General features: G+C 39.1%; 1 protein-coding gene across 1 annotated transcript; it reads right to left on the bottom strand.

Annotated features, from left to right (window-relative positions):
• Positions 1–3,523: 3,523 nt before the first annotated feature.
• Positions 3,524–57,495, bottom strand: CNR1 (cannabinoid receptor 1). Its single transcript, XM_075200625.1, has 2 exons — positions 57,425–57,495; positions 3,524–5,150 (listed from the first exon to the last, which is right to left on the bottom strand). The coding sequence occupies exon 2, from the start codon at positions 5,110–5,112 to the stop codon at positions 3,733–3,735; it is 1,380 nt and encodes a 459-aa protein (XP_075056726.1). The 5' UTR covers positions 5,113–5,150; positions 57,425–57,495; the 3' UTR covers positions 3,524–3,732.
• Positions 57,496–72,089: the final 14,594 nt, after the last annotated feature.

The raw sequence follows: 72,089 nt of genomic DNA on the forward strand, positions 1-72,089 counted from the left end.
ACCAGGAACTGGCACAATGTTTGTATCCATGGACATGTATCCCCACCACCAGCTACAATTTTTATACTGCTATCTTATGTATCAAGTGTTCTCCACACATCATACATTGAAAGTTCATTTAGGTAGGGTCCTGTTTACCTTCTGTTGCAGGCTATTGTATGTTATTTGTTTGTATCATGATCTCCACAATATACAGTGCATATTAATGTGTTGATGCTTTATAGAACAGATGATAAGGATAACAAATGCATCACTAAAGGAAGCCCATTCTCTTCTATGTGCTAGGCCTCATATATAATAACAAGCGTTACCTGGAGATAATTGCTTTCCTGAACAAAAGTACTAGCCCTTCCCTACATTTAGGTAGTTTTTGGTTTTGATACTATACTCATTGATGCTACCCTATATCACAGCTTTTGATGATATTTTTTGGATTGATGAACAATTACCTATATTGTAATAACAGGTTGCAACATTTATTTATATCAATACTGTTTTTAATGTATGCAACTAATAAAACTGCATTATTATATTGTGTCTTTAAACATATCTGTACAGCTAAATCATCCCACCTCACATTACTGCGCCAAGGGGATCACACTTTTTGCCACTCTAACCTTCTACTTGAAGGGTTGGAACTCCCCATAATTTACCTTTTGCCTCCTAAGGCAGCATTTTTGTGAAGTTACCATACACATAGGGAGTGCAGATCTCCTTTTATTTTTACCAGTTATTAGTGTATAATTGATGTCAAACACCTGCGCATTTTTGATGACTGCAACTGACGTTGCTGGTGACTTTTATTTGAATAGCTATATCAGCGTTAAAACATTTTTACTGAAATGTATTTAGCTTTTCAGTCTCACAATGCCTATTTTTGGTATTAATTAGAATACCCAACAACGTCAATTTACACTAGTAAGTTTAGGAGACAAAATGACTCAATAATTACTAATTTTGTAACGTAAACATTAGAGATAAGGGATTGTGTCATTTCAGATTTCAAATTAGTCACTTGTAAAATGATGTTTTTTATGGGATACCAGATAGGTACATTTGTATTTGGATTACCAATCAAAATGACCTTATTATAATATGATTAAAAGCTATTTGTGATTTATTAGTGTCCTTAAATTAAGTTCCTATACATAGAAAATAAAATTATTTCAATAATGCATACAAATACATTTTGCTTTGGCACAATTTATCATGATATCATGTAGATAATAAAGGGAATGTATCATGCAAATGATTCTGTATCATGCACCATTAACCTCATTGGTGCTGTCCAATGTACAATAGAACAAACTCTGCTCTGTTATACTTCAAGTCAGGAAGCAGCATAACAAGTATATGAATTCCATCCATAGTGCCAGGAAGTTACAGAAACAAATCCACCTCAACTGGGATCGAAATGATCTTGATTTTGGAAATGTTTATTCTATTTAAGTCTGGTCTTTATGAATACATGTGTAAAGATATAGACTCGTGGGTTGTGATGAATTTTCCTTGCATATGTATTTTGGGAAAAAAAACCTTGTCTGGTCCAAGGTCTAAGAATAAATCTCTCCATAGCCCTAAATGTAACAATATTTTAAACATAGGTTAGGAATTATCTACCTGGTTACTGTTTGGACCCTATCATGAGACAACTCTGGGCGGTTTCATAATGCTGATGCAAGCACAGAGTACATGAATACTAATCATGTACCTGGTGCTTGTGTTATCAAATGAGAAATCCAAAACTCCGTTCTGTGCTGAGTTGAGAAAGCAAACCAGGAAAGAAGGAGACCACCTTCTTTCCACTCTACTAGTTTATAACCAAAACTGCCTGCATTTACATATAGGACTCATGCATTTTAAATGCATTCAGCTCCAGGGAAAAATATAAAAAATATATAAAAAAAGACAACCAATATTATAAAACGAATCATTACTGCATATTATACATGATGACAGATGCTCTTTAAGCATTTTAGTCAATTTTATTAATTTTGAAGGATGCAAATATGGAACAGTATAATTGCTCTTGTATAGGATCTTATTAAAATAAGGATATCATTGCATATGGAAAATTACTTGGAGACTAGGAGGTCACAAAACCCATTATGGGTTATATTTTGTCTATTATTATCCAACGGACAGGTTTAATTTTTTGGGATTGATGAGATTGTAAAAGTGTCAGACAAATTGTACTAATTCACAATGTCAAAGTTATAAAAATAAGCACTTTGTCACAGTACAAGGGAAATTGTGCTGTCAAAGCGGATATTGTATTATTTAAAAGAACCATAAATTGCAGAGAGATTTTTGGGGGAAAACTGTTTTAGTTAACAACTTCCAATATGATCTTCAGAGTATGTATATTGAAGGTGTCTGGGTAGCACTTACATTATGAATTGGGCAGATGCCTATGGTATGTCTTCTTAAAATATATAAACTAAACTATTCTGTAATTTGGGGGCTTATTTCACTATAACTGCTGCTTATTTTTCAAAGAAATTAGTTCCTTTCTCAGAAAAAATTGTTGTTCAGAGATCTCGCATAATACTTAGTATAGAAGAATTACAATTTAATTCTCTGTCAATTAATACCTCAGTAGAACTCAATTTTAGAAACTGAATTCATGTGCAAATAGTGCAACAAGAGCTATACGTTATACTTAGTCATAGTTGTCGGTCATTTAATATGATGACCTATTCAATTATTTACAAACAGACATGCACATTACACTGACTTATACAACAAAATACGTTTAGCTCAGACATTAGATTAAACCTTATTAAAAGGCTTTTTTTTATTCTTAAATTGATTATATACGATATCCTGTATATTTAGAACATCTAGGATATCAATAGTGTATATTATTGACTAATTCTAATATAAGTACATTAAGTTCACAACATTATCATTATACACTGTATTGCTTTGCACAAACAGCTGAGAGCCTTCCCTGTCCTTGATGTAGGAGCCATCAATTTCATCCTATGTAGACACAATGTGTTCTAAGACGTGCCTGGATCTTTAGCTAGAAATGAGAAGTCACTTCTGTATAATGATAATTTCACAATACAATTAAGCAATAAAGCCCACAGATATTTTAGATGTAAAGTGTTCCTTCCTAATGCTCTGTACACAATGTCAAATTTAATTCCATCTTCCCGTAATAAATTCAAGTACATACCAAGGTCTCCATTTATGTGCAAGTAAAGAAAACCTACTTTAGTTTTTCAGTGTCTAACTTACATAGGAAATGTAATTCCTCTGTGATTAGCAAACTAGAAGATTACCTCTAATTCCTTGAAATATTCCAAATAAATTTCATGTCAATGATGTGAGGTATTAAAAAGTCTTCCAGTTTGTTTTTTTTGACAAGTACAATACATAAGAAAAGGTCCAACTGGACAACATAGAATATTTCAAACACTACAAACAATGCTTTAAAAAATGTAAATCTATATCTGAGTTGTTTATTTTGTTTTTCAAAATAAATGAAACTATATAATTAAAAAATATTCTTGTATAATAAAATTAGTGCTCTTTTTATTCTAAACTAAGGAGTGTAACAGAATATTACTTCTGACCTTGATATTCATGATAAAATCCCCATATTTTATGTGTCTTTCATTTCTTATGAATATTATATATATAGACATTGATCTTTCAATGTAGTTTACCAAGATTAAAAGGGGCAGCCACCACCATATTTTCTTTTCTATCAGTATGATTGGCTTACACTGCTTCTGCAGATGTATCTGTGGACACAGACATGGTCACTTTGGCGATCTTAACAGTGCTTTTAATGCAGCTTTCAGCTGCTCTGTGGACATTACTATTATTGACGTGTCTATTCTGACAGTCTGACTCCATGCTGTTATCAAGAGGCTGTGCAGTACCTTCACATGTGGGGAACATGCTACAAAATGCATTTCTCAAGTCCTTGCTTCGAAGGGCATAGATGATGGGGTTCACAGTTGAATTAAGCAAGCAAAGCATGCTGCAGAAGGCAAACACTGTCTTTACGGTCTTGTTCATCTTTCCAAAGACATCATATACCATAATGGCGAGAAGAGGACCCCAACAAATGATTAACACCACTAAAATAAGGACCAGGGTCTTGGCTAACCTAATATCCATACGAGTCTGGTCCGGTCTAGTAATGTGCACTTTGCCATCTTCTGATGTGTGAACTATGATGCTCTTTTGAGTGCCACGTTGCAGCATTCTCACAGCGTGGGTGTGAGCTTTCCATAATATATACATATATGCATACACTATGAATAACAAAAGAACACTGGTTACCCCAATCCAAAACATCAGATAGGTTTCATCAATGTGGGGAAAAATATCTGAACATACAGATTTTAGCTTCTTGCAATTCCATCCTAGCAGAGGAAGCACAGCAATGACAATAGCTATGGTCCACATCACACAGAATGCAATGACAGCTTTTGTCCTGGTGACTATTCGTTTATATGACAATGGTCTGTGTATGGAGATGTACCTGTCTATTGCAGTTAGGAACAGACTGCCAACTGAGGCTGTAAATGAAGCTGTGACGCCCCCTAGCTTGAACAGATAAACAGTAGGGCTGTCTTTTCGATGGAAAACATGAAAATCAACAAAACTGTAGACAAAAATGACACTGCCTAGAAGATCAGCCACTGCCAAGCTGCCAATAAAATGGTAGGAGGGTCTGCATCTCAGACTACGAGAGTGCAAGATGACACACAGCACAAGAATGTTCTCCAGGACAGTAAATGTACCCAGGGTTATGGAGAGAGCAGCAATAACTAGCTGTTGACCTGGGGTAAGAATCATAAAGCATTCCATGTCCACGAAGTTGCTCCCACACTGCTCATTGTCTTTAAACGGAGTATATGACTTGTTGTAAAACTCAGTTGCATTAAATGAATTCAGATGGTGAGTACTTTGACCATCTGTTATTTTTTCTTGAAATGAGGATAAAGCCAGTTTCTGTGGGAAATACCCCAGTTTTGATATATCACCCTTTGTGTCTTCATACTGAACTTCATTTGTTCCCATATAAAGAAGGTCGGTGGTAATTGTTCTAAACGTAGTGTCCGCCAGGCCATCCAGGATAGACTTCATGATATTACCAATGGAGACAATGGAGCCTTGGTCAGAACCTGCAGCAAAGCAAACAACATAAAACAAAGTAAGCTGCAGAAATGAAATTAATTCTCTACTATGGTAGCCACGATTTGTTTCTTACTCCAGCAGAAAAATATATATATTTGTTTACCTTGGATTGAGATAATTATTCACCAAAATACTTTGGAGTATGAACAATCAATAAAAGCAAACAATTATAGCTGAAAACAAAACAGTATAACCATGCAGAATTAATTTCTTTAAAAATGTGAAGTCAGAAAAGAAATATATATAGATGCACACATATTGAAACAAGAACAAAATGAATTATTGAGATAATTGTAAATATAATTTACTTGTGAAAATGTTTGCATATGGCATAATTACTGCATTGCGGCTGCCTTGATTGCCTTTCAGGATTACTGATTGTTGCTTTCTGATAATAATTTAACATAGATTCCTAAGGTAGCTATACAAGTGCTAATCTTGAGCAATGAAATGTGATGATTGGATTGCATTTCATCTAATAGGTTGGAAAATACTATAAGTCAACGACTGTATATGTATGTGCGACCAACAGCAACCAGTTTATTCTTGCCAAAGTTGCCACAGATCCAGTTTGTGTTAGGTAAGGGCAGAACAAATTGACTACATGTGTGGTAACTATATATGTACAGTGGTCGAATCAGTCTGTACATGGTGGTGCCTTGATTGTAAAACTATCAAATTCCACTTACTTACATTTTCCATATCACCACTTCTAAATTTCTACTTTGACCACCATATATATATATATATATATATATATATATATATATATAATATATATACACACACACAAATAGATAAAGGTGGATGCACTCAATTATCAAAGATTATTTTAGTAGAGATATAAAAAAAATACAAAAAAAATCAAAGAAAAAAATACATTACAAAATATTTCCTTTCCAACGATTGTTTCAGCTCCTTTTACTTACATCAGGGGCTGTGATATATAAATATATCACAGCTGTATACTGCAGGATGTGAACTGTCATCACTGGAAGCAAAAAAAGAGCCAAAAAGGTTCTCCCATGCCCAGTAGGATCACTAATCACCAGCAAGAGCTTATAAATGTTCCTTCCTCTATACTTTGACTAAAGAGCCTGAGGTTTGTCCAATGGGGTATGTAAACTTGGCATTTTAGGGGGATCTGTTCGATGGGGTCTGTGCAATAAGGTCTCTTCTGTGAAATGTGAGTATTTCTGTCCGTATGAAATGTGTGCAATGTACGTGACAGTGACCTCTGTCAGCAACTGGGTCCGTTTTGCTAGCATTATTATTATTATTATTATCATTTATTTGTTAGGCGCCACAAGGTTTCCGCAGCGCCGCACATAGTACAAACAGTAGACTATACAGGGTATAACAGTACAGAACAATTAACAAAAAGTACCAATACTTCAGAAACTCCAGGCAGGCAGATGCAATAGACACGGAGCAGAAGAACGGGTAAGGAGACAGGAGGGAAGAGGGCCCTGCTCATTCGAGCTTACATCCTAAGGGAGGGTTGACAGACCAGGCACAAGAGGAGCCGGTTGAGGCAATGGGAGAGAGGGGAGAATGAGCGGAGGAGATAAGGGTTAAGTGGATGGGTGGTAGGCTTTGAGAAAGAGGTGAGTATTTAGTGCACGTTTGAAGGAGCACAGAGTGGGAGAGAGGTGGATGGAGTGAGGGAAGTCATTCCAGTGAAGGGGGGCTGCACGGGAAAAGTCCTGGATTCTGGAATGGGAAGAGGTGATCAGAGTGGAGGAGAGGCGACGGTCATTGGCCGAGCGCAGGGAGCGGGCGGGAGTGTGAATGGAGAGGAGGTTGGAGATATAAGGGGCAGTAGAGTGGGAGAGAGCCTTGTAAGTGGTGGTGAGGAGTTTGAAAAGAATTCTGTAGGGAAAGGGGAGCCAGTGAAGGGCAAGGCAGAGAGGGGAGGCAGAGGAGGAGCGGCGGGAGAGGTAGATGAGTCTTGCGGCCGCGTTGAGTATAGAGCGGAGGGGGGAGAGACAAGAGTGGGGGAGGCCGGTGAGGAGGAGGTTGCAGTTATCCAGGCGGGAGATGATGAGTGCGTGTATGATGGTTTTGGTGGCCTCCTGAGAGAGAAAGGGACGGATGTGGGCGATGTTGCGTAGTTGGAAGCGACAGGCTTGGGCAAGGGAATGAATGTGGGGGGCAAAAGAGAGAGAGGAGTCAAGGGTGACACCCAAGCAGCGGAGTTGGGTGGCAGAGGAGAATGTAGTGTTGTTAACGACAATGGAGAGGTCATGGTGGGATGGGTGGTTGGGAGGAGGAAAGACAATGAGTTCAGTTTTAGAAATGTTGATTTTGAGAAAGCGCTCCGACATCCAGGAGGAGATGGCGCAGAGGCAGTCAGATACCTGAGCGAGGAGGGTGGGGGAAAGATCAGGTGAAGAGATGTAGAGTTGAATGTCGTCAGCATAAAGGTGATACTGAAGGCCAAAGGAGGAGATGAGAGCACCAAGGGAGGAAGTATAGAGGGAAAAGAGTAGAGGGCCAAGAACGGAGCCCTGCGGGACTCCTACAGCGAGAGAGTAGGGGGAGGAGGAAGAACAAGATGTGGATACGGAGAAGGAGCGGTTAGCGAGGTAAGAGGTGAACCAGGCGTGGACAGAACCAGAGAGGCCGAGAGAGAGAATAGTTTTCCGCAGGAGGGGGTGGTCCACGGTGTCGAAGGCTGCGGAGAGGTCAAGGAGGATGAGTAGGGAAAAGTGACCCATGGATTTGGCCGATAGGAGATCATTAGTAACCTTGGCCAGGGCAGTTTCGGTAGAGTGGAGGGGGCGGTAGCCGGATTGGAGAGGGTCAAGGAGGGAATTGTCCGAGAGGTGCCTGGTTAGGCGGCTACAGACAATCCGCTCAAGTAATTTAGAGGCATAGGGGAGAAGAGAGATAGGGCGATAATTGGCAAGAGATGTGGGGTCGAGATTGGGTTTCTTGAGGATAGGAGAGATGAGAGCGTGTTTAAATGCGAAGGGTACTACCCCAGAGGAGAGTGATAGGTTGAAAAGGTGTGCGAGGTAGGAGCAGGCAGTGGGAGAAAGAGAGCGAAGGAGGTGAGAGGGGATGGGATCGAGAGGGCAGGTAGAGGGTGGAGAGGACTGAATGAGAGAGTGAACTTCTTCACCTGTTGTAGGGCAGAAGGAGCACCAGAGTTGGGTGTTAATGGGAGGTGAAGCAAAGAGGGAGGCGGGAGAAGGGGAGGAGGAGATGTTCAGTCTGATGGCCTCAATTTTGGAAGAGAAAAAGGTGGCAAAGTCAGAAGCGGAGAGGGAAGACGTGACAGAAGGGGGTGGGGGGGAGAGTAGGGAGAGTAGGGAGCTATACACATTATAATGGGGGTCGGTGGTAGTCATTTTTCCGATTGACATAAATCCAATAATAGTTACACCGACCCAAAACTGATGATTACTATAAGGGTAACATGGAGGAAATAAAGAATTACCATAAAACAGACAGAAAACATAACTGACAAGCCTGATATAAATTGCGACTGTAGAAAATTCCACCAGTGGCATTCTCGTCACTTAAAATGGTCACAATGAGATTACTGGTTTTAAGGTGACAATGCCAGAGTCCGCCGCCTGTATAATATGATCTTACAGTTAGGTTTAGGGTTAGGATTAGGAGTAGGATTAGGGCTAGGGTTGGGGTCAGGGTTTCAGTTAGGGTTAGGATTAGGGGTTCCACATTATACAGATGGCGGGTCCTGGCATTGCCGCCTTAAAACCGGCAATCTTACTGTGGCCATTTTAAGTGATGAGAGTCCCACTGGCGGCATTTTCTACAGTCGCAATTTATATCAGGCGTGTCAGACATGTTGTCTGTCTGTTTTATGGTATGTCTTTATTTCCTCCATGTTGCCCTTACAGTAATCAGATTTTTTGGGTCGCTGTAACTATTGGAATTATGGCAATAGAAAAAACGTACACCACCCTTGGGGGCATGGTCTCATGGACTGGCTGCATGCTGGAAGGAAGTCTGGGTACATTGCTCATACAGACTTTCCACCCAACCCCAATTATTAAGACATATAGCTACAAATTAGGCAAAACTCAAAAGAAAAGTATCACCTCAGGAAACTCCTGGGACCATGTCCTGACACTCATAAAAAGTTATCACCCGGGAAAAGATTTATAGCACAGTCCTCAGAGCTCTTCAAGATGTGAGTCAGCTTACTCACAAGTACAACTACGCAACTACAAAACAAGAGGCATTAGCTTCAGTGAGGTCTGACTCAGAAGCTGAGAATGAAATATACAAACCATGAGAGAACAAATGGTGCATTACTGAGTTTCCTACTAAACCTCACTACCAACAGTTACATAAACAAATGTCAAGTGCTTCTAAAGATGAGCTTGCTGAGCTCTGTGAGGACATTAAACAGATCTTTAAATGTACCAATATATTAGAAAAACATACAGATAAGGTGCTCATGCCCTGCAGTATACAGTGCATTACAAAGGACATATGAGGAGATACAGAAGCTGATTTTATCATTGAATGAGCTCAGCACACCTTAAAGCTCATACTAATTAATAGAAAAGGGATTTATGATTGCCAAAAAATTTTGATTTTTTTTTTTTTTTTTCAGATTCAGATAAATATATTTAACAGGTGGGGTTAAATATTCAGCTTCATATCTCAACACAATGGCAGGAACCGGATCCTAATATCAGATGAAGATGGGCCAGCTTTCATGGATGACTTTGACCTGGACAATTTCCATATACCTGCCTTGGAAATAATGGTTGCTGCATCAGAATTTCTAGAGCAGAACTAATTGGTCCAGCCAAGGCACAGAAGGAACACACTTCTAATGCTGTAAATAAATCACTATCATGATTGTTTTGTTCTGTAGTTCAGTTTCATCTCATCTGAGGATTGTACTTTTTAGTACATATGAATTGCCATTGGGACATACCTGACATGTGACAGACTTATGTGCTAACTGTCGCTTTAGTATAATTCCTAGCTATCTGCACATGCAGACTCACTCCATTATTTAAGGGAATATTAAAAAATAGCTTCTCCATGTGGAGAAGGACTACAGAACTGTTCTGTAATAATTTTGTTCTAATATTGTGTTTTAAACTTAATTTATTTTAACTTTTCTTATGTTTCTGTTTATTTCCTTTGGCTTACAGTATTTAGTATATACCTGAAATTACCAGATTATACCAGTTTATCCTCACTATCACGATTTTAACTAGTAAGTTTATTTTTACTCATCTATAGAGTGAGCGATCAGAGTGGCATTATATAATGTGAAAATCCTCAACTCTCCAAACAGTCATAAATATTATATGATAGTCACATAGGCACAAACAAAAGGTGAATATCTTAATGATACAAGAAACCAACTTTAAAACTCGGCTTCTAACATCTATATCAAATATAACAATTTTACTCAAACAAAAGTGAGAGGTGTTGCCCTTTTGTTTAATAAAGATTTTCCTTTTGTGATGTCTGAAGTGGTTTCAGATTCCTGAAGAAGATATATTTTTTTGCTAATGGGCACAGTAGAAACTATATATTATTTCTGTAGACATTGTACAACAGAACTGACATAAGACATTAATAAGAATTTCAAAAGAGCTTAATGATTTTTAAAGTTTTGCTGAAATCAGTGGAGGCACTAAAAACATGATTTTTTAAACCATTACTAGATTATTCAATGGGTTGTTCGTGTTCCATATTCATGACTTAAAAAATCGTAAAGTTATAATTTATAGATTCTAGAGATGAGCGGACTCGGATATCTGAAATCCGAGCCCACCCAAACGTTGCCGATCCGAGCCGGATCCGAGACAGATCCGGGTATTCCCGCCAATTGCAAAACTGAAACCGAGGCTCTGAGTCATAATCCCACTGTCGGATCTCGCGATTCTCGGATCCTATAAATTCCCCGCTAGTCGCCGCCATCTTCACTCGGGCATTGATCAGGGTAGAGGGAGGTTGTGTTAGGTGGTCCTCTGTCCTGCTATATCTCGTGCTGTGCTGGGGAAATAACAATGCCCTTAGAAGGACACAGCCCAGCCCAGCCCAGCACAGCACGAAAATTTTTAAAAAAAGGTATAAAAAAAAAAAAAATTATAAAAAAAAGAAATTAAAAAAAAATATCCAAAAACCATCCTGCAGTATAAGCCCATTGGTACTGCAATATTACAAAGTTCACTGATTCTGCAGAATAGACTGGGAATTAGTGGAAATGATTGTTATTGAATGCTATTGAGGTTAATAATAGCGTAGGAGTGAAAATAAACCAAAAAACTTGATTTTAACACTTTTTATGTTTTTTTCAAAATAAATCCGAATCCAAAACCTTAAATCCGAACCAAAACCTTTCGTCAGGTGTTTTGCGAAACAAATCCAAACCCAAAACCTCAAGCAAATCCGAATCCAAAACACAAAACACGAAACACCAAAAGTGGCCGGTGCACTTCCCTAATATATTCCATTGGATAGACCTACAGAACATCCCTATATCAAAAACTACTATTTCTTCTTTTCCATATATCAATGTTTTTCATGAATTGATTATATATTTGTAGAAATAACATTTTCTAAGTAATAAAATAATTACTAGTTTTCTGTATCTCTCAAATCATGATCCATTGTTTATGTGATTTAAGCAACTTCACCTGCATAGAAAGATTTAGAACTGACATTTAAATGAAAATTTAAAGCAGACTCAACATATAGAAAGTATATTTAGGACCTGGTGCAGATTATGCACTATACCAGTTTGTTTAGCATTCCTCTGCATATGCCCAGAAAATTGGCTGCATGTATGTACAACTATGCTGATTTCCATGATTGCACACTAACGTCCACTTGCACCTGCAGAGGCAGGACTGGGGCGGTAAGGAAAGTTCCAAGATAGGCTGAGTACAGTAAGGGCATGTGGCAATTGGGAACAGATACAGACTAGGACACAGACGCATATATGCATGTCCAAGCCTTGTCAGTTGCTGGTGGCCCAGAGCAGATGCAAATAGCGGACGACAATCACCAACAACAGTGAACCGCTTGTGATTTACTGTTTTCGAATGCTTCGCTGATGCTGATAGGTGCTTTCTTTGTTGCAGTGCATATATTATGCTTTTGTGTACATGTTTAAGCAATTTTTTTTCAAGTACGTGAGACGAGTTGTTGAAGTTTTATTGATACGTTAAATCTAAAAAACTATTTTGCAAATAAAATAAATGGTTCTGGACATGTGCACAAGTGTATGGGACGTATGCCTAGCTCAAACCGGGTGCATATGCTACTGGTGCAGACCTACAAGAGTCTTGCAGCATTGAATATGCCTGAAATTGTGGCTTTATTAGTGAACTCAATTACCGACTTTGATTTTGGCTGCAATTGCGGCCAATCCATGCATCAGCCCCTTAATATTTAACATAACTCTTACAATCAAAATGCTCAACCAGACATTTCTTTTACTTTATATAAATAACATATAAATGTGTGTTGAGTGGAGAGTTAATTAAGCTGAACACTTTTAAGGACAAATACTGTCAAAAGTAGATTGAGGCCTTACATGGAAAAATTTAGCAATTGGAACTATACCATAAACAATCACTAGCACAGTGTTTCTCAACTTTAGTCCTCATGCACCCTCTGCAGCTCATGTTTTGATGATTTCTGTCTGTGGAAGCAGGTGGGGTCATTAATGACCCAGCGAAGTAGACTAAGTCACCCGTGCATGATTAACGAAATCCTGAAAACATGAACTAGCAAATTAGACACTGGAGGCCTGATCTATGTTCGGACGCAAGTCCCTATGTGTGACGTATCTTGCATTAAATAGCTCTGTGCATGCTCAGAAATAGATCATACGCCAATGACTGCAATTACATGTAAATGCCTGTCTGAACGTAAATGACACTTACGACTGTCTATGACTTGAAGAGTGGAACGGGGGAGGTATGGGGTGGATGAATGTAGGCAATGTACAGTAAGGGTGTGCCAAGGGCAAGCTGAAGAAATGTGGCCAATTCAAGTAATGTGTTTCTCTAAAGCACGTTTTTTGAGTCGTATCATTTGCACCAGCTACAGGGCAAGTGCCAACTGATAGGGATGACTATCACAACATAGTCTTTGTATTAATAACTAACCATATACGTGCTTCTTGGTCAGCAGTTGGCTGGGCTGGGGGACAGGGGGCATCTGTTCCCTGGGCCAGTCCCATAGTGGGCTAACTTGGGCTGAGTCACTGGGCTAACCGCATATTTTTCCTTTAAAATAATAATAGGCTGCTGAGCCAACTCTCCCCTCTCCAGTTAAAATTTGCCAACCCAGATAGCAAAGAAAATGTGTATGCATTACACATTAAAAGCATCATGATTTATTTTTTAATTATTTTTTTTTTAAATGTATACAGATACACAGAACTGGAAATAAGCCCTAAAGGGTCAAAATCAGCCCCAACTACAGAACCGGTGATACCGGCAAAACCCCAAGTACTGCAGAATAAGCACTAGTTAATGCAAAGTTCTTGCTGAGGTAAGCACTTAATGAATGCATAATTCTTACAGAAAGATGAGCAGTTTAGAAATGCAGGGTACTTGCAGAGAGATGATCACTAGCAATGCAGGGTATTCAGGAACAATGCTGGAAATAACTGAAGTCTGAAGCCAAGAACTATCCTCAGGAGAGAAAGTGTGTTGTTCTGGAAATGAGCAGATCTCAGGAGCAGGTTTAAATAGGGTGTGCCTAATGCTTATTGGTTGCACAGATCATTTAATCACAGGTGTTGAAATCTGACTGAATCCAAGATGGCCACACCCATGCAGCAGAACAAACAGTAGGGGGTAAATGTATCAATGTCCGGATTCTTCAACTCCGGCGAGATCGGCGTCTTCAGCGCTTAAATTTAAAGCGGCGCTGCCTTGTAAAGGGAAGTTTCCCTTTATAAGGCAGCGCCGCTTTAAATTTAAGCGCTGAAGATGCCGATCTCGCTGGAGTTGAAGAATCCGAACATTGATACATTTACCCCTAGATGTTTGTTTACGAATGAAGTAGTGGTGCTCAAGACTTCCACATGTGACCAGTAGAGACCCGGATAGCCGTGATATGACAGCGGCGGAAATGGTAAGTGTAGCTAAGATCCTGATGTATGACACTATTGAGATGGAGATTATTGGCAAAATTGTTGATGTTCTTGGTTTTTTTTTGGCTTTACAAAACATGGCGGAGGATTTGGCTAGGAAAAGGAGGGAGGAACAACAGCAGCAACTGTGTGTTGCAGATGTTCCGCAGGGTTTTTAGAGAGAGGTTGCCATTGGGATCTCAGATCAAAAGGTGATTCAGAGATTCAGGCTGAACTGCGGGACATGCTCAGTGTCTATGAACAGGCCAGTTATGAATTGGAGCTTTTCGCATTATGCTCCTATGCAATTTTAGTCTATACTCTCCCTGCAGCACAAAACACAAAACTTCCCTTTACAATGCAGCTCCGCTTTAAATTTAATCGCCGAAGACGCTAAACTCGCGGGTGTTGAAGAACCCGCATGTTAATACATTTACCCCCAGATCTCTACCTATTTCTCAGACAGATGGACAATACTTGGGATTTTAAAGGTAAATTAATTAACTATTTATTTTGGGTAAATCTGGTGCTAAGATTAGTGTTTGCAAACTAAGAACATAAGTATCAGCAAATAATGAATAACATTTATAACATCAATGTATCAATAAAATACTAGTCTATTAGCAACATATATCTCGGTAAATGAAAGGTTGATACCCTAGTTTGTACTTTGACCTGAGGGTTTAGACCTATTATAGATTCTTTAAAGATCAAGTAATATCATACCTTAAATCTGTATTTAATGCAGTTTCATCAGGTACCTTTTTTTCCTTACCTATTTTTACTTTTCTGGACAAGTGAAAGATAATTCATCATGCTATAAAATATAATATTCCTTTACTTATCTTAAAAACAGATGCTGAAAAAAGCCATTAGATAGAATTAATTGGGATCTTTGTCAAGCTACACTAGGAGAAATAAGTATATTCAATAGCTTTCGTCTCAAAATAATGTCATTATGTTCTACACTAACTTCTAAAATCTAAGTCTATGACACATTAAGCCAGGACTTTATTATAAGAAATGGAAAAAGATAGTTATGCCATTTGAGACTTTCCACGATGTAGAACATTGCAGCAGCTGCAAATAAAATGTCACCCTCCATGTCACCAACTGAAGTAAGAGGTAGTCACAAGGTGGAACTCCATACTTCAGTGAGTAGTGGAACAGCAACAAGCCATCAAGACCTTTAGAGCAAACCATGTTATCTTGAGCCAGTTTATTGGATAATCCCTACTGTTTTATGCAAGCTACTGAAACCCTTTAAAATTATAACAAATAAGGTTAGCTCAGACACTGCCAGCCTGAGTCAAGTCATACCCCCAATCAAACTAGCGGAAAAGCAGCTAAAGAAGCTGAAGGAGAAGATGAAAATTAGCGATTCAACAGCCCTTGTGGATGAAATTCTTCATTCACTTTGCCAGGACCCAAGTAAGGGTTTGCAGCATCTTGAAATTGGATCAGTACATTTTGGCAACCATCCTTTGTCCTAGGTTTAAGCCATATGTCATGTCTTTCTTTCAGAATGACACAAATCTTCACAAATATAAACAGCTCCTTGTGAGTAACCAGTCGGCTCAAGTCTCATGTGACAAGTTCCCTGCTTCAGCTTCTCCTTCAAATGCTACTGCCAGAAAAAATCTTTCCTTTTCTGATAGTCACACTGATTATGAGTCAACAATACAGAAGCACACGAAGGTGAATGTTTATGACATCCTGTCAGGCTTAAATGAATTGCTTAAATGTACTATTGACACCTCTAGCATGTCTCAATCGGATACGCCTTGTCTTAACAGAATGTTGTAGGATTACTTTAATGCTAAAATAGAAGTTAGCATCTCAGACAGTCCTTTTGAATTATGGGAGGGAAAAAAAGGAAATTTGGAGCCCCTTGTACAAACTAACTATGGTGTACTTAAGCTGCCCACCCTAAAGTGTGTTCTCGGAAAGAGTGTTTAGTGCAGCCAGGAATGTTTTGAGTGATCGTCGGAAGAGACTACTTCCCAAAAATGTAGAAAAAACAGTGTTCACAAAAATGAACTACAAATTGCCGCCAAATTGCCCCTCTCTCACCACTCACCACTAGTCTATTTAGTTTTTATCAAAGTCTAACTGTATAATTTCTACCTCTGTCCATTCAATGAACTTTGCCTATTTCTGGAGCATAAGTGTCTATGATGGATGCTCTGTACTTCTAAATTTATTGTATGTCTACTTTTTGAAGTTTTTTTTATTATGGGTGCACTCCACCTTCGTCAATCATCATTAAAATGTATCTATGTAGCGCCATCAAATTATGTAACACTTTTTTTGCAAGGCTGCCAGATCATCTAGTGTCACCTATTCTAGTGATTGAATCTTTAATGAATCTGCCATGTCTGTGTGCCATTTATTTGTGCCACTGCTCTGTCTAATTTTACCTAGTCAGATTGCTGTAGACTGTGGTCAAAATTAATGAAAATTGGGACAGATGTAAAGGGATTAGAAAATAGACTGGAAATTATTAGAAATTATTGTTAATGCTATAAATAGAAATATAGGTGCAAAAACAGCTCAAAATTACATTATTTTACCTAGTTTTTACAATTTTTAATTAAATCCAGTTCCAAAACCTTTTGCGATTTTTGGCAAAACTGAAGCATTAACTTGGTTTATCACCGACACCGGTTCCGAAACCAAAACACAACCGTCTCTATAACAATTTTTGGTCTCCTTGGATTATTACGCTGGTCAAAAATAAGATCTTTGATTTATACTTTTTTATTATTTTATTATCCTACCATTCTGTTGGTATGTCTTTCAGCACTCTGCTATACATTTGTAATTTGTATTATTAGGATGTTTGGCTATAAAAATTAGTTTTACTAACACTAAATATTACCCTGTACAATACAAGTCTTTGGTCTGCTCAGATTTTTAAATTTCTAATAATAGTCTGAATATTTTTGGAATGATATAGTTTTGCCACATGATACTGAATTTCATTACATTAAATATGTTTTTTATATACAGTGAGTCCCTCTCTATCCTTTTTCATGTGTCCATTTACCTTCCTTCATTTTAACCTCTTCACTTTCCATTTGGATTATGTTATTTGTTCTTTTGTAGCAAACTGTATTATATATTTTTGTAGCAATTTGCTTATAAAGACGATATTTAAATAATTAAATGATAATTTAAAGTGTAATGTTCCACCCACTTCTTTATACTTCAGCAGAAAATAAAGCCAGGACTTATTGTACAATGTGAAAATAAATAGCAGGGGAATTGGTAATGATCTTAGTGATCAGAAGTGTCTATTGCTAAAATATTCATAAAGTTTTATGTCATCTTTTTATCTCAACAGCCCACAAACCATTCATCAAAGGATGTTTTGCAACAAAAACCCTCTTAAATTTCTATTCAAAACAACTAACTCAGTGTAAGGCTGATTTTTGTTATCTAAAATGATTTACTATTAATCATTTTAACAGTGACTCTAAAACATTTTATAGCATGTAGAGGACATCTTTTGGTGAAGTGCATTGGTGTATTTATATTGTGCTAGTTTCAGTAAAAGGTTTTTGAGGGTATCAGAAGAGTATAATCCTCTCATGTTGCTTCCACTGAGAGGATTTAAGGATACATTTATTTTCGGTGTATAATTTACATCCGTAATATACAAGATGTTCTTAGTGAATTCAAATTGTCTTTGAATAGAAAAAGAAGTCACTTTAAGTTATTTAATAGAACTAGTTATGTTACAGGAGCCCTGTATTAAGTACTCTATAATACTCCTTCCACAGATGCAGCATGCATCAAATTGTCTTCTAATGGTCGGCGATTTTGTTCTTCTATATACTGCTGCTTTCAATGAACAAAACACAGCTCATCAGGTAATGCGCAATATTGAAATTTACAGCAATACATTTCTCTGCCACCAGATGGCACTTTGGCAGAATCGTAATACACATGTTCAATGAATGAAAAGTATGAGCGCATGTGTTCTGTGCTTTGTGATTCAAATCCTATATTTGCATCTCAGTTTAAATTAATAGACATCTGTAATCTGAGTGAATAAATCAAGTCCTTTGCAGAGTGAAACGCTGCTCATTATACTAATATCACCCCTCAAAATGAAATCTAGGTTCTGCACTTCTCTGCAAAACAAGGCACCAGTGCGGCTCTTCCATACTTCTGCAGGAATTTTTTCACTCCACCCCACTTCTCCTATCTGCCTGCACAAACCTCTAATCCTCTGTAAATGCAGTCATTTTGCTGTGTGAACCTATATGATCTGGCAGAAATCTTTGCACATTCGCGCAAATCGCACTATACAGTCAGTCCAAAGGTGTATTGGTGCTCAGGGACAGTCATTTTGCCCTTCATAAATGGCCTCTACTGTCTTCATAAAGTCTGAGCACAATACCTAAGTTCACATGCCTGTAAGTTTTGGTATGTCTGCAATATAAGCTCTAGAAACTTCTGTTCAGACCTGAAGTATAAATGAATTCCTGACCCCTCTATCAATGTTGCCTACTGTGGCATCCTGTCATTTGTTTATTGCCAGTTTTTGCACCAGCTCAGAGTTGAAGGACATCAAACTGGTCCTATACTTAAAAATCCCCTTAAACCACTCTTCTGCTCCCAGGAATAACCACCGTTAAATTGTCAAAGTTGGGATTATTCAGTACTCCCCTTCACTATAAGGCAAGCATAAGCAGCAAGGGTGATTGTGATTAGCTGGTGGTGACGGGGGCGATCTAGCGCCATTTGAGAGAAGAATACAGAAGGGGTAGGATAGAGTGTAGAGCAGTTGGGCATGCAAAGATAGAGAAGTGCAAGAGGAGGGTGGTAGCAGTGTTAAAGAAAGTAATCAGTGACATTCAGGAGAGCTCCATAGCTCCAGTGTTAAATCTCATTGCAGAAAAATACAAATACTATTGCTGCTGGCAGGGTTGGTGTAATTCTGCAGTACAATTCTACTGTGTTATATAGGTAACACACAAAAAGTAGAGCTGCGTTGGTAATTCTCATTGCATAAAAAGAAAAAAACTAGTGATGTCAGGGTTGGTGTAATTCTGCAGTAAAATTCTTCAGTGTTATATTGGTAACACAAAAAGGAGAGCTGTGTTGCTAATTGTCATTGCTGAAATACAAATACTAGTCCTTGCAGGCTTTTCTTCTGAATTTGCACCAAAACGTGTACGGTGTTATATACACCCAAAGACAAAAGCTCCATTGCTCCATTGCTAATTGTCATTGCTGAATACAAATACTAATCCTTGCAGGCTTTTCTTCTGAATTGCAGGCAAATTCAGAAGTGTTACATAGGAAACAGACAAAGAGGAGTACTCCATTGCTAAGAGTCATTGCTGAAATACAAACAGGAGGGCTATCAGGCTTGTCTTCTGAATTTGCAGGCAAAGTCTACTGCGATATATAGGTAACAGCCAAAGAGGAGTGCTCCACTACTAAGAATCATTGCTGAAATAGAAATTATAGGGCTGACTGGCTTGGTCAAAATCTGCAGTTACATTTCACTGTACCAAAGCTCACTCAGAAACAGGAGTGGTGGCAGGGGGTTCAGTGCTGAAACAGAAATTTTAATAATAGGGCTGTCAGTGTTCTTCAAAGTCTCCAGTGACATTGTATTGTGCCATAGCTCATACAGAAACAGGAGGGGTGACATTGTTGTTGTCACACTCCAGTTTCAGTCATGATGATACTAATCCCTCTACCTCAAGTGCATAGTGGTTTTAAGTCAGGGAAACAAAAATGTAAATAAAAAGCTCGTACCCTTTTAAAGAAAAAAAAAAACCTCTTTAAAAAATGGGAAAGTTTACTGTAGAAAAACATGAAATTGGCAAAATACCATTCTACCCAAAATATTACCAGGCATACCAGCATCAGGTAGCTCCCTTCTCTTAGCTGGATTTCAGCACCTGGAATCTACACTGTCATCATATTCACCCTCATCATTGTGTACATCTTCCTCAAACAATACTAATTCATCCCCACTGGAATCCACCATCACAGAAGTCTGTGTACTTTGATGCAGTTGCCGATAATGGCTTTCCTCATGGTATTTGTAGTTCATTTTACGGAAGAGCTATCACGATTTTTGGGCAATTCTTTTAGACCAGACCAAATGTCAAACTGTTGTGCTGACTCCTCTGCATCACCACTGGGTGTCTTGGGAAAGCTAAGTTTTTTCTGAGAAGCATTTGCCAGAGAAACTGAAGGAGGAGACGTCATTACAAGATGTTGATAGCTCTTGGATCCTTGCGAAGCAAATTAAGTCCTAGATCTACAATTACAATATAGTTAGCGGATTTGCTAAGTTTAATTTCATTCTTCAATTTCTCTAGCTGCTTATCAAAAAGTATAAAGGCAATCACTTCACTCAAGCTAACCGTGTCTGCACTCTCTTCACAGGTGACTACTTCGCTGGACTAAAGTACATTCCCCCTCAAATTCTAGTCTACTTGCAGCTGCTGCATTCTCCTACATGCTGTTGCAGAATCCCGAAAATGACCCTAAATTTCTCGGGACACAGACAGCATCTCCTGCATGTCATTGCCATTTTTTAAAAAGTTCTGCAACACCAAGTTGATTGTGTGAACAAAACAGGAAATGTGATGAAATTCCCCCCGCTGTAATGCTCTAACAATATTAGCCATGTCGCAATGACATCCCTTAGTTTTAGTTACAGATTGTCAGCTGTATGCCTCTTAGTGAAGCCGCTGATACACAGAGTAGCCTACTTCTGAAAAATGTGACCTACTTGGGTACATGCTGCTGCTGTTTCTGCTGGTGAAGGCGACTCACCAACCCAGTGGGCTGTCACAGTCATATAATCTTTAGTTTGCCCAGTTCCGCTTGTCCCCATATCTGTGGTTAAGTGTGCAGTGGGTAGAAATGCATTTTGTAGCCCAATAATTACATTTTTACGAACTTTTATGCCCAGGCATGACAATGGCCTTTTCCTTATCACTGGCAAGAACTGCTGCAATCTTTGCCGAAAGTGTATAAAAATAATATTGTGACCTGTGAAGTGTTCAAAATTTACTGCAAATGACTTTAAATTAATGTTAGTGAGGTTAATAATAATGTAGGATCAAAAAGAGAGCAAAATTATGTGATTTTAGTATATTTTTGCAACTTGTCTAAAAAAATTCAGATCCAAACACAAAACCACACGAGGGTGGTTTTGCCAAAACCAAAACACAAAGCTAATCCAGATGCAAAACCAAAACCAAAACCACTTCACGAGGGTCAGTGAGCATCTTTAATATTAAATAGAAAATTAGTTTTTAGATGTTAAAATCTGATTTCCAGCCACAAAATAAATTCTAAAACCAGGGTGTACACTTAGAATCACAACTTAGGACATCTGTGTAAATAAAAAATAAAAACACAGGTTTGTCCATTCCAATCAGATACCAAAAGGTCACTGACATTTACAATAGGGACCCCAAGCAATAGGGCAATTTACACATCAAAAGACAATCCCTGATGAAAACACATCCTACATTTTATGACATTTCATGTTTATGATAACATTCCTCTTTGTCACCTCGAGTCAAACTGTTTTAAGAACAGCTGGACAATCATTATATTGAACTTATTTACATTGAAGACATCCTTTATGACATTCCTCTTGCTTGCAACCTTGGAGCAGAATGATCCAGATTGTTAAGGAAGATAGTGCATTGAACACACTATGGAAAAATTCCAGTGATGTGTTGGGGAAGTATGATATAAATATGGCACAGTATGACATCAGTTCATTAAGTAAGGAAATGGAGTAAGCAATAAGTAATGAAAAAGTATTGCAGTGTAGTGGTAGAATGTAGTATTTAGTAGTAGTTTATCAACAGAAGTGTTAAACCATGTGACCTTCATCATACTTGCCAACTCTCCCGGAATGTCTGGGAGATTCCCGAAATTCGGGTAGGTCTCCTGGACTCCCGGGAGAACAGGCAAGTATCCCGCATACTGCTATTTGATGGCCAAAATGATTAGGGATGAGCGGGCTCGGATATCTGAAATCCGAGCCCACCCGAACCTTGCCGATCCGAGCTTGATCCAAGACAGATCCGGGTATTCCCGCCAATTGCAAAACTGAAAGCGAGGCTCTGAGTCATAATCCCGTTGTCGGATCTTGCGATACTCGGATTCTATAAATTCCCCGCTGGCCGCCCGCCATCTTCACTCAGGCATTGATCGGGGTAGAGGGAGGTTGTGTTAGGTGGTCCTCTGCCCTGCTATATTCTGTGCTGTGCTGTGCTCAGTCCAGTGGTGCTGTGTCCTGTGCTCTGTCCTTCTGAGTTCAGTGGTGCTGCTGGGTCCTGTGCTGTGTCCTGTTCAGTCCAGTGGTGCTGTGTCCTGTGCTCTGTCCTTCTAAGGGCATTGTTATTTCCCCATTATTCCCAAGTTATAAAAAATTTAAAAAAAAGTTATAAAAAAAAAAAATATCCAAAAACAATCCTGCAGTATAAGTCCATTGGTACTGCAATATTACAAAGTTCACTGATTCTGCAGTATAAGTCCACCAGTGGTACTGCAATATTACAAAGTTCACTGATTCTGCAGTATAAGTCCAGTGGTACTGCAATATTACAAAGTTCACTGATTCTGCAGTATAAGTCCAGTGGTACTCTCCTGTGCCGCATATAATTTTTAAAGGCTTTGCCGAGAGTGTGTGGCTTAGGGGTACGCTCTCTTGTGCTACATATAATGGAAAACAAAAATTTGGAGGATAAAGCTGCGAGGAAAAAGATCAGTTTTCCTAAAAGACCCGCTGGCGGGGATGCTGATAACATCTGGTCCGGACTGAAGGACCTGCCAATCATTGCAGACATGTCTACTGTTGCTGCATTGGATGCTGTCACAATAGAAAAAATGGTGGAGGATTATTTTGCTGACACCATCCAAATAGACATGTCAGACAGTCCATATTGTTACTGGCAGGAAAAAAGGGCAGTTTGGAAGCCCCTGTACAAACTGGCTCTTTTTTACCTGAGTTGTCCCCCCTCCAGTGTGTACTCGGAAAGAGTTTTTAGTGCAGCGGGGAACCTGGTCAGTGAGCGGCGAAGGAGGTTGCTTCCTTAGAACGTTGAAAAAATGATGTTCATAAAAATGAATTATCAATTCCTCAATCAAGTACAGCACTGCCCTCCAGATAGTACAGAGGGACCTGTGGTTGTGGAGTCCAGCGGGGACGAATTGATAATGTGTGAGGAGGAGGAAGTACACACTGTAGGGGGAGAGGAATCAGAGGTTGAGGATGAGGACGACATCTTGCCTCAGTAGAGCCTGTTTTGGACTAAAAACAATATTGTAAGGTGTGAGGTGTTCAGAATAGACTGGGAATTAGTGGAATTGATTGTTATTGAATGTTATTGAGGTTAATAATAGCGTAGGAGTGAAAATAAACCAAAAAACTTGATTTTAACACTTTTTATGTTTTTTTCAAAATAAATCCGAATCCAAAACCTTTAAATCCGAACCAAAACCTTTAGTCAGGTGTTTTGCGAAACAAATCCAAAACCAAAACCTCAAGGAAATCCGAATCCAAAACACAAAACACGAGACACCAAAAGTGGCCGGTGCACATCCCTAAAAATGATGCAATTTGCGGTGAATCGTGTTATTTTGGCCCCGCCACCCAAGACAAAATTACGCTTTTGTTGCCAGGATGGGGCCCATAATGATGTGATTGACCACGCCCCACCCCCTCCCACCCTCCAACCATGACCCTTGCCCGGGATCTCCCGAAATTCAATGTTAAAAGGTTGGCAAGTTGCCTTCATATGCATTCCAGGGTGGAACACATATTGTTTGCAACACTGTGGTGGGTGGACAGATGCTGTCACGGCTCTCAGGTGTATTCCACAATATTATTGCACAGAAACAATGATGATGGTAAACTTAAATATTTATTGTAAATACAGGCAGGGGTGGATCTCAGTGGCTGAAGGGCCAGACAAGGCATGAAACGAAATGTCCAGAAATAATATTCAAAACAAAGTCTTTTAAACTTGCCAGGCTCCAGAGATGCAGAGTGAAGTCAGAGTCCAAAATCCAGGTAAGTATAAACAGCAAAATCCAGAGCTGTAACATAAACAGAGTTCCAGAGCTGAAACACATGCAGATATCCAGAGCTGTAACACAAACAATGAACCAGCAGGGAATGATTGCCACAGGTCAGTCTTTATGGTCTGGTGATCAAGATAACACTTAGCAGCTGAGTGAAGACACAGAATCCACATAGCGCCACTAGTGGGTAAAACTCAGAACTGCACATGTAGGGACTTAGTGCAGAAAGGCATCAGGCCCTAACACATGCACTAGAATTGACAATTTCCTAAAATGAGCTACAGCTGACAACCCTTTTGCATTATATATAGTCAGGTAATTGTAATGCTGTACTGTCTATACTTGTTTTGTCTGTAGTTCAATGAAAATCTGTCTTGAAAAAGGTCTGGATGTGAGATTGAAACGTTGACTATAATATAAAGGAACTGGATTGAAAATAAACAATAATCTATCTGTTTTAAAAGGTGAGTACCCTCTATACCTTTTGAATATATATATATATATATATATATATATATATATATATATACACACATGCCAGGCTGCGAAGTTTTGGTTTTGGCCAAGCAAGTTCCAAATAGTCAATGAGCAAGATAATATACCTTTGTTTTTATTAGGTTTATTATTACATATATTTCTTGGATGGTAGTTATATATACAGTATTTTTCCTTTATATACGTTTTCACAGCAACACGTATCTATAAAGTGCACTTGGGTATGCCACACAGGTTCTAGCTCAGTCTTTACTCTCTAAGGTCCTACCACATCAGTGCTCATAGGCTGGGAGTGGCAATTTTAGGAGGGAAGAACAACGTGGGACCCTCTGAAAAAGCCGCTGTCAGCATAAGGCTATCACAGACTGGACTGGTGAGACTATAGCAATTTAAACCACAGAATGGGTTCCCCCTGTCATATTTCCAATCAGCCCTAGCCTGTTCAGCGTGGGGAAGATTTCCCTAGGGGAATTGTACTGAAAGCACTCCAGTAGGTGTGGGGTACTACATTTTAAATAGATAAATTAGTAATTTTTGCTGGTGAACTGCAGGGCCCAGAAAGCCCTGACATGCCTAAAGTGTTTGGGTGTGCTGGTAATTGCAGAATTACAAGCACCATCATTCCCTGACATCAAGGGCCCACTGTAGTTCACCTTTAAAAAAAAACTATAGCAAAATAGACATACTCACTGTGCAAAAAGTCCTTTATTAAAAATAAAAAAAACACAAGATACTTTCATTCATCAAATTACTTTTCACAAAAGTCTTGTTGGTGATCCTTTTTCTTTCAAGAAGCTTGTAAATCCATTAGAAAAAAAAGAAAGAACCATAAGGAATGCTGAAGACCTGCTCCGCAAGGAGCTACAACACTAATAACAGGCACACTACCTGTCAGACTCTAATAAAAAGCAATCAGCTCTATGTGTTGGAGCATGCGAAAGCTGCTCTGTATTGGTTAGTATTGGTACAATAGCTACATTGCATTTAAGTGGAAAAACAAGATATAATTTTGCAGGAAGTTATTATTTAAATGAGCTGGCAGAGGTGTAAAAGGTGCTTCTCTCTAGGTCAGTGTTGGCTAACCTGTGACACTCCAGGTGTTGTGAAACTACAAGTCCCAGCATACCCTTCCAGCAATAAGCTGCTATAAATTGGCAAAGCATGCTGGGACTTGTAGTTTCACAACACCTGGAGTGTCACAGGTTAGCCAACACTGCTCTAGGTGGTCAAAGGTGCTGGAACCTCATAACTATATTAAGATTGCTATAACAGAAGACAGTGAATGAAAATTGCTTTATTATTTGAATAAACGGTGATAGAAAACCAGCCCTATTGGCATGTATTAGTAAATAGATCTAGCAAGTTCTCTTAGTTAAACATAGAGATGCTCACTGACCCCCGTGATTTGGTTTTGATTTTGGTTTTGGATCCGGATTACCTTCGTGTCTTGGTTTTGGTTCTGTTTTTGCAAAACCGCCCTCGTGTGTTTTGGTTTTGGATCCCAATTTGTTTTGCTAAAATCACATAATTTGGCTCTTTTTTATCCCTACATTACTATTAACCTCAATAACATTAATTTCCAATAATTTCCAGTCAATTTTTGTTAAGTGACAAGAACACTGCTACCCCTCCTGTTTCTGTATGAGCAACAGCACTGAGCAATGTCACTGGAGAATGGAGAGTGACAAAAACACTGCTACCCCTGTTTCTGTGTGAGCAATGGTGCTGGTTCTCCTGGGGAGGGAGGTACTTATGGAATCCAAAACCTGCAAAATCTGGCAATGCAACAATGAGGTTTTGCCTCGATTCAGATTCGAGGACACACGAAAGTAACAAGCCGCTCGCAAGCCTACTTGGATCCCCTAAGTTCGGGTGGGCTCAGTTAGAAATCCGAGCCTCAGCATCTCTAGTTAAAAAAAGGTAAAGAGGCGCTCAAAAAGTAATAGAATACAGATTGTGTTGTCAGAGTGAGAGTGGATTAAGTGCAGAGATAGTCATACTCTAATCAAATTATGTATAACAATCTTAATAGAGTATTGCACACACTGTATTTGCACAGTGGGTTATATCAGTGGTTCCCAAACTCTCTCAGTTTGAGACACCCCTAATCCAAAATAATTACCAAGCAGTCCTGCTTTATAAGTAGTTGGATCAAAATTGTATAATAAGTATTTAGGTCAGAACAGAAATACTTATTAAGTTGTTTGCAAAAATAATACACATAAATTGAAGAGAAAAGAATATTTTATGTTTTCTCTTCTGTGCCCCATCCCCATCACACTGTGCCCCTTCATCACACTGTGTCCCTTCATCATCACACTGTGCTCCTTCATGATCACACTGTGCCCCTTCACCATTACACTGTGCCCCTTCATTATATGCTGCGCCCCTTCATGTTTACACCATGTACCTTTACCATTACATTGTGCCCCTTCATGATCACAATGTACCCCTTCACCATAATACTGTGTCCCTTCACCATTACACTGTGTACCTTCACCATCACACAATGCCCCTTCATCATCACACTGGGCCCCTTCATCATCACACTGTGCCCCTTCATCATCACACTGTTCTCCTTCATCATCACACTGTGCCCCTTCATCTTCACACTGTTCTCCTTCATTATCACACTGTGCCCTTTCATCATCACACTGTGCCCCTTCATCATCACACTGTGCCCCTTCATCTTCACACTGTTCTCCTCCATCATCACACTGTGCCTTTCACCATTACACTGTGCCCCTTCACTATACGCTGTGCCCCTTTATGTTTACACCGTGCACCTTTACCATTACATTGTGCCCCTTCATGATCACACTGTGCCTCTTCACCATTATACTGTGTTCTTTCAAAATATCCCATGTGCCCCATCACAATATCACATGTGCCCCTTCATCATAACACTGTGCCCCTTCATCATAACACTGTGCCCCTTAACAATATCACATATGCTCCTTCACAATCACACTTTACCCCTTCATTGTCACTTTTGACCCTCCATCATCACACTGTGCTTCTTCACAATATCACATGTGCTCTTTCATCATAACACTGTTCCCCATTCAGAATATAACATGTGCCCCCTCCTAACACTGTACCCCTTTATCATAACTCTGTGCCCCTTCACAATATCACACTGTGCCCATTAATCAGTTTGCCTTATTTTACACTGCCCCTTTTATTCTCCATTTATTTTCTTACCTTTCACTTGCCCTTCTTTCTTCTATTTTCTCTTTAGTCTTCTTTTCTTCTAGCTCCTTACTGTGCCGCTCTTTATTGAAAATGACATTCAGTGCCAATGGAGCAAGGAGGAGGAGAGGAGGGAGGAGGACGCCATAGATGTAAGTATTTTTTTTGGCGGGCCAGCAGGTAACCAAGGGATGACAGGCAGAGGGGAGCGCTTGGTGCCCCTCCCACCTTGCTTACCCTGCTCACCGTTGAACCTGGCTGCTGCACCCCTGTGGTACACAGTTTGGGAACCGCTGATATTAATTATTAGGGATAACTATGGGTAATCATAAGCAACTATAATGCACTGCGGTTTGTATATGCAGTCCAATGTAAGTGTGCCAATTCTGAAGGCACCTGGATATAAACAAATAGTCTTAGGTGTGTATCAAAAATAGTTAATAGAGTCAAATGAGATTCCCAATGTTAGCAAACTCCTATTGAGGGTCTGAATGTTAGTGTCCACTGTGTCTTAGTGTCCACTGTGTCTTAACCGTGGTTGTTAATCCAGTGTTGGTTGGTAAACAGGAAAAAATTGTAACAGGGAATTGGAGCGCAAATAGTAAAATACCTTCTATAACACAGGTAATATGTTATTATCACAAAGTGCATTCACACAATGTCGCTCAAATTCTACACACTATGTGCTGGGCTTTGTGGAGAACAGTTCCGTTGGGGGTAAGAGACTTCAACAATGTTTTATGCAGCCCCATGTGTGGATCTCTGCTAGATAGGGGTTAATCACTTACAGTATATCTTCTATACTGTCCTTCAATTATTACGCTGATTAATGTTCAAACAGGCACAAAACTGCTCTGCAAGTATACTACAATCTATATATGGAGATAACGGTATGAATATTTGAATATACCACAAACTACACTTTTGGAGAACTGACTTGTTGGTTGATAAAAGATCTAACAATCCTATACATAGATTCATATGTGGAGCTGGCTCTTCTAGATTGGGGTGTACCATCAATATTTTCCAAATCCAATATTATTATATTTAAATTATCATGCTATTTAGCATTTTACTGTACAATGTAATAATTTCAATTTATATAATGTCAAACATTTATCGATATGGTTTGACAAGACAGCATACTAAGTCATATGTTGCAGTTGTATGGTATATAATACAAAAGTTATAGTTATATGTGTGCACATTTGATACATTTTATGAATTAAACTTAATTTATTTTTATGTGTTTTAGTAAATAAAATAGTCCAGTTTTTGGTTTCGCACAAAATGGTCTGTCTGGTTCACAAGGTATACTGTTCACTCTCGGAAGATGCCTCCACAAACTGGAAGTGTGCCTAGGTGAGCAGGTAGGTGCTAGAAAATGAAGAGGTGCACTGTGTAAAAAAGTAGAATCACTACTTTCATTACATTACACCTTTAGGGGTTTATCTACTAAACTGTAGCAACCAATCAGATTCTAGCTGTCATTTTGTAGAATGCACTAAATAAATGATAGCTAGAATCTGATTAGTTGCTATAGGTAACATCTCCACTTTTTAAAACCCGCCGTTTAGTAAATATACCCCTTACTCTTTTATTCTAAAATACTGCTCTGTTTAGCCTCTTTAATGGGTAAAATGAATCATGAATGTGAAAGTATTTTAAAACTGCCTTTAATACAGGTAAAACTTTTATGTGTTTACAATGTGTTTTTCTGCTAAAACATAACCGGAAGGGGCAAAATCCCCTTCATTAAAAGTATGGGGTGATACTCAATCTTTGCCATCTCAGATCTGATACAAAATGCAAGAGTTTTTACTAAGTGAAAATGGCAATGCATCATTTTGTGGAACAACTGTAAAAATGCACCCTGTACACCTCTTTATCTCGTTTTAATAAACTTGCTCCAAAAAATGGAATCTTGCTTTTTTCACTGCTATGCAGAACTAGGTGCACTGGTACACCTGCATCCAACTTATCAAAGAACACACTCATTCCATCCGACACTTCAGATTGGAGCAGTGCAAATGTATGCTCGTCTGTATACACAATCACTTTGCTTCAACAACCCATGCGATTTGGCAAAAATCTCGGTGCACCAGCAGAAATTAAGACAAGTGATGTCATCAAAGAGCCAATTTGCTTTTTGTAAATGGCGTCCTGTGTCAGCAAAAGACAGATCATTCACTGCCTTACTGCGGTAATATCCGATTTCACAAGTAGGATAATGTTAATTACACACTAGCTTCCCCAAAGCTACCTGCGGGGAGAAGCAGTGAATGCTGATTAGAATCTGGAAACATTATTCTAGTCCCCTCTATGCACTTTCACATTGTTCTGTACATGGAAAATAAAATAACCTCCTAGCTGATCATGATATAATTTAGTCGGGGTTGCTTGCTCTTGCTTAGATCACCTAGTGCCACTGAGTTTAAAGGACATATCTAAAAGATAAAAGCCTTTACAGGTTTGTAATGAGAAACATTGAACTTTGCTCCTATAACTGGATCAGTTTCCCTTAACGACATTGAGGTGCTAACCTCCATTACATACAAAAATAGAAGTACAATGTATAGTATTATCACTTCTATGCACGGATGCTGAATAAACCATCCACCAGCTTATACAAGTATAGCCATATTGTTATTCTAGAGTAATATTTCTGACATCCCAGATAGTTATTCCTAAAGCCATTTGCTAAACAGGTTACAATAAGATGGTTCAGGATTAGACACATTCTTTTATGATTAACAATGGCTGCATCTGTATCTGTAAGGAAATACATAGTATGGAACAGATGGTAGGAAAATACATTTCGGTACTTTCTAATTAATCTGTCTGCCTATACACTCACTTAATCAGCAAGTGTTTTTAGTACTTGTCAGTTTTATTTAATATTTTACATGATTGCATGGATATTTCAACCATGTTGTCTATACTTCTGCTCAGTGCTGTCCTTTGCCATAGATGTATTTCCCTGGAATCTCTTTGTACACAATTCATCTTGAGAAGTGAAACATTACCTGAATAAGCAATTTGGTACCGATAGTGCTGTGAAATGCATTCTAACAGTCACCCATTGCTTGCATCTTCCTGTTTCCTTATTGTTACCCCCCAAGATACATGTGACACCAATAAATAAATATATCTGACTCAATGTAATTTCCTATCGAATTATAATATTTTCCATAAGGGTTATTATGTAAAGAAAAAAAATGCGTTCCCACTACAAAGTTCAACCTTAGGACCATCTCTTTCATTAGATTACGCTTTTCATTGTTTCTCCTAAAACACTCCATGAATTGGCCTCCTTTGCTTGATTAATCATGAATTAATGGTACAACAAGACTGCCTTTATTACATTTGTCATTTTAAAAGTTTTTATTACATTTTATTACCGCAAATGTGCAACTGGATGGTGCAAAATGCATGCCATTTAAGATATAGGGATGAGGCCACCTCTGCCAGCTCATTGAAAAAATAACATCTGGCAAAATAAACTCCTGTTTTTCCACTTAAGAGCAAAAGTATGTGCAGTTATGTGCCTAGCCTACACTTAGCAAGGCATGCCCACCCACCTCCTCCCATCGGGCAGTGCTTATTTGTACACTTTCGTTTACAAGAAAAGGTATATTTGCACATATTGTCACAAAACAGCTTTTACACTTTTATTAATAACCCTTACAGATTATTTTGGATTAATTTCCCTCATAACTATATCAAGTTAATAATAGTTAAATATTTACAAGTAAAAAAGTAAAGTTAAGTACAATAATTGGGGCTGTTGTGCCCCAATGGAGATTGATAGCTCTCAAATTAAGGTTAGCACATGCTGTTATGTCCGACTCAGAGTATATCTATTTATGTATTCAGATATCTATAATATTATCCAACTTTTAATCACACTAATACATTAGATAAAAAAACAGAACAAAACTACACTTGCATAAGTTGATACCTAGTAGTCCATCAGCCTTGGTTATTTAGTTAAAGCGTAAAGCATAAGACTATTAATGAGATATGCAAAAAAAATAAAAGCAAAATATTGAACACTGAAGCCATAATCATAAACACAAAGGAAAACCAGGAGATATTGTATTTGAAAAAGAATGGATCCAACTAACTGAAGATATGCAAATATGCATCATAAACAGTAGTAAAGTGCTAAAGTGAGCAATATCAGGGCTGCTTTAAGACATTGGTGGGGGCCCAGGACAGAGATTACAACAATGAACCCTCCTGCAACTTTCCAAACGTGAGAAGCCCAAAATTAGAGTGCATCAAGTTGTCACAAGAGGGTTCTGCAAAATAAAAGCAAAAATATGGCAATGGTACAAATGATGGTGTTTGAGGGCTTGGGGTAAATCTTAGGGGTAAGGTTATCAAACTACAAGTTTCCAGCGGGTTTGAAAAGTGGAGATGTTGCCTATAGCAACCAATCAGATTCTAGTTATCATTTATTTAGTATATTCTACAAAGTGATAGCTAGAATCTGATTGGTTGATATAGGCAACATCTTCACTTTTCAAACCCGATGGAAACTCGCAGCCTGATAAATTTACCCTTTAGTTTTTTGTTAGACCAAACATTACAATTTGGGATATATTTACATTTAGAAATAGTGTTAATGTTATGATAATGTAGATGATAGTTAATATGGCAAGGTACATCTTAGCATCCCCGTGGTTAAGCAGATCACTTCAAGTAGAAGGTTGTTTTCCTAGGACATCAATGGACTTAGATGTAAGGCCTCTGCTATTCAGGTTCTATTACTACTGAGTCTAATGGTGGGTCTTCTGTCCTGGTTGGACCAGGGTAAAAGCTTCTTTTACGCAATTATTTAAAAAGTCCAAACTTATATAATGGTAATGGAAGTACAATAAAATAAGCTTTGGCGCAAAATGTAAATTTAGGCAGTGGTTAGTGTCTATTGTGCAAGTCCGTCCAAAGTGCAATACCAGTAAAAGCAAACATGAATAACTGCTGTTAAGTGAAAATATATGCTATGCTGCAATGGAAATAGCAAAGGTTCATTTGGCTGACACTTTAAATATACAAAATGTGCCTTATAGAATAATGTCCAGCATCAGACACCACAAGAATATCATAAAAAAATATGGTCCCTGGGTATCTAGACGTTTAGCACATAATTTACAGTAAGTCTTAGAGGTTTAGGGCTAGATAATATACTGATTGTTGAAAATGTAATTTATTTCTTGAAGAACAAGCATCTAAAGGTACAGTAAAAAGTGACAAGCTGGTGACAGGCATCTTGTGTTGATATAGTGTAGTCGTAGACTAACTAGCAAGTACTTGACAGATGTGCCTTGTAACAGGAAGTTACATATTTTCTCCCTAGTACTTGTCTAAGATATATCTCTCTTGTGGTGATCATGGGTTCTGAATTTTGGCTCTAGATGCTCTAGGTATAGAAAATGTAGTTTTACATGCAAATGTAAGATAGAGGTGGATCTCTTTTCCTGTGGGGTCCCTTGATGACTGTAACCAGTCACTGACATTTTACGTATACTATATAATAAGTAGGTATGCAATGAATATTAATGTATTCCTGCCCACCCATTGTGCTTGGACATGTTGTCAGAAGTGTACCTATTCTCTCCAGAACAATAGTGCTCTGAACAACTAGCAGTATTACCCATTATGACATTATCGCTAATGCAGCATGGTAAGCTTGCAATAGGGCAAGAGGGCAGGGGGAGATGTTTTTAGGAAGTATAATTTTAAGACAGATATGGATCTAAGTAAAAAAAATCACAGCAGCAGTATAAATGTTATGCTAGAAAGTTGCAAAGCACTTATGGGCAGATGTGAGTTCAACAGATATATAAAACTTATTGATGGGAAGCAAATTTATATAGGATAGGATTGATCCCTGCCTGAAAATCTCTTAAGACCTTTGAAATTGAGTGCATCTGCAGTGATATATAAACTTTTGGCCTGATTTATTAAGGAACTTAAATTAAGAAGTTTCTTATTTAAGTCTCCTGGACAAAACTATGTTACAATGCAAGGGGTGAAAATTAGTTTCCTGTTTTGCACATAAGTTAAGTACTGACTGTTTTTTCATGTAGCACACAAATATCAACTTTAAATTTCAGTGTACAAATAAGCTATCAAGTATTTGTGTGTTACATGAAAAAAACAGTCAGAATTTAACTTATGTGAATAACAGAAAACTAATTTTCACCCCTTGCATTGTAACATGGTTTTGTCCAGGAGACTTAAATAAGAAACTTCTTAATTTAAGTTCCTTAATGAGTCAGGCCCCTTATGTGTAAATGTTGTTTAATATAGAGGTATGTTTAACAGCACAAAGAGTGTGACTATGATTCTCACATCTTAACACTGCCCCTGTCCCTGTTATCTGCAGGTTTGTCCTCACTAACATAATCACACAACTGTAAAGGTCACTGTCTCTCACAAGATCAGCACACTTATATTCAGTGCTGCTGTGAGCATTCTAATTGTATGATTGACCATGATTGTTCTATCCCCATCTGCTTCAAAATTGGGGACACATGGAAAAGCAAGAGATGATGAATGATAATAAAAATGTCATCTGATCCTAGAAAAATGCATCTTAATAAAAGTAATTTTCCTGTAACATATGATTCAACATGCTCCCTGGCCAGATTTCACTATGCAATATCAGAGCTAGTAGAATAGGAGGAGTCAAAGATATAGTGGCTCAATATCTACCGACTGATAACATAGCCTTAAATGTCAATTTATGATACAACAGATTACTGCTTCTTTGCCATCTAATTTTGCATTAAAAGTGTCCATTGGTAACCACAATGTTTTATTTACTTTTATGTTGTTGCTATTGGGCAATTCATTGTTGACTTGCTGTCAGCAGCATCACAGATTTCTTTAAAGCAGTGGAAATGGATTACAGAGCAGTGGCAAACGCAGGATTTGTTGAGCGGGGTTTCCCCGCCATGCCGCCAGTGGGCGTGGCCAGCATGCATGGGGCAAGTCTATAATTTTAGACGGTGCTTGGCTGCACTCCAACGCTTCCTATTCTTATCATATACACGGGCAATGCTACATGCACTACTGTTAGGTGCACGCAGCTCCCTTCATGAGAAGAGCAGTGTGAAGTGGGACATACCTCCAAACTGTCCCTACAGTCGAAACAAAGTCTTGACTGAGTGGGTCTGTTCCCAAACTTAGGACTGACCCACCAGAATCAGGACAGTTGGCAAACTGTCCTGCTTTCTCCTACCTGTTCTTGCTGCTTTCAATACTTGTTGCTGGTGCTCGTCCTAAGCCCAGTTGCTGCTTGTCTGAATCCTGGGAGGTTGGGTTCCTGTTTGGAAAAAGGACAGGTACATGATATAGAAATCCAAGCAATGAGTGAACACAGTATTCCTCTCTCCACCAAAGCAGGCCAATATTACATGAAAAGCACCCAGGTTTAATAATTAGTGCTCCCTGCAACCAGCCAGGAGAGTAAATTAATGGCATTAACCTTTAATAAAAAGAACCCCAAAACAACCAGTACATTAAATTAATAGTATTTACATTTATTAAATAAACTTATTTTTCCCAAACATTAAATAATTAGCATTCACTTTTAGGAAATAGCTCTCCTTCTCCCCAAACTCAGCCACAAATTCAATTAATAGCACCCAAACCACCCTAATTAAATGATTAGTCCCATCATCCCACCCTTAATAGGTCCAGCATAACCCCACAATTAAATTGAATATCGCCCACTATCACCCCACTGATAAATTAAAAGCTCCCACTCTCACCTGAAACAAATATTTCACAATCCACCAACATCATATAAAATACACGCCCTACACCTACATTAAAATCCCTTTCTCCCCCTCCGACACACTAATATTAAAAATTCCTCCAAGCCAGCCTCCATTTTTAACACCAGTTCACTGACATAAGAACACTTTTACCACAGGTTCACCACACTGGCATGAGAACACTTTTACCACAGGTTCACCACACTGACATGAGAACAATTTTACCACAGGTTCACCACACTGACATGAGAACATTTTTAGCACAGGTTCACCACACTGACATGAGAACACCTTTAGCACAGGTTCACCACACTGACATGAGAACACCTTTAGCACAGGTTCACCACACTGGCATGAGAACATTTTTAGCATAGGTTCACCACACTGAGATGAGAACACTTTTAGAACAGGTTCACCACACTTACATGAGAACACTTTTAGAACAGGTTCACCACACTTAAATGAGAACGCACACACACTCACTTACTTAAGCTGGGTACACACTACAGAAATTTCAATCAACTTTTTATGCCGAGCGATTTTACATGCGATCGATGTTCCGATCGCTCGGTCCATGGACTGCATACACACTAGCCTTGTTTAGGACGATAAAGAGAAGAGCAGCTGTCCCTTTAGCGACTGTTTACAGCCATGTTGTCGTGAGCAATGACTGTAATTTCCTACTCACTGTTGTGGATCGGTCGGAAGTTTATACACACTACACGAGATTGGAACAAAAATATTAAACGGTACGACCAACCAAATGAGGCGGCAATTGTCCATTTGGGCAGACTTTCGACCATCGGGTAACTATACACACTGACCCAACTTTTGAACGAGCAGTCGTATGTCGGCTGATTTAGCCGATTATTGGATGAAAACTGTGTAGTGTGTACCTAGCTTTACTCACCTTCTTCATTCAGTGCTGTTACTCTGGCATGCTGCAGCTGCATACAGGAGACACACACGCTGTCAGTGGAAGAGGTGGAGACACAAGCAGAGCAGAGAGCGGTGCAGATAGTAACAATCTGCACACAAGCTGCAGATAGGAGCTGTAAAGTGGCTGTTTCCGTGGACAGGGTCAGCCACTTCAAGCATACAGTGCCCCAGGCTGGGATAGGGGGTTTCCAGACACTAAGAACCCCCCCCTCCCCCCGGGTGCGCCCCTGCAGAGGGTGATAAACTGACACAAATGCAACTATTTTAGATTAAAATATGAAGCAATAACAGTTATAGCGGTGAATGAAAAAGGCTTGTGTACTACTGAGTGTACTATCTTAGATGAAATAATACCAGAGCATCTGATGGATATTCATTCTCTCTCTCCCTTTCTCTAGATGGGTAAGGAGATGAGCGGCTGTGCACTGAAGCAAACATTTTCATATTTCTAAGACACTGAGTCTGCAACATAAATCGCAGATGACTTGTGATGTCAAAAGTTTCAAGGTACCTGAACTCCTTTTCTATTTTTGACCTAACTCAGTAGCCACATAGCCACTGACTTAAGATTGTAGGGATTCGTTTTTATGTATTTGGTGATAGTGGTGATGCAGAATTATGTGTATATATTTTAACACACATTTTAACATAGGTGTACAGTAATACATTTAAATACTGCATATTTAGGTAATGGAAAAACTATGTATATATATATATATATATAAATATATATATATATATATATATATATATATATATTAGGGATGTGCACCGGCGACTTTTGAGGTCTCGTGTTTTGTGTTTTGGATCCGGATTTTCGTTATTTTTGAGGTTCGGATTTGTCTCGCAAAACACTTGACGAAAGGTCTCGGTTCGGATTTAAGGTATTGGATTCGGATTTTTTTTGAAAAAAACATAAAAAGTTTAAAAATCAAGTTTTTGGGCTTATTTTCACTCCTAGGCTATTATTAACCTCAATAACATTCAATAACAAGCATTTCCACTAATTTACAGTGTATTGTGAACACCTCACAATATAGTTATTAGTCCAAAACGTTGCAACAAGGTATCTTTCTGGACTGCGTAGAGGAGTGGGTCACCACAATATATATTAAAAACCCTGAACTTTTATGAATCGCACCAATAAATGTACCTGGACTGCGTAGAGGAGTGGGTCACCACAATATCTTAAAAACCCTGAACTTTTATGATTCGCACCAATAAATGTACCTGGACTGCGTAGAGGAGTGGGTCACCACAATATCTTAAAAACCCTGAACTTTTATGATTCGCACCAATAATTGTACCTGGACTGCGTAGAGGAGTGGGTCACCACAATATCTTAAAAACCCTGAACTTTTATGATTCGCACCAATAATTGTACCTGGACTGCATAGAGGAGTGGGTCACCACAATATATTAAAAACCCTGAACTTTTATGATTCGCACCAATAATTGTACCTGGACTGCGTAGAGGAGTGGGTCACCACAATATATTAAAAACCCTGAACTTTTATGACTCGCACCAATAATTGTACCTGGACTGCGTAGAGGAGTGGGTCACCACAATATCTTAAAAACCCTGAACTTTTATGATTCGCACCAATAATTGTACCTGGACTGCGTAGAGGAGTGGGTCACCACAATATCTTAAAAACCCTGAACTTTTATGATTCGCACCAATAATTGTACCTGGACTGCATAGAGGAGTGGGTCACCACAATATCTTAAAAACCCTGAACTTTTATGATTCGCACCAATAATTGTACCTGGACTGCGTAGAGGAGTGGGTCACCACAATATCTTAAAAACCCTGAACTTTTATGATTCGCACCAATAATTGTACCTGGACTGCGTAGAGGAGTGGGTCACCACAATATATTAAAAACCCTGAACTTTTATGATTCGCACCAATAATTGTACCTGGACTGCGTAGAGGAGTGGGTCACCACAATATCTTAAAAACCCTGAACTTTTATGATTCGCACCAATAATTGTACCTGGACTGCGTAGAGGAGTGGGTCACCACAATATCTTAAAAACCCTGAACTTTTATGATTCGCACCAATAATTGTACCTGGACTGCGTAGAGGAGTGGGTCACCACAATATCTTAAAAACCCTGAACTTTTATGATTCGCACCAATAATTGTACCTGGACTGCGTAGAAGAGTGGGTCACCACAATATCTTAAAAACCCTGAACTTTTATGATTCGCACCAATAATTGTACCTGGACTGCGTAGAGGAGTGGGTCACCACAATATCTTAAAAACCCTGAACTTTTATGATTCGCACCAATAAATGTAACTGGACTGCGTAGAGGAGTGGGTCACCACAAGATATATTAAAAACCCTGAACTTTTATGATTCGCACCAATAAATGTACCTGGACTGCGTAGAGGAGTGGGTCACCACAATATCTTAAAAACCCTGAACTTTTATGATTCGCACCAATAAATGTACCTGGACTGCGTAGAGGAGTGGGTCACCACAAGATATATTAAAAACCCTGAACTTTTATGATTCGCACCAATAAATGTACCTGGACTGCATAGAGGAGTGGGTCACCACAATATCTATTAAAAACCCTGAACTTTTATGAATCGCACCAATAAATGTACCTGGACTGCGTATAGGAGTGGGTCACCACAAGATATCTTAAAAACCCTGAACTTTTATGAATCGCACCAATAAATGTACCTGGACTGCGTAGAGGAGTGGGTCACCACAATATATATTAAAAACCCTGAACTTTTATGATTCGCACCAATAAATGTATCTGGACTGCGTAGAGGAGTGGGCACTGGGCACCACAATAAAATATATAAAAAACCTTCAACAGATCTGCATTACACTACACATACGGCTGCTCCTCCATCCTCTCCATCATATACATGTTGGAGTTTTAGCGTGTGACAACCTCTTGTTTTTGATAATGTCAGTGCATTTGGAATATTTTTCAATTTGCCCCACACCACTGAATGTACTTTATCTATGATACGCAATACGCATCTATCTATCTTGACTGCGTAGTGTGGTGGCCCCGGTACACAATTTGGTACAGAGGCCACAATATAATTAAAAAACCCTCCACGTGTCGGAATTCCACCAAACAAGTATCTGGACTGCATAGTGGGGTGGCCCCGGTACCCAATTTGATACCGGGGCCACAATACCTCCTCCAAACATGCTACAGACAATTCGTCATTGAGAGACCCCAGACAGACAGGGTCGAAGTGCTATTGTTTGACTTTGTAAACCCAAAAAAATGTCCCTGTTGCACATAGTCGTGCAATGAAGACTGACTTTTTCATTTAAAGGCACGATCTTTAAAGTGTAGTGTTTGTAAGTCTAAGTCATATTATACTTTTGGTAAAATTGGTTTTTTTTGTTCCTCTTTATGGTAATTAATTAGTAATAGAATTAAAGTAGGAAATAGAATTAAATAGAATTAAAGTAGGAAATAGAGTGGTATAGAGTTGTAGTGTGGTATAGATAGAGTGGTCCACACAATATAATAATAAAACCCTCAACTGGTCTGAATTCCACCAAACAAGTATCTTGACTGCGTAGTGTGGTGGCCCCGGTACACAATTTGGTACCGAGGCCACAATATAATTAAAAAACCCTCCACGTGTCGGAATTCCACCAAACAAGTATCTGGACTGCATAGTGGGGTGGCCCCGGTACCCAATTTGATACCGGGGCCACAATACCTCCTCCAAACATGCTACAGACAATTCGTCATTGAGAGACCCCAGACAGACAGGGTCGAAGTGTTATTGTTTGACTTTGTAAACCCAAAAAAATGTCCCTGTTGCACTTGCACATAGTCGTGCAATGAAGACTGACTTTTTCATTTAAAGGCACGATCTTTAAAGTGTCAGAAAGAGAGAGAAGACACAGGAGAGGAGAGTTGTAGCTGGGGACCTGGGGTGGAAGCTCCCAGGCTCCCCCAGCATTGCCTGGAAGTCTGAGCGTGGTGACTGAGCCAGGGCAAGGAATGTGTGCCCTGGATGAGGGGGAGAACTCCATGCCACTATAGTGAACCCAAGAGAGAGGGGGACACTGCACATGGAAGAGGCCCTGGAGTGAGGGCTGCTACAAGAGGCATGGTAGCTGTAGTGTCAGATCCTGAGGCTGAGAGTACACAGAGTGACGTGTCAGAGCACAGGAGACATTATCCCCGCAGAGGAGGGATGAGCTGCAGTTGAGAGGTATGTTGTTGAAATAGGACATGCACACTTTAACAAACCAATCATTTCAGCGACAGGGCCTACCAAACAACTTTGACTGAAATGATTGGTTTGTTTGGGCCCCCACACCAAAAAAGCTATTCATCTCTCCCTGTACAGACTAAACAGGCTCTACTGAGGCAAGATGTCGTCCTCATCCTCAACCTCTGATTCCTCTCCCCCTACAGTGTCTACTTCCTCCTCATCACACATTATCAATTCGTCCCCGCTGGACTCCACAACCACAGGTCCCTCTGTAGTATCTGGAGGGCAGTGCTGTACTTCATTGAGGAATTGATTATTCATTTTTATAAACATCATTTTTTCAACGTTGTGAGGAAGCAACCTCCTTCGCCGCTCACTGACCAGGTTCCCCGCTGCACTAAAAACTCTTTCCGAGTACACACTGGAGGGGGGACAACTCAGGTAAAATAGAGCCAGTTTGTACAGGGGCTTCCAAACTGCCTTTTTTTCCTGCCAGTAACAATATGGACTGTCTGACATGTCTACTTGGATGGTGTCAGCAAAGTAATCATCCACAATTTTTTCTATTGTCACAGCATCCAATGCAGCGAGAGTAGACATGTCTGCAATGGTTGGCAGGTCCTTCAGTCCGGACCAGATGTTATCAGCATCCCCGCCAGTGCCTCTTTTGGGAAAACTGAGCTTTTTCCTCGCAGCCATAGATGTGGAAGAAAATGAGGGTGGAGCTGTTGGCATGTCACGGTCCTCTTCAGAGGACAATCTCCTGACCAGCAGGTCTTTGCACCGCTGTAGACTTGTGTCCGCCGGAAACAGAGACACAACATACGCTTTAAACCGAGGATCGAGCACGGTGGCCAGAATGTATTCCTCTGACTTTAAAAGAGTGACCACCCTCGGATCCTGGCAAAGCGTACGAAGGGCTACATCCACAAGAGCTACATGCTTGCTGTAATCGCAATGGCTTACCAGCTCCTCCCTCACTTTCTCCAGCTGCTTCTGCAACAGCCTGATCAGGGGAATGACCTGACTCAAGCTGGCAGTGTCGGAACTGACTTCTCGTGTGGCAAGTTCAAATGGCTGCAGAACCTTGCACAACACGGAAATCAGTCTCCACTGCGCTTGACTCAGGCGCATCCCCACTCCTTTGCCTATGTCGTAGGTGGCTGTGTAGGCCTGAATGGCCTTTTGCTGCTCCTCCATCCTCTGCAGCATATAGAGGGTGGAGTTCCAGCGCGTCACAACCTCTTGTTTGAGGTGATGGCAGGGCAGGTTAAAGCTTTTTTGATGTGCCTCTAGTCTGCGGTAGGCACTGGCTGAATGCCGAAAGTGTCCAGCAATTTTGCGGGCCACCGCAAGCATCTCCTGCACACCCCTGTCACTCTTGAGGTAATGCTGCACCACCAAATTAATGGTGTGGGCAAAACATGGGACGTGCTGGAAATTGCCCATATTTAATGCCCGCACAATGTTACTGGCATTGTCTGACACCACAAATCCCCATGAGAGTCTAAGTGGGGTAAGCCACTGGGAGATAATTTCCCTCATTTTCTCTAATATGTTGTCAGCGTTGTGCCTCTTATTAAAGCCTGTAATGCACAATGTTGCCTGCCTTTGCATGAGCAGCCATTTTGTAGATGCTGCTACTGATGCAGCTGTTGCTGTTGCTGCGGAAGGGGATGCATCTACCCAGTGGGCTGTCACAGTCATATAGTCCTTCGTTTGCCCAGAACCACTTGTCCACATGTCCGTGGTTAAGTGGACAGTGGGTACAACCGCATTTTTAAGAGCACTGAGGACACTTGATCGTACTTCTCTGTACATTTTTGGTATCGCCTGCCTAGTGAAGTGGAATCTCGAGGGGATTTGGTACCGGGGACACAATACCTCCATCAACCCTCTAAATCCCACTCCACTGATGGCGGACACCGGGCGCACGTCTAACACCAACATTGCAGTTACAGCCGCAGTTATACGCTTTGCAATAGGGTGACTACTATCGTATTTGGTGGTCATGGCAAACGACTGTTGGACGGTCAATTGTTTGGTGAAAGACTTAGCGGTCTTACGACTTCCCCTCTGGGAAGATGACCGACTAACAGCAGCAACAGCAGCAGTGGCAGTAGTAGGCGTACCGCTGCAGGATTCCTCGGATGAATCCCGTATTGAGGAGGACTCAGTCTGGCTGCTGACTTGGGCTGCAGGACTGAATCTGATGGAGATTGTGGAGGAAGTTGACGAGGAGGGTGTTGCTGGTGTGTATCCAACTGGACCACGGGATTTAGGTGTCCCTGTACCGATGAGGGTCCTAGCCCCAGTTCCTGAACTAACCACTGAACTATGAAGGTTATTCAGGTGACGTATAAGGGAGGATGTTCCTAGGTGGGCAAGATCCTTACCCCTGCTTATTTGAGCTTTACATAAGCTACATATTGCCATACATTGGTTGTCTGGATTTGGATAAAAATAACTCCAGACCGAAGAGGTGCATTTTTTGGTCTTCTGACCAGGCATGACGATGGGCTTTTTCATCCCATGGACATCAGCTGTTTCCCCCCCTGGTGCCTCATTTACAATAACCACATCACCATCCTCATCATCAAGTTCCTCCACAGCGCCAGCTACATCATCAATAGCCTCCTCCCGAGCCACCTCTTCCCGTACAGTGATGGGAAGGTCAGGCTTGACAACCACCAACACCCTTGGACTCGCCTTGGGGATTTGTGATAATTTCTCTTTAGAAGGCAGAGTTGTTTGCTGTTTTGTTGCTGACAGCATAACTCTCTTCAATTTTTTGTAGGGGGGGGGAGGAGGAGGAGGGCTAAGATCCGTGGGTGAAGCTGAACCACTAGTCATGAACACGGGCCAGGGCCTAAGCCGTTCCTTGCCACTCCGTGTCGTAAATGGCATATTGGCAACTTTACGTTTCTCCTCAGATGATTTTAAGTTTCTCTTTTTGCTACTTTTTCTTAACTTGGGCTTTTTGGATTTTACATGCCCGGTACTACGAGATTGGGCATCGGGCTTGGAAGACGACGTTGATGGCATTTCATCGTCTATGTCATGACTAGTGGCAGCAGCTTCAGCATTAGGAGGAAGTGGGTCTTGATCTTTCCCTACTTTATCCTCCAAATTTTTGGTCTCCATTATATGTAGCACAAGATACTGCAGAATGTGTGAACTTGGTAATATTGCAGTACCAATGGACTTATACTGCTGGATTGGTTTTGCAAATTTGGTTATAATTATTATTTTTTATTTTTTTTTTAAATTTTTTATTTTTTTTTACTTTTTTCTTATTTTTAAAAAACTTGGGAATAGTGGGGAAATAACTATGCCCTTAGAAGCACAGAGCACAGGACAGAGCACCACTGGACTGAACAGGACACGGCACAGGACCCAGCAGCACTACGGAACTCAGCAGGACAGAGCACAGGACACAGCACCACTGGACTGATACTGCAGAATGTGTGAACTTGGTAATATTGCAGTACCAATGGACTTATAATGCTGGATTGGTTTTGCAAATTTGGTTATAATTATTATATATTTTTTTTTTTTTTTAATTTTTTTTTTTTTTTTACTTTTTTTTTATTTTTTAAAAACTTGGGAATAATGGGGAAATAACTATGCCCTTAGAAGCACAGAGCACAGGACACAGCACCACTGGACTGAACAGGACACGGCACAGGACCCAGCAGCACTACGGAACTCAGCAGGACAGAGCACAGGACACAGCACCACTGGACTGATACTGCAGAATGTGTAAACTTTGTAATATTGCAGTACCACTGGACTTTTACTGCTGAATGTGTGAACTTGGTAATATTGCAGTACCAATGGGCTTATACTGCAGGATTGGTTGTGAAAATTTTGTGGTAATTAAAAAATATTAAAGTAGTTTTTAAAAAAAACTTTTTTTTATTTTTTTAAACACAGGGGAATATTGGGGAAATAACTATGCCCTTAGAAGCACAGAGCACAGGACACAGCACCACTGGACTGAACAGGACACAGCACAGGACCCAGCAGCACCACTGACCTCAGAAGGACAGAGCACAGCACACAGCACCACTGGACTGATACTGCAGAACACAGCACAGCACAGCACAGCACAGCACAGCACTAAACAGCACAGCACAGCACAGCACTAAACAGCACAGAACTAAACAGCACAGAACTAAACAGCACAGAACTAAACAGCACAGAACTAAACAGCACAGAGGACCACCTAACACACCCTCCCTCTACCCTGATCAATGCCCGAGTGAAGATGGCGGCGACTAGCGGGGAATTTATAGGATCCGAGTATCGCGAGATCCGACAACGGGATTATGAGTCAGAGCCTCAGTTTCACTTTTGAATTTGGCGCCAATACCCGGATCTGTCTCGGATCCGACTCGGATCCGCAACGTTCGGGTGGGCTCGGATTTCAGAAATCCGAGTGCGCTCATCCCTAATATATATATATATATATATATATATATATATTGTATATATTATACATTTTTGAAGCATTGTAAAATTGCCATAAAATATAACACTAATTCTGCAAGCTATTCTAAAGTCATATTCTTTAGAATATTTGCATCAAATGGTTTTAATACCTCCAAGCTGGTACTAATCTCAAAAATCACCATTGCAAGACTCATGAATCTTAAAAAAGGGCAAGTATCCCCAGGAGGCCTGTAAGGATTTTACAGCTTTCAAAGCAGATTTTAAAAATCCCTTTAGGGAGGTTCTCATGTTTTGAATGCAGGCATATCACGTGTAAGCCCACCACACTGTTTCAGTAAACTAACATGCCTTTGTATTCTCCAAAATATAAGCCACATGTCACAGAAACTGTAAATGAAGGTGTGTAAGGTATATTGGATGTGAACTCCGATAGGTCAAAAGTGCATGTTAAATTTGTTATTTCTTTATTACTGCAGAAGTCTCAAGAACAGCTCATAACACTTATTTACTAGTGAACAGTCATAATTTAGTGCTACTATCACAATATTACTATATTTAGTGCACCTTTAATTACTTTGCTGCTTATTATTATGGCTATTTATAGTGCAAGGGATTGTATAGTGTACATTACTTTTAAATGTCCATAAATAGATTGATAGATAGATAGACAGATAGAGTAAAGTACATTTTTAGCAGCACTGAGGGTCATTTAAGTGGATCAGGGAGTATCCACAGATTTGGATGCAGTCCAAATTTTGCACCTGTTAAAACACCTAAATCTCTAAATCAAGATTTTATTTTGAATAAGAGGTGCTAAAAGTAGCAGATTTTTTACTCCCTTACTTTCAATGATATGCTGTTTCATCAGTTTACAAACATACTGTAAAGCAAGTGCAAAATTAATAATGCATAATGGATATATTTTAAATCTGTAAATACAGAAATCTGACACTTGAAATAAAGACAGCTCATATGCCTCTTAATATATTATAATATAGTGCAGCTATATGAGTGTCAATGGAGCAGTACATTAAAACCTCAAAGGTGGAGAAGTTAAAATTAGTAAATTGGGAGTGTGGTTCAAATGTAATAGCAGACACTACAGTATTTTGGCCTGATTACACTTTTGTACCCATATAAAAAAACATAGAACATAGTATTGCTCTTTGGGACATGAATATATTTGTATAACTGCCAACACTACCAATAGAGGGGGAAATTGTTTCTCACCAAATTGGTTTGATTTATGTAGATCCTGGGTGAACAGTGGCAGATTATAATAACACTGAACAGGATGAAGGCAGACTGCCCTAGGGATTTGCAGACCTGGATTATAGGCAACACTAGCCTGAGGCACCCAGTATACTAATTGGCATATTAGTTGGCCGGAAATTATGAGTAACCTCCTTCTGGTCTGTATGATTACACCTTTGATAGGTTGCATGTGACCAAGAAGATGTTTTAGTGGGCCCAAATTCCCTCTCGGCAATCCTGATCCTACACTACTCCATAAAGTCTGATAGCAGGTTTAATGATCACCTCATTAAGCTGACACTGGTAGAAATGCTATGCTGGAAGTCACAGAGAACTAATAAAAGGACACTCAAAAACGAAGGAAATAGAAGAATGAAATAGATTCAAGGAGACAAATTCAGCTGAAATCCGGGATTTCTACACCCCAAGATATTTAAAACAAAGGGTCTATTTTAAAAGATAACACTCAGAAACATCAGTGGGTATCACTCCATGCAACGAAAAAACATATGACTTGTCCCAGTTTACCAATATACCAGAAAAAATATCCCAAACTCTTTAATGTACAGAGAAGATGATCCATGAAGGCATTTGAGTCTGAGAGATAAAGAAGCATATCATCAACATAAAGAGCTATAGAATCTCGTGACTTCCCCACAGGAAGACCAACAATATATGGATTGGCTCGGATTAAACACAAGCCAGAGGTTCTATTGCTAAGGCAAACAGAGTCGGGGATAGAGGACACCCCTGCCTAGTACCCTGAACCAAACTAAATGGGGGAAGTATGTCCATTTACCAAAACTATCTCAGAAATCACTGAATTGAGTCTAGTAGAAAGCATCTTAGCCAGAATTTTAATATCTGTACATAGAAAAGATATTGGTCTATAGGATTCTGGATATACCATTATTTTAAACTAAAAGCGCATATTTGGAAAAAACTTTCGTTAACTGTGACGGGCAGGATCAACTTATCCAAAATAGTTGTTCTTCTTAAATATTTATATATCCTTCAGCACTCCCCTGTGTATCTTGCTAAGTCGGTGTTTTAGATTATCGATAGGCTCATCTCCTTATTTGTGTGGGTCACGGAGGGGCGCAAATATGTTTATCTATCCTAACTAGGTCTAAGACGGATGGGGACTTGGCCCTCCCGAATCTTATTACTATATTACTATGCTGCCCAGCTTACACATTTAACTAGTTGGTAAAGGTCTCCGACCCGTTATCCTTGTTGAATTTCCTTGCAGAACAGGCAGGCCCACTAGGTCTATGTTTATTACCTTTAGAGATATTGCTTGTGGGTAAGTGTTCATGTCAGGTTGCTTTAGGATTTGGTGTCTTGCTCATTATATGCTTGGAGGCCAAGGACATGACCCCTCAATTTCTCTTTGGTATAATCCCTCCTTCTTTGAACTTGAAAAATGAAAACGGTATAATATATGGTGTAGATATGGTATTAATTTGTTAGGGCAATTATATGAAACCAGATGTGCAAAGACTTTTGCACAGTTATCCTTAGAAAGTGGAATTCCTAATTCTGCTTTTTATTGTTATCTTCAATTGAGATATGTCCTTGATTCACAATTACCCTTGTCCCCTCCTTTGATCCAGCCATCCCCCCTTAAATGTTTTCTACATGAAGTGGGCGCACGCAAAATTATATCTAAATTATATTCTAAGCTTAGTATTTCGTTGGCCCCTGCTGACTTAGATAAACTTAAATCAAAATGGGAGGTGGATCTGGGGCCCCTTTTTGGTCCCATATTCTCAAGAGTCTTTCGGATGGTGCTCTTGGAAGAAAAGAAAAGTGTACCCAGGTTATCTCCTTTCTTCGGTATCAACAAATTAATTTGTATATATTACATAAGGCCTGTCATACACCGATAGGTGTGTTTCGGATGGGCCGAAGAAGTAGTCCAGCATGTCCAAAATGTCATTCTTTTATGGGTGACTTTTGGCATTTATTGTGGGACTATCCTATAGAAAAGGGTTTTTGGACAGAGGCTTGGAAATGTGTTTTGAATACTGTTCCCAGAACTCCGTCAATGAGTGCTAAACAGTGTCTATATGGCATCTCTCTAGGAGATATTACTAATAAATATACAATTACATATATATTTAATCTTATAGCCCTGGCTAAAGTGGTGATTGCTTAGGCTTGACTTGCTTCTGGCCCAAGTGGAAGGCATTAGTGAATGCAAGTATGCAGCATTACAAATGATATGTGTATTTGCAGGAAGGCAAAGGGGAAATATCATGAAATATGGTCCGGATGGTACACCTCTAGATACACAGCAAGTTCAGATGACTTGATGAGCTTGGAATAATTTGTATCTACTTTAATGATCCTAGCTTGTTTCCTAGAGGCAGGGAGGGAGGGAAGGGGTCTTTTGGTTGGCCTGTGCTTTGTATAATTAATTCTTATTTATTTATTATTATTTATTTATTTTTATTTTTTCTTATATTCTCAACTAATTGTTTTAATAAGTATTATTTGTAATATGATACTTTGGTGAAAGTTCTAATACATTACTGTCTGTTAATGTTGTTACTTGCAAGTTAGATAATTTGATACATATTTATGTTTTGTTGTATCTTTTGTAAAAATAATAAAAATAAATAAGTAAAAAAAAATAGAAGAATGAAATAGAAAGATACAGAAAGATAGATGTCCCAAATGCAAGGACAGAGATGACCAGAGAAAAGTACTGAATTACCCCCATAACCCCAGGTTAAGCCTTACAATTTAAACCTTTGGCACACAAAAGAGGAAAAGAATCCCAGTGGGAGTAAATCTGTGATGGGCCATGGCATTTAGTGTTCTCTTCTTCTGGGATTTATTGAGCTCGATCAGTCATTCCAAGACCCAAAATTATATGAGATAATTGTATAAATGTATGGAAGTAGTAAGGTTACTTATATTCAAGAAAACAGTGAGGAATTTAAAAAATACATATACTCCTCCATTTGAAAAGAGACCCGTAAGATGCTAGTGAGGTGAATAGATAAATGGAACAATACCTCTCTGACAACTCCCTCCTTGTTTCTCTCCAATCTGGCTTCCACCCCATCCACTCCACAGAAACTGCCTTGATAAAAGTCATCAATGATCTTCTCTCAACCAAATCCTGAGGCCACTTCTCCCTGCTTATCCCACTTCACCTCTGTGCGGCCTTGACACTGTGGATCACCCTCTCCTGCCGCACATCCTTCACACCATTGGTCTTTCTAACACCGTCTTTCCGTGGCTCACCTCCTTCCTTGCCAACCGCTCCCTCTCTGTTTCTACCACTGGTTCTCCTTCCCCCTTTCCATCATTCCCGTAGGAGTTCTACAAGGTTCGGTCCTTGGCCCTATGGTCTTTTTTCTGTAGACATCCTCTCTGGGTGAACTCAACAGTTCCTTTGGCCTCCAGTATCACCTCTATGCCGGGGACTCTCAACTCCACCTCTCATTAACTTATCTCTCCCCTTCCCTCATCTCTTGGATGTCCAATTGCCTCTCCATTAACTCCTCCTGAATGTCCTTACACTTTCTCAAACTTATCATGTGCAAAACTTAACTCATTGTTTTCCCTCCATCAAGAGTCTCCTCCCCTCCCTACCTCCCTATCACTGTCAACAACACTGCTATCTCCTCTGTTCCCCAACTCCACTACCTGGGGGTCATTCTTGATTCTTCTTTTTCCTTAACCCCCACATTCAATTTCCTGCCCAATTCTGTGCCTTCCAGCTCCGCACCATTGCTCATATCAGACCCTTCCCCTCCCAGGATGCTACCAAAACTTTTGTCCACACACTGATCCTTTTTTGTCTCAACTACTGCAAACTTCTCCTTACTGGCCTCCCTTACCCTCATCTCGCTCCTCTTTTGTTCTATACATAATGCTGCAGCTTGATTTATATTTTTTCCTCACTGCTCCACATCTGCCTCAACCTGCCAAGCCTTACAGTGGGTCCCATTCTCAAACAGAATTCTTTTCAAACTCCTCATCCTTATGTCCAAGGCCCTCTTTAACTCCAGTGCTCCCTACAAATCCAACCTCATCTCCATACCCAATCCCTCTGAACCTCTCCAATCAGCCATTTAGAAGGGGGAACATTTTTAAAGAAATAATAATAAAAAGGGACTAACAACAACAGCGCAATACCTATATGCCTCTAAGAGAACTGTCAAGGCAGTTATTACTATTATTTGCAATTAATTATAAAGCACCAACATATTATACAAAGCAGCATATTGATGGTATCATGCTACAAAGGAATGAAATACAATGATATGAAACAGAATGTAAAGATGGCACTGTCCAAATGAACTATCCAAGAAGTGTGGGGTACAGTTAATACTTAAGGTAAAGGAAAAACAATTGCATCTGTTGGTGGAGATACATGTTGATGGATATGACTTGAAAAAAAGGACTTGGAAGACAGGTATATAAAATTAATTGTGTGACTGCTAAACTAATCAAATAAACAAATAGTACATTTCAAAGTAAAGACTTGAGGAAGAAGGTATATGAATGTCCAGTGAGATGGGTGTATGGGTTTGTGTTATGAATAATAGACTGGTGAGAGAGACAAATTAATTGAATAATGGACTGGAGTGACAAGTAATAAATGAAATAAGGTTTGTGAAGAAGTGGGAAATGAATCAAATAAAGTACTGGAGAGGTAGATGAGAATTGGAAAATGATTGGTGAAATGGATATATCAATCCAATAAAGCCTTGTTAAAACAGTATATAATGAAATTAAGGATTGGTGAGATGGGTATATGAATTAAATACGGACCATTGAGATGTATGTATGGATCAAAAAAGGACTGTCAAGGTGGTTATCTAATTTTAATACAAGACTGGCAATATAAGAATATGCATCAAATCAGAACTGCAGAATGTGCATATAACTATATAGAGGACTATACTGAAAGAAGAACATGCACAACTAGGGAAACTGGTATACAGATATATTGAAAAACTTGGGAAATGGGTAAATGAATGTAATAAAGTATTAGACACATTGATATATTCAGTGAATGAAGATGTGGAGAAATGAGTATTACTTAAATAAGAATGGGGATATTGGTATATGAATCAAAGTAAGGAGTGAGGTAATGGGTATATGTATCTAATGTGGACTGGGAAACAGATCATAGAACAGACAAGATGAAACAACCTTTGAGAACAAGTATATTATTTGAATAAATGACTAGGGAAATGGTTATATGTAGCGACTAAAGGACAATGGAAACTGCTACACAAATTGAATTAGGGACCAATAGAAATTTGGCCTAGAATACATGTGTATGTATTAAATTAACAATAGGAAAAAAGAAGTATGCAAATAGAATGAAGGACTAGGGAAATGGGTATATGTATAAGTTGGAACATATGAACTGATATATGAATTGAGTTAGGGAACTGTGGAAATTGGGGAAAATACAAGTGTTTAAATGAAAGATTAGGCATTAGGCATTTGACTTCAAATTTATATATGACCAAACAGGAGGCAATGCATTGGAGGATTGCAGGTAAAGGGAATATTACAGCACTATTCTATTAACTAGGCTCCAGTGAAAGGCATAATATCAGATTTAGAATGCCACTTTCTGATGTTCACACTTCAATATCTTAGAGTAAAATGTGTGGTCCTTCTTATGGTATCCACATGAAGCAGCATTTAGTGAGTAAACTTAGCACCACTGGCTCGTATTGAGCTCAAAAAGTTGGATAGTTGTGAACAAGCCCTCAGTGTAGAATAAAAAAGAGTAATATTTCTACATCCAGTGGGACTGATGTATCAGTCCAATTGTATTATTCACCTGGATTTGCACATCAATCCTGCTCTGAAATCATACATGGGGCTAAAGGTGGCGTTAGATATAAAACAGTGTTAATAACCCTGCCTTTTAATAAAAGGGCAGAGTCGAAATAACAAAGGTGATGTTAAAACTGGAAATGCATAAACATCTAGCACCTAATTCATAAAAGTTGTTTGCAGTGTTTATAAAACAGTAATTTTTTTAAGCCAAATTTTAATGGACAATTTCACTGAAAACTGAACGTTCAATGTTCAGTGGAATATCATAAGTTAAATCCGATAACAAAAGATGACTTACCTGGGGTCTGTCAATCACACAATCTGGTATGTCCCCAGTGTCTTGCAAATGCCTGCTGCAGCTCACCCTGCTTTTGCCTACTCCCACTGTCAGTGTGCTGTTGGTGGTCAACATTGTGCCACAATTAAATAAAATATCTGCCACATCTGGGACAAAACGTAAATGTTTTTACGGAGTGGAAATGACCATGTTCTCTTACGAAATATAAGGAACACCCTTTAAAATGCACCCCTTCCACTCTTTTATCTAATTTTATTGACCATGCAAAACTAAATCTCCCTTTTTCATGGGTTTGCAAAACCAGGAGCACTCATGCACTTTTTCATCACTTAGCCAAATTCTCCCCATCAAATGTTTGCAAATGCTGGCCTCTTCTTTTCAATCTCATGCACTTTAGCAGAAATCTTGGCACACCAGTGCAAACTGAATGCGTTTCATCACTGATGATGATTTTGCAATGTGCCTGTCATTTTTCACATTATAAATGATGTCCGGTATGTTATATCTAGCAACATTATTATCACTTTTTTTATTACTTTGAGCTTTACACCTTTTCTTTAAAAAGAGTATTCCTCATTGAATTTCTGATTGGAAGCAACTAACTTTTCTTCACTTGTTCACAAGATTTAATGGCACGTCTAAATGAGAAAATATTGCAGGCATACGTAATTCAATTACATTTTATATTGGGATTAAGATTTACAGGTCTCTGTCACTTATTCTTGCATATGTTTTGATGTATGGTTTATTTGTATTGCATGGCTATCAGAGAATTTTATGTTATGAATGTTCCAATACATAATTAGATGAAGTTAATTTGCAGTTTGAATAAGACAAATGCTGTTCAGCTGCGTGTTGGATTCAATTATACTCCAAGTTGTTAAGCATAAAACTAATATGTTTCAAGGAAGTATTAATATAATTAATGTTATGAGAATCTCAGTGTAAAAATTTAACCCTGCTACTTTGGAGTCTCCTATGTGGAATAATATTAGACTGTATACATTTCACCATCCTGAGTTTGAAGATTTAGAACAGCATCAACTTAGATAACATGCAATGCACAGAATACCAATACATATGGACCTCAATTGTGGCAACTTTAATAGAAAACACAAACAAAGACATGACATTGTTCAGATAGTTAATGGATTTTAGTTAGGTGCTGTATTGTATTTATGCAATATCTTTAGAATGCAAAGAACTGGACCATTTATGTTAAGTATACAATAAATCAGGGGAATATTGAACAGGGATTCTTTATATCCTGCACATCTTTTTAGCTGTTGTTATTGGCAACTTTACAAGAACAAAAAGTATCCTAGGCCTCCTGTCCCTAGATGCTGTAATTGGAAACTCACTGCCAACAGCATGTTAACATCAGGCAGACATAATACTGATGCCTATGTTAAACTAAGCAATGCTTATATGCAGTGCCCACCATCTTCCCCACACTCCTCCATCCCCACCCAACCCCTGGTTGTGTGCGTACACCCTCTCTCTCTCCCAACACCCTTACCCACCATAGTTCCAACCAATTTTGTATCTATCACTACTATTTTTCATTTAATTTGCCATACATATTATTCATCTTTATTCATCCATATAAATGTAGTCACAATAACCTAGAAAACAGTCATATTTGATACATCTCTAAATGCACATATTCTAGATCAATAGTAATAAACTAGAGAGCCATAGATTGTCTGGTGTTTCTAAAATGCTAGACATGCCCCTGGGGACGTGACACATCATGAAACTGTGTGGCTACATCTTCTTTTTGTGTGAGGGGGGGGGGTGCACAAACTACCTACTGGCCATAACTATGTATAGATAGGTATGGCCTAACATATTTGTTATGGCATGCCATATTTTTCGGCAGCCTTTGTGTTTATGAAAACTCTTGCAAAGAAATTAAAATATGCATATATTTTTTTTAAAAAAAAGCAGAGTTGAATTTAGTCTCTGTTCTTTTATATAAGAGCAAAGTAATATTCTATAAAAAAAAAAAACAAGGAAAATGCACCTCAATCAGATAAAGAAAAGGTTCTCAAGTAGAAGTCATTTTACATTAAAAAACAGACAAAGTGTACAATTTTTCAATTGTACACTTTTCTGGCTATTTTGGAATAAAGCTACCCCACCAGTAGAACCTGCTTCTTCATCTGACTAAGTTGTGGCCTCTTAATTCTTTTTGCATAATTGTTGACATTGGAACCACGGGAGGAGGATCTGAAATAAGCCAACGCCAGTCATCATATGAGTGAAGCTGATTGAATTGTTGGGCTGTGCTTTGCACTCTGCTTGCTGGCTTATGATTTCAAAGTAAGATTTTGCCATTGGATGATAAAAGTGTAACTAATGCATCCACACAGTGGAGAATTTTTGTGAGTGAATAATACTCATGAAAATGCAAATAGTTACCATAATTCGATATAAAATTTTAGTTTAGCTCACAAAATAGATTTTTTAGTTTTTGCATGAAAGGATATTGTTTTAATAAATAGGCAAATTGTTGTTTATTGCTACCAGTTGAAAATGTACTGCAGAAAAATCAGCTAGTGATTTTAACAATAAGATGATATGTGCCACAGTTCAAACTCAAACAATGCTAAAGTGTGCAGATATTATTAATTTTTTCACAATCCTAATGTCAAATATGTATTTTTTGCGCTGTTGTTTATTAAAAATTGTGGAATTTGGAAATAAGTGGAAAAATCACAGCAGAATACTGCCTCACCGGTGAGGAGGGTCATGGTTGGAAGCTGTCAAACACGAGGTCTACTCTAAGGTAAAGAAACATATATATTGCAGTGCTCTCTATACTTCCTGACCTATGTATCTGCTTCTTCTTCCTTAATGTGCTTTCTAATGAGATAGCACTAAAAGCCTCTGCCTTAAGGGTACTGTGAAATCTCAAACCCCATCCTCCAGCCAAAGCTGGTATTTCCTATGGCGGGTCAAGACTTCGTTAACCAATAGAAAACCCCTCTCTGCTATTGGTCTGTGCAGCTTCCCATTTTGAGGCTAATAGTAGAGAAGTGGCTTCCTATTGGCCTGCACAGTTACAACTCCAACACTACTCCAGTTCTGAGCGGTCACCTCCCAGTGATGAGGCTTGCGAAAGCTGTGAGTATGTAAATTTGAAATTATTAATTTAATTGCAAGCAAATTATTTGTTTTGAACTTCCCAACATTATTAAAATAAATTCCTGTTGAAAAGCATTTGAATAGATGCCCATTTTAGGCATGTCTTGGGAGCATAGTTGAAGTGCTTAAGAGTTCCAAATTTGAATAAATAAAAGGGTTTAATACATTCACGTAGTAATACTTTATGTTATGGTTCTAATTAAAGACCAATTACATGCAACTGTTAGAAATAATTTAGATGAATCCTGCATATTATTGAGTTAAATGAAATACCTGAACAGATGTGCTTATAAGCATCTGAATATGGTCAGTGTGCTTTCTGCTCTGTCTTTCAGTGAAAACTACATTACTTAGGTCAGGTGATACATTCTATATCAAATTGATCTTAAACAAGTAGCCATCTATGTTTCAAGGTAACAAAAATGCTCTTTGGAGGCTGCCCATGTAAATAAATTCAGCTATCTGCTGCCTCCAAAAAGCATTTTTGTTATTGGTGGCACAGCAATAATATCTTGTATGCTATGGTCTACATTGTAACTGTTTTGTCATCATAGATCAGTACTAGATCAGCTTGGAACATTTTCTCGATCCAACTGTTTGTTTTAACACAGCTATTAAGTCAAAATAAGAATAAATAATGCATTTAACTTCATGCTTTATCAATGAACAGTTCAATCATGGGTTGTCTTTTAAGCAAAGTGAACCTATAAATAAATGTCTGTTACAGTATAGATAAGAGTTTCTTAACTCCAGTCCTCACGCGCTCCCAACTGCTCATGTTTTCAGGATTTCTTTAATCATGTACAGAAGACTTATAGTCTACTTGGCTAGGTCAGTAATCATCCTACCTGTTTCACAGACAGAAATCCTCAAAACATGATCTGTTACAGGGCGCATGCAGGATTTTTAGGGGGGGGAGTCTCCCCCCACCCAAAAAAAAAAAGCGAGAGAGCTGCTGCTCCGTTTCGGCAGCACTGTACTATACAGCAGCCGCAGCGCTGTCAAAGAAGTGTCCGCGTCGGTGTTATATACGCTTCTTTGACAGCGCCGTGGCTGCTATATAGTACAGTGCCGTTATGTGTGGCACTTTGTTAGTGGAGGCCCCCCTGCGTGCGCCCCTCTGTTAGGGGTATGTGATGACTGGACTCAAGAAACACTGCTATAGATGGATGATATTTATTTGACAAGGCAAACAATATGACAGGTCTTAATTATTTTAAAAATGCCAAGCTAGAGAATATCTTTAGTGTCACTGCAGAGTGAGTTATTAACTAAGCATACTTTAGCCAAGTCTTTTTTACAGAACCTTACAGTAAGACTTCAATGTACACCCTGATCTAATTTATTTAGTCACAATTTTTGTACAATAAATTCTCTTTGTCAGAGCAACATAAGTTGTAATTTCAAACTTTTATATAAGAGATATTAAACATGTGCCCAAGAGAAACATCCCATACACATCACCTGAGTATCAGAAGGGAACCTCCATCTTGATTGGTTAATTTCCAAGACTACCCGGTTGTGTAATAATTATTCAATCTGAAAAAAAAACCAAAGTTAAAACCATTAAGAATATAATACAAATATACATAGAAATGCATATAAAATATGTCCATTTAAACAATATCAAAGTAAACATTAGACTTTTTCATTAAATAAACCAATACGAAATATGCAAGTATCATTCATATAACAAGCAAGTTAACAAACACATTGTTTTGCATATAAGAATAATTCCACTCAAAAGAAAAAAATGGGAGAAATATTCTAAGTAATCCCTAATCCTAAAATGTTACTTACCTGGGATCCGTTGTTTATGCTATCTGGTAGGAACCCTCACATGTACTGTGCACAAGTCACTGCTTCTTATCATCATCATCATCATCACCATTTATTTATATAGCGCCACTGATTCTGAAGCGCTGCACAGAGAACTCACTCACATCAGTCCCTGCCCCATTGGAGCTTACAGTCTAAATTCCCTAACATACACACACACACAGACTAGGGTCAATATTTAATAGCAGCCAATTAACCTACTTGTTTCTGCACTACACTAGAGCACCTATACTTTGCTTTGCAAGGAAAGCTCTCACTCATCCTGTACACACTATTGTTCCTCTGCAAGTGCCTTGGTGGAAATCTAGGCATAGTAGTGCCAATCAAAGTGCATTGTGGGTCCAAAGCTGGTTTTGTACTGCACAATAGATGTTTTGCACCTTCAGTGTTTCAGTTTTGAGGGGAGTCAGTGGTCGAAGTGGGCTGGTATATGGTGCTATACCATACTGTCACTTCTACTACTGCTTTCTTTGAAAAACTATCAAATTCCATTCACTATACCTCTTGTGCTTTTGTGGAACTGCTTTTGAGTAGATGATTTCTGAGACTGTGCCCCACCATAGCACATGCTGGCAAAGGAAAAATGTCTGTTAAAAATCCTGCCAATATAATTTTTAGTCCACCCCCTTAATTATAATTATACTATTTTTGCCTAAAATTTTGCCCACTAAAATCAGGAGTATGTTAAAGCAGCAATCCCATGATAAAATGATCTACTCCATGACCATATTTCCTTAATGTATTCAGGCTGCTAATGATTTATAATTCTGCACAGTTTCCATAGTGTCATGCAGCGTCAGACTGACCCGCCATGGGGCTGGGGTATTCCCTGGTGGGCCCTGATGCCTGATAGCCCCACCATCTTCATTGGTGGGGCGGAGCAGAGAAAAGAGCACTTTTCATTGAAACAGAGAGCCGCACCTCTAACTACTAATGTTGCCGTCGACAATGACACCTTCATGCTGTGGGATAAGAAGATCCACCCCCCCCCCCCCTAAAGGAGGAGCTGCCACTCAGAAGAGCTGATTGAAGAAAGAGCCATTGTTAATGATCACAGGTTAGTACAGCAGAAAACTTTTGCACTTCCATTTCTAACACTGTAGAAGCATTTGCATTGGCTCCTGCTTGCAGGGTTTTCCCATTTCTAAACTTCTGCAGCGAAGGATATAATGTTAGATTTATATACTGTGTGCACTATTTGTAAAGTATGTATGTACATAGCATACAAATATTTAATTAAAACACACAGTTGCATCCCATCCTGTCCTGTCAAAATGACATATTTTTCAGTGACACTGTGAAGCTCACCACATGGGATTCAATCCTGCTGCTTTGTCCAAGCACTTAGGAACTAGATCACTGGTTAATTCCTTGTTAGAGCAGTCAGATCCCACATACGGTCCAAACAAATACCTACTACAGTTGCCAACATGCCTGACAATGAGCCAATTGACTTTAACTTAAATCAGTAAAAGGCATTATGCTCCTTTTGGGACTCCGCGGGCAGCAGCTCCGTTTTGCCAGCGCTGTCCTATACAGCAGCCGCGGCGCTGTCTAAGAAGCGTCTGCGACGGTGCTGTATACAATACAGCACCGCCGCGGACGCTTCTTTGACAGCGCCGCAGCTGCTGTATAGGACAGTGGCCACTTAGTTAGCGCAGGGGGGGTTTCTAGGGACTCAGAAACCCCCCCTGCATGCGCCACTGGTAGTGTTACCATAAGTGCGAAAATATCACACAAAGAAAGCACAATAGGAGTTATTGCATCCAATGGGACTTGGGAAATACCATAACATTGCAAGAAAATATATTTTTTTGGGTTTCACGAAAAGGTGAAGAAGTAAATGTGAAGATAAACTTATATCATGTTTTCATGTGTGCTATATTATCACGTGCTAAAAGAGCACAACCAGTAACCAACAAATTGTATATACTGTTAATGGGGAGGCTGTGCTGACACAATAAAAAGAGCACTACATATAAACATAACACTATATATACTCTTATGGGGGAGGGGGTTCTGACACAAATAGAAATAAGACAACCAGTGAACAAATAATAAAAAAAACCCTACTAGTAAACATTATATATATATACTGTTGGGGGTGTGGACAAATCTAAAAAAATTAAAGTCGCATTCCTAAATACTACGTATTATTATTAGCAGTGGGGGGGGGGGGTTTCTGACTGGGTACGATTATCCAATAGGTTGATCTGACTGCAGCATATGGTGCAAAATTGTGACAGAGTAGTATAAAATGATATTCACTTTAAAATATAAGAGAATATTTGTTCTCCACAGTAAAAAGAAAACATGAAATAAAAATGTAGAGGGTTTTAATCTTGACCTATTCCTATGGTAAATGCTGAAGACAATAAGTTATCCTTGAGTGAGCACTTGAGGATAACATTTATTAATTGATACATATTTCATCTCTATTTCCTTTACATGATACATGTGAAATTGTCCTTATTTGCGACTTCCGCTTTTTCTTTATAGATCATACTATGGTGTTATACATTGTCCTCCATTGGCTGACCACATCCCCTTTAATGATTGACCACATCCCCTCTTGCAGTTGGCCACACCCCAGTGTAGTGGACCCCTACCACTGCATTCTCCCAGTAGGCCCTTTATGTCCCACTTCGACACTGGTGTCATTTGACTACAATGGCAACCACAGTCACATGATACATGATTTAATGAGCAAAGAGGCATTGGAACATCCATCTGAGCTGTCTGTATTATAAAATCCTCCCCTGATGAGCTAGAAGTGCAGAAAACACACAGTGAAGCAGCAGACAGAGCAGGAGGAGGTTCAGGAGAGGATAAGTGCAGTGAGAATTTTTAGTTGTTTTATTAAAAAAGTCCTTCCCTTTGTCCTTCATTTTAGCAATTCTGACCACCGCTAAACACAGTTATGTTTACCATAGCTTATTTTCAGATTCATCTCTATACCTGTCATGAGGGTGGTGCTCAGCCGCTTGCTCATGCCTGCGTTCTGGCTGTCATGACAACAGCTGGGACATCACCTCCAGGTCCTCCATCTCGGCCATTGTCATGGCAACGGCATCTGGGCTACCCGGGTGCATGCACAAAACGAGTTAATTAATTAGGCACTTCACGAGAGGGTTATCTCTACCCCTAAACACTACTGGCCAGCTTCTGTATTTAAGGCAGGGAGGGCTTAGTCTCCCAGTTATAGCTTCTGGATTCCTGTTTCTGACCTGATCGTGTGTACTGTGTGCCCTACTATTCTCTGGATTGTCCTTTTCGGTGTGACCCTTGGCTTGTTACGTGGATTCTGCATGTTTTCCGATTGCCCTGACCTCTTAACCTGTTCCCTGGATATTCTTGTTTGCCACCAGCCCTGACCTTGTTGTTTATCCCTGACCATCCTGTCTGCTTCGAACCCCTGACCTAGGCCTGCCTTTGGACTCCACGTTCTGTTTCGGATTGGCTTCTACCACCGGTTTGCTGTGGTGTTGCGCATAAACTTACAATACATTAGCGACAAGGGGTCTTACGAGTACCTGTGAGCACATCAAGCTCTATGGGAATGGTGGCTGCTATAGGTGAAGACCTCTACCATCAGTTCAGTAAGCTTATGACAAGACCCGCCAGCATAACAATACCAATCACAACATACAACATAAAGCTGTTTGCTTCTTGTTTCTGTAAGTCTATCATCCCTCTCCCTCCTTATTTATCTTCAAATTCAACTTCAATCCTTACTTCTTAAATTAGTAGTACTTCTGCAATCTGTGACTGTTACCATGTCATTTATAACCATGCTCACGACTCACTAGTGTACTGTTCTGAACTTTAGCACTAGTTGCCTTTAATTTTTGTAACTCTCATTCCATCTACTTAGAGTGTAAGCTCTTTGCCGGAGAAACATAATTATATTTTGTTTCATCTTATTGCATTTAATACTCCCAGAGCTTTATTTTTCATATAGACAAACCCAGCACATGCCTGTGGTAGGACACAATGAGGCCAAAGAAATAGTATCTGTGCATATTGTGAGAAGCTTTAGATGGTTGGGACACTATGTGGCAAATGTCTGTTGCTGGCTGTGGTGAGAAGTATATTTTGCTTTGTTCCAAAATCAAAGATTTGAAAATTTCCCCTTTAGAAATCCTGAGTTTTGTCAGCATTCTGCTTCAGATATCAATGCATCTTTACTGCAGCCTTGCCAGCCAGGAGTAGGTAATTGTTATTTTTGTTATTTTAAAAAAGTCAAATGTGTCAAGGGCTGGAAGTGGGTATTTGTGGTAGGAGGGACGGTAGGCTGAAGCTTTGCCTAGGGCGCCGAGAGAAATATTGCACTAGCCCTGCAGGCAGCCATACAGGACTACCCTCCAGGGAGATTTTACAAAGGAGATAATGATTTGAGGGAGCACAGTAAAGACAAATGACTATAAGTTGCATGACTAAAAGATACATAATGAATATGTATGTGAGGCTGGATTCCTCACTAGACTGAATGATTAAATCTTTCCTTTTAAAATTACTCACTATAGAGGGAATTACTCACTCTAGAGGGAACATTGTTTACAGAGTGACTGTAATGCAATGCAAGACAGAGGCAGGAGAGAAGTTCAAACAACTGTGAGTTTATTTGAATATGTTGAAAACATACAGTGTAACTATTGTTCATATACAGAGAAAATATAGCTTGCTACTAATTTGAAAGCACAGAAAAAAAAGTCTCAAGTAATGTCAGTTTCTGACAGCTGTAATGAATTAAAGATCTCCAGAGTCTGTAGCACTTCACAAAGAATAATAAAAGTTTAGATAATAAAAGCAGTACTCACACAATGCAATTTTGGTAATGGAGATTGTCCAATAGTCATAATCACCTGAAAGCAGCAAAACTCCAAGCGCAAATGAGATGAGCCCAGAGCCCCTCAGTGCAAAATCAGCAGGTAGAGTGATTGATAAATATATTCTTTAAAGCCAACAGACAATTGTTCTATATATGCTGTTCTATGTTCATGCAGTGGTACTCACAAAGATAATTCAAAACAAGCAGGATGCTAGAATGCTGAGTTGGCATACTAATGCTGATTGCCATGGTTGTATATCCTGAAGTCTTTCTATACTGTTTGCCAAGGTTGTAGAATTGGAAATCATTGTATAGTGTTTGCCAGGGTTGTAGAGTTGGAAGTCTTTGCATGCTTATTTAACTGTCTGAGGTGAAGCAGGAACTGATAAACTGAAGAATCCTTGAGAGCAGAATGTGCAGGAGCCAAGAGTCCAGTGTAACTTATATCACTGACAAAGATATGCATAGAAAAGGACGGGGCTTTACACTCCAAGGGGCATATTCAATTAGCTTTTGGATTCGCTGTAACGCGCGTTGCCGCGAAAAGTGCGCGTTCTTGCGGGTATTACGGTACCGCATTAACGCGGATTTTCGTTCGCAACCCTATGGGCTGCGAACGAAAATCCACGTTATTGCGGTACCGTGTATTACGTTTCGCGGCTGTTCCGGCGCGTTACCGCGAATCCAAAAGCTAATTGAATATGCCCCCAAAGGTCCAATCAGGTCAGAAAATGTAACAATCCTGTCCAGGTTTGCTACTTTTCCTGTCTGCTCTGTTCTCCTGTGGATCACATGACTCACTTCAGAGCGTGCCATTCAAACCTACTCTATTTAAACTCAGCACTGACACCTGCTCACTGTCAGTGCAACTTGTTTGCTAGCCTGTCTCCATGGACTTCTGTGCATTCTCTGATCCTTGTGTATTCCTAAACTGTCCTGTTGGATTTCCTGTGGGTGAACCTGCTTCATCAACAAAGTCTTTGGGACTCTGTTTGCAAGTATCTCTATGCATCAATTACAAGACTTTGTTTATTATGCCAAGTGTGAGGATTCTCATCATTGTGATATTCTGAACTGCCATCTCACCTATACTACTGTACAAGAACTTGTTTGATACCTTCTGGGTTGTTCCGCTGACGCTGCTATTTCTACACTCTGTGGTGATCAGATCCTTATCTTGCATATATGTTGTAGTGAAATCTCTACTAATTACCGGACCCCTGTGGTATCCTGAACATCGTTACTCACCACTCTCTACTGTGTGCAGAACTTTGCTGCATTGTTTTTCATGTGTTGATATGTACTTATGCTCATATTCATTGAAGTACTTATTAAACAGACGCACTGTCTTGTGTTCTTATTCTCTAAACATCATATGATCCTGACTCAGCTAGTCACGTGCACAGGCCATCATGGGAACTGCCCACTAGGCCTGATATTATTCCAGTCCATAACAGAAAAGAATCACACCTTAATTTAATTTGACAGTTGTCCAAAGACTAATGTCAGCATACACTTTCAGTGACTTAAGGTCAACAGAGATAAAGAGACAGCCCCAGTATTCTAACAGTGACTGATGCTAATACCATCCCTACAGCACCACTCTTGGTTAAATATATAAATAAATGGTGGTGATGATGATGATGATGATGATGATGATGATAATGATGATATCTGTAATGCCATAGCAGTTTTCTGAGGAACAAAAAGGATATCCTGTAGATAGATCTGATGTTAATTCTGCCACTGGTGCAACTCTTAGCAATAACACTGGAGAACTAGTTGAGAAATCTGATGGTGTGATTACAGCTTTTAGTTTAGTGTTGGGAGAAGGTAAAAACATAAAGATGTGGTAGGGAAGACAGCAAAGCCTGGCTGGCAGCGGCACCACCTTGGGTCTCAATGGGGGGACCCAGAGCAGTTACACTGGCCCTGGGAACAAGATGGCTGAATTTGCTGACAAGACAAAGTTTGCACAAGCCAATTGGAGGAATGAAAGATTTATTATCCCTGCCATACTCGACTATATGCAGCCCACTCAGTGAACATATTATCCCTGCCAAGGCCACCTATATGCAGCCAGCTCAGTATAATTATTTCCCCAGCCTTTTTCTATGACTTACCACATTCTTCAATGTCCTTTCAGTCTCTGACATGTTGTACACATCTTACATTCACACGTCTCAGATGCCATGTTGATCTCCATAACAACGCCACACACAGTTGCTAAAATGTCCTCTGCTCACTACAGACAGATGTTGCTGTGTACAAGGGAATGGTAGCTTTTATATCTGTGATAATTCCACTCAGTTCAACTCATTAGTCAGTTTTTGATCACGGTGTACCGGCTAGGTAAGTTGGTTAAATAGCGCAGAAGTTTTTTTTTTTCGTGATAAGTGGTGGAAAAAAATAGAGTTTTTTGCTGCAAATGACGTCTGAATGATAAATACTTGCCTTAGATGGAATAAATATATACCTTGTCATTTGTATGCTTTACCTATAATTCATAGATTATGTATTTTTTACCTGTTCTATATTAGTTTGTGTGGCAATTGTTGGCAGAAAATTGAAATAAGTTCAGCATCTCTTCAAATTTCAAGTTTTTACAAATTTAAATGATTCAAATATAGCATGTCAGATTGCCTATGACAAGCGGAAAAGAACACATATGCAAAGAGCTTTGGAAATAAAAAATAATAAGAATGCAGAGATTTACCATATGGGTTCAGATTTCAATAACTTCCCCTTGTAGGCTTTGTCCATTCAAAGTATAGGGAGTCTCCTGGACTTTCAAAGAGTATAGGCATGTATGCCTATAGTATTATAAGTCCATTAAGGTTTGTAGGTCCTATTTTCACTCACATAGTTGCAGGATTTGTAGACCATTTCTGTTTGAAATCTATCCAAACATATATTTAAACTGCAGATCAGGGATACACGTAGCTGAAATATTTATATACGTGACCACGCTCAAAGACATTTTCAATGCTGGTTTGCTTACCAATACAGAGTCTATGTTGAACATGCAGAGTCAACCTAACACTATGGGCACTGCTTTCTGCACATTGCAATCCAAAATATAAACAAAAATCAATCAAATTAATATGTAACATAGTCGGTTTGCTATTATAGAAACAGGGCCAGCGTAACCCATGTGTCAGTGCTTGTTGCGCTAAATGTCTGTTCAAAAGCTATATTTTTTGTGTGCTTGCCTTTAGGTGTAGGTGAACGACAAATACATGTTAAAGAGTGGACAAATACATGTTAAACATCACAAGCAATAACCCCATTCCCAAAAGCTACAAATCAAGACCCAGTGCCTTTCCTGCACCACTAAAGTTAATGCTTACCAGTTAGCACTGCTGCATAATGCCCCCAATGCCTTCTCTTGTACTAAGCAGACCATAAGGTCACCTGTCAGTTGGAACGTGATCCCCACACTGGTGTAATTAAACACACAGAAATTAAATTACACAGCGATGAAGAAACTGGTAAAATAGTTGTTGTATATATGGGATTAATACGAAGAACATCAATCAGTCCCAAATGGAGAGTGTAAACAAGATGTGATATATGAAGAAGGGTTTGGCAGGACAGCTTAACCCTCTTTTAACTTGCCAACAGATCCCAGTGTGTACCATTAAAAGGCTCCCCAGACACAATACCAGGAGGTGGGAAGAGATGACTTAAGCCAGTGCCTCCAAGAGCCAAGAAACCATAATATATAATATGTCTTATTGTCCTAATTTATAAACTGAAATGACTGTATTATCAAAAGTTCTATGATTTGTTCCCACTACTTATCACAACCCTTTTGAATGGGATATAGATTTTTTTAAAGCATTAAAATTAAAGAATTTGTCAAGGATAAACCTGATGCAGCCTCATCAGTCCTCATAATCAGTAAGCATGTTTGACCCACTCTCTGCTAACCCTTTCATCAAATCATGTATTTCAATGCTTGATCATACTATATTGGTTGGTAAAAACAATTGGCAATGGGTTAGATCTAAAAGCAGACCTTTCTAATGTGGAACATTTCCTGATCTATCTAATAACACCACCATATGTATTAGACCTGCTGCTAAGGGTGGCATTATTGTGGTCCAGAAATTTGATCAATGCAGGAAAGAAAGTTTTTGGGTCAATTATCTGATACTCATCTTATATTGGCAGTGACCCTACCAAGTCCTTTAAGACTGATCAAAGTATTGACTATGCAGTGGCAAGTAGCTGGATTACTGAGAACATATAAACCAGGTTTTTGAAAACCAATTTCTCGATCTGGTTATTTATGCCTTTCCTAATATACATAAGTCCACCAGCTCTCCACCCAGGAGGCCAATTATCTCAGCACAGGGTTCACTACTTCAACCAATTTTTCAAGTTTTACTTTCAACCTCTTGCTAAATCTATCCCTAGTTATGTTCAGGACTCTTTCACATTGTTGATTGAGTTGTATGCTTTTAATGAGGATCTTCTGTTGTTTACCATGGATGCAAAAAGTTTATATACCATCATTCCCTAAATGGCTTGTATTGGCACAATACTGAATTGTTTTTATACTGTCTTAAAAAGGTGCCACTTCTGAATATATAATTTATCTATTAAATTTAGCTCAATGTGAACAGCATTAGTTTTTTGCAAATTCCTGGCACAGAGATGAGTTCAAACAAGGCCCTCCAATTATGTTAACAGACGTATACATTATTATGAGGGTGAACACATTAGCCAAATGTATGGGAAATATGTTAACTTTTACGTTTGTTATATTGAAGACCTCTTCTTTTTATGGTCTGCTACTTTTGGGAATTTGGAAATGCTTTAAGGATTTATGAGAGTTTATTGAGAATTATGACTAAAGCAAATCAGCAACTGTTTCTTACACAGGGACTATAGTGCAAAGGAGATTCATGACTGCTTACTAAGAACACACAAAAAATTCTATGGAGGCACTCACGCAATTGCTAAAGATATAATGAATGGTGTCTTATCAGGGCTAATTAAGTTACAGCATCCAACGTCATCAGAGATGCTATTAACAAACACTGGCCAATTGTGGTAACGGATGTCAGTCTTCCTGCATTGCAGTGAGAATGACTTATGATTGCATACAGAAAGGGAAAGAACTTACTTGATCATTTGGTCCATGCTGATTGCCAAGCATACTACGCTTACCTTGGTCAAATATGGCTACCTCTGTCTAAACCAGATTGTTTTATATGCAGTGAGTGCTGAAGATGTGTGCTGTTGCAGCTTGTACAGTCTCTAAAAGATCAGTCAATCATAGACACTTTGCACTACATATTATGGTATATAAATCCTATTCTGTCCATATGATTTGGTCTATGTAGGCAAAATCTCCAGGACTTTTTGGGAAAATTTTCCAATCAATTTATAATTGGACAAACATGTGGTCAGACATTTCTTGAGTGAGGCACATCAGGTTTCAAGTTTGAGATGTATGACTATCGACTGCATACTCTAGAGAGGTGGTATACGACAGAAATTACTATTACAACAAGAAACCAGATGGACTTTTCAGTTGAATGCATTGGCACATCATGAATTACCATATTTCCTCATGTATAAAACACACCCTTTTTCCAAAAATTTGGGGTCTAAAAACTGGGTGCATCTTAAACAGTGGCAGTGGTATATTAGGTTACGTTAACTGGACTGGCCGGTTCGGATTTGTACAATAAAGTTAGCGAGCCTTTGAAAGGTAGTGATCCCTCCCTAACTGGTGCTCTCACCAAAAATGTCCCAGAAGAAAACACAAGAGGCTGGAGGAAGAGAAGAAGATCTGAGTCCAGAATGATCACCCAGGGATGCAGCATGACAATGCTGACAGAGACTCAGACTCCCGCACCCTCACTCTAGTCTCTTCTCCTCTCTCAGAGCTGTGAATAAACGGGTATCACGTGACCTGGAGTACTCTTCAAACCTTGAGTTCCAATGAGCGCGTTTAGAATTTCACTGACGTCACGTAGACACTCCCCAAGCTGTGTAGGACTGGGAGCTTTGTATGCTGAAGTCCCTCTTGTCAACAAGGCTGTGCAGTGGCGCTGCCTTACTGTCATTCAGATTCCATTGTCCAGACACTACACAATGGGAATTTTGACAGTGATGAGTAGTTTTATAATTTTTTTTCCAATTTCGGGTCCCAAAATGAAGGTGCGTCTTATACATGGAAGCGTCTTATACATGGGGAAATACGGTAAATGCAGAGAATTATTTGGGATGTTTTCTTTAATAAGATACCAGAAATGAGGAGATTACGCTACTTCTTAGGGAGCTACAAAAATGATCTTTGAAGGAGAAGGCTTCCACACAGAACATTTAAAGCCAAATTTCGCCAGTGAAATGTTAGAATGTACAAAGGCAAATGAAGAAATGATGGGAATATTCTGCTGAACAGTTTTGAAAAAATGTGCTCCTCTCTACTTATATACATCTCAAATGTCTACAAAGATGATTCACAGGATATGTTGGTGAAATGTTAAAGTCAGAAATTAAATTAGTCCAAGTTTTTGAAGGGAATTGAAGCTAAAATTGATTTGTCCGTTTATGTGCATCTCTTAGGATGTTACATCACATTAGTAAATCAGATCCAAAGCACCTGCATCCATTCTGTCTGCTGCAATAAACCACAAACAATTACATATCAAGAGGAAAGTGCTTTATAACTGTGATGGAATAACCTGAGTGCAGAGTGATCCTTTATATAACATAATCTGACAGACAGCTATCCTTTGGTAAACAGCATTTGTTTGTTTCTATAAACTAGTAGTGAAATATGGACACAAAACTTTGCATCGTGATAGCTTGTTTCCTGTTTTTCTGTTTAACACAAAAGATTACAAAAAATATTTTAAATCAGAATACTTTTATTGGTTAACTGGTACTGGTCAACTGAATTGGTAAGTTGCTTAAACTTTAATAAAGCTATTAACAATTAAAGTGGTACTTAACCCATAAACATATATTGATGTTTTATAGAGGAAGTCGAACTAATTTTTTTTCACATTTCATTGAACGTCACCTGTAGTTAATTAGAAAAGTAAACAGAAGTTGCCTGTTGACTGCTGCCAAGTGCTGGTAGATTTCTTTCAAAGCCCATAATATGGGGCATATTCAATTGTCCTGGTTAATCTCTAAAGTAACGCGGCGTTGAAAGTATTACCGTTATTACGTTAATTCTAACCTGGATTTCAGCTCGCAGCTCAGAAAGCCGCCGTTAAAGGTACTGTAATAATGGTAATTACACACACTTTTAGCGTAATAACGGTAATAGTGCGCAAGCTGCATTACTTTTGCGAGTAACACGGACAATTGAATATGCCCCTATATGTTTAGTCATTGCTTTCCATCAATGAATATACAGCACTACTAGTTACAAATTATGCTGCAGCAGACTTTTTTCTTATTTGCATTGCCTGTTTACATGTTACACTTAAACAAAAACAGATGAAGCATTTCCATAATTATACAATTTTCTTTTCTTTCAGAAGGGATGAGTACAACACCCATTTTGAAAGACTGCATCATTACATATTCCATTTACATGAGGCAGAAATCTAAAAACATGATTAAGTCTGTATAAAACAAAATGTATCAGGTTTTTTTCAATTTTGCCACATACATGAGGACATCTACACCTGGTGTTTTCTTAAAAAAACAAAAAACTCTAATGAGCATTTATGAAGTGTCATGATTAGGGTCTAATCAAAAGTTAATTAAATAAAATATGAAAATATAAATGTTTACTTCCTCCTGGGAGGAGTACCTGTGAAGTACCTGGGTGCAGGTACATCAGAGGTGAATCTAATTATATTGACATTTCTAATGCTAATTTACTCTCTCCTCAGTCTTCCAGCAGGGGGTGTCATGTTCAGGAGACTTGCTGTCTCCAGACTCAGCACAAACTATCTAAGATAAGGTTTTATTGGACCGTCTTCAGAGCACATGGTCAGAGCCCTATAATATTTCTAGCAAGAAGGTGTATACCTAAAAGCAATTTCTTTTATCCTTCAAATTTGTATGATTAGAGTGCCAAGGCACATCTAATGTGTCAAAAACAGATTTTAGACTCAAAGAGAAACCATAGTAACCTAATATTTCCCTAATAGATTTATATTTTATAGTGCTGTTTCATCATCATCATATATTTATATATTTATTTATATAGCGCCACTAACTCCGCAGTGCTGTACAGGGAACTCATTCACATCAGTACCTGCCCCATTGGAGCTTACAGTCTAAATTCCCTAACATACACACAGACACACACAGACAGAGAGACTAGGGTCAATTTTTATAGCAGCCAATTAACCTACTAGTATGTTTTTGGCATGTGGGAGGAAACCGGAGCACCGGGAAGAAACCCACGCAAACAAAGAGAGAACATACAAACTCCACACAGATAAGGCCATCGAATCGAACTCATGACCCCAGTGCTGTAAGGCAGAAGTGCTAACCACTTAGCCACCGTGCTGCCCATAGTTTCATGTCTACACATAGGCACATCTGCTGATTGCCTGCATTGTTATGATTTTATTATGTTCGAAAGTAAGTTTATGGCTGGTATATGAATTTCTGGCTATTCTTGAATATACTGTGATTCAAATCCAGGTGTGACGTTCCCTAGTGACCTCAGAGACAGATGGGCTAAGGGGCTGATCTTTTAAATCCACCAAAAGAGTAAAGTATCTTTGTTACTTTTGCCTGGAGATCAATCTGATTGGGTTTATGATCCACATTTCTGTGTTCTCCCACAGTAGAGATAAGAAATTGAGTAATGTTATGCGTTTGGATTTTCTCTTGGTTATTACATTGTTTTGCATAATGTTAATTAATGTCATTTTGTTATTTTATTTTTAGATACTTTAAACATTGTGCATATTTGTCATTTTGAATTCCATTTAATAATGTTCTGTCTCTGTGTTCCTAATGAATTCATGTGCTAGTTAAGCTTGGTCATTTATAATACTACATGACTAAAATACAGGGTATTATTCGGTTAATGATAACTGTGATTAATTTATGTTTTGATTGTAGTTTGAGATTGGTTAGGGAGTAACCGAAGACTTCCTATAATAGTTCATCACTTGAAAAAAAGTTTGGTGGTGGCAGAATTTTGGAAGTAATAGTGACCAGGGACGGATTTATCACTAGGCAACCTAGGCAATTGCCTAGGGCCCAGCGGTCCCCAGAGGGCCCTCCCAGGGCCGGCGTTGAGACCAACCTTTAAAAATGGGACGCTACTTATGGGCCAGTGCTATTTGCTTGCCCTCCTGGGCTAAAGTCTGCCAGCCAGCCCCTGAATAGGGGTATATGTTATGCTAAAAACTATAGTGCTATGGATTTATTTAGGGAGTGGGCCCCAAACCAGTATCTTGCCTAGGGCCCCATGAGGTCTAAATCCGTCTCTGATAGTGACCATGCGATATAAAAGAG

Source organism: Mixophyes fleayi, chromosome 3 (assembly GCF_038048845.1).
Source record: "Mixophyes fleayi isolate aMixFle1 chromosome 3, aMixFle1.hap1, whole genome shotgun sequence".
Lineage (NCBI taxonomy): Eukaryota > Metazoa > Chordata > Amphibia > Anura > Limnodynastidae > Mixophyes > Mixophyes fleayi.

Excerpts from the sequence above, each read along its gene's own strand:
- CNR1 (XM_075200625.1), bottom strand. The coding sequence starts at position 5,112 with ATGAAGTCTATCCTGGATGGCCTGGCGGACACTACGTTTAGAACAATT.